The following is a 72,089-nucleotide window of genomic DNA, read 5'->3' as shown; positions in this document are numbered from 1 at the left end:
AGGAGAACAACAGCAAAACAGTAAGTGGAGTGTGTTGCATTATGGATAACACTGTCTTAGTAATAAAGGAATTGTTGGGATGCAGGAATGTTATTTGTGCCCTGCATACACGCACAGATTCTGTAGTACATACCCTTGCGGCATGTTGTGTGTGTGTGTGTATATATGTATATATACTTTATATATATATATTGGAAACAGGCAGTACCACTGGTGGTCACAATTAGGGTCAATGGATGGACTATAAATACACATGGGAAAACTGTAACCCAAAGCAACCAATGAGATGTTTGTTTTCACTATTCAAACAGTAACTGTTGTTGGGATATTTGGGGAAAGCACTCTTTCACAAAAGTAAATTGGACTCCTAAAATAATACAATAAGAAGAAGTCCTAAGTATTTACCAAGGAGTAATTCATTATGGAGTTGCCATGTGATAATTTTCAGTTCATTCCACCCCATGACACCATAGGTGAAATCGGTCTCAGCCATTGGTTTGGTTCTGTGCTCTTTGATTTGTGGGTATTCTAAGATCCCTAGCCAATTAGTCAGGATTCGCATGGAAAATCTCCTCTTGATCTGACTGTGTGTTCTGACCATGTGTTCATGGGTACCAACATCCATTTAGTAGTAATTAAAAGGAAAAAGAGATTGCTCATTCTTTCAGCAACCTGGGCAGTCAAAGCCATTATGAAATATGATTTAGGTGGAGTTGTGCAGAAATGCGCACAGTCCCCCTCATGCAGGGAACACTTTAATAGTGAAGACACACTGAGCTACTTAGTAGCAGCTAATTGTCACAGCTACTAAATGCCAAAAATACCCTGCCATAGACAATACTTAGAATTGCCTCTGCTAAAACATAAGTAGAGACAGGTATCAGTAAATGATCAGCATTGACTATTTCTATAGAAGGACAAGTAGCTGCTTCTAGTAGTTCTTTGTGTCTTCACCCTAAATTCTGTCAATCTGCAGCCCACTACCTACTCTCCCCGCCCACCTTCTGTATTCTCTAGGTCAATTCTCTTCTTTGTTCTCGTATAGAAATGGGGAATGGCCATGGTATAGGAAAACAAGGCAGATGTTTGAAGGGGCCACTGAAACCTGGGCCCAGGGCCAGAACTAGGGGTAGGCAGGAGATGCACCTGCCTAGGGCACAACAGAGAGAGGGGGCGCTAGACAGGTACCCCTTTTGCCAACCCCTAGTTTGGCGTGTCCCCCAACCTCCATGACATCCCTGCACGTGTGTTTTTGTACACCCGCGGTGGGGGCGAGGTAGCCCACCTCTACCTGGGCCCCCCCAAGAGATTCCCTGCTTCCCTAGTGGGTCCATTCAACACGCAATTGTCAATATGAAACATGAGTCAGTGATTTAGGGGAAAATTACCTAATGTGCGAGTGTTGGGTGCTTGTGGAGTTATTGGGCGTAGGCTTAGGAGTAGGCTAAGGGTGCTCAATCATTGTCACCTCTTCTAACCTATACAGCTTCCCACCAGGAGTGACATACCGTGCATTATTAGTCTGCGAATGGGATCTTTGCCCTGGGGCCTGCCACTGCATTAAAGTGGCACTGATAGTATATACAGTATATATATATGAAATAACCAATCCAAAACACAAAGAGAGTGAGCGAGCACCCCCGTGTGGGCATACAAGAACAAAGTTACCTGATATTGTAATCCCTTTACAAAACTCCCATAGAAAATTAGGAGCCAGTTAAGAGAACAGTATACACCCTTTTCAGCATGACCTTAGTGAATAGGGTTTGTGCTGAACATACTTTTTGTCTGTTGTAATTAAGAAATATCTATGGTTTCTGTTATTTCTGGCACTAAACAAGAATATAAATTTTTTTGTACTTTAGTACTTCCTGTCACTTCCTGATACTGGAGAACTTTACAGGAGTTAATAAAACAAACTACCAGTCCACTGACAAGCCCCTGATAATGAGCTGCTCAAATGCTGCTGCTTAGAGAAGGAAGGGGTTTGTTTGTTTAAAGGTAGGGAGGGAGCGCTGAACAATTTGACCTGTTTATAAAGGAAGGGAGGGTGATTTCAGTGAAAATATCCCAAGTTTCAAATTAATTCTGTATAATGGCATAACATAGGAAAATCTGGATTTTTTAAATGAAAACAATAGGCAGGGTGTAATTTCAATACAAGTCCTATTAAATGTGCTTGTTTTCAGGGTGTATTTAGGTGTATACTGTCCCTTTAAATAGGGAACAGGCAAATGATCCTGTTTGCCCATCTAGCTGCGCAATGCTGTAACAAATGTAAAGCTACTCTTGCACGCCCAGGATTGGCCTGGTGTTTTGGCTGATTCTGACAATCTGAGCATAAATATCAGCTTGGCCGCCTTCCCTTAGCAACTCTGTGAAGAACTACATCTGTGTTTTCTAACTCGGTTTCAGTTAGAAATATCTGTATATAAACGCAGCACATACCTACCTGTGTGGGAACTGGGGGTGCAACAGGTTCAGGCACTTGCTCAGACTGGCTCTCAGTTTAGTTAAGTGGCCAAACATTTTTCTTCTCTTCTGAAGCTTCATTCTTCATCCCTGGCCCCCTGGCCATGCGAGCAGATGCCTCAGATCCTTTCCCTGGCAGGGGCCAGACAAGCACTCAGCTTTGCTTCCTGAACTCATTCACCTCCACTGGGGCCCTATTTTACTGCTCTTTTTTCCTACAGCAAATTCTTTCAGTCCTTCCTCAGAACTGATCTATATGTCACTTATGTCAACTATCTCCATTAGTAGGGACGGACCCACCGAGACTGCTACCCCAGGGGCCCAAGCACCCCCTCTGGGGCCCCCACTGGTTGCCCCTTCCCCCCCACAAAGCACCCTATACACCAGTCCCTGCCCCAGCAGAGCTTGCAGTCCCAATTACATTCAGTCCCAATCACATTAACACTCACTATGGTCAGTTTATTAATCTTATAGAGTGTGGCTAACTTTACTAAGATGAAGGCCCCCAGATATTGTTAAACTACAGCTCACAGAACCCCGACTGCTGAAGCCTGTGCACAGCCGTAACTGAACGGAGCTGATGCCAAGCTCACCTTGTACTCAGCCGGCTAACAGGAATCTGCAGGGCCCCTGGGATGATGGGGTAACTTATACAAATCCTGCAGGGGTCAGTGTGCAGCCCTATGGAGCAAACAAAGCCTATGGCTTTATCCACCTGTGCCACAGGGCTACTGTGTAGGAATGCAGGCATGTCCTGTCTGTGTGACACCTATGTTGATGTCTGCGCAGGTAATGCACAAAGGGAAGCACATTTTTCCTCTGTTAGTAAATCATATGGACAGGGTCTGCAGGACACTTCTAAGAATGTTTGTCTTTTTAAAACGAACATAACTCATTACAGTTGGTGCGTCTAAGCCGAGGCCCTCCAGCTGTTGTTGAACCAGATAACCCAGCATTCATCAGTGGCACCTTTTTCCCTGTTAAAATAAAGGGACAATATAACCCCTTTTTAAAACATGAGTTCAATGCATAGGGTTTGTGTTGAAGACACAGGGTCTAACTGGGTTGTGCAAGGCCAACCGGGGCTGCTACCCCAGGGGCGCCCACACCCCTTCCAGAGCCCCCAACAACCGCCTGCCCACCCAATGCCAACCCCTTCCTCCCTCCTGCGCATCTTATATTTACTTTCACTGCAATCGGAGGAGGGAGGGCAGGCGGGGATCAGTTGCGGGTCGGTGGGACCCACTAGGGAAGGGGCTCACTGGGTGTCCCGCTGGCCCAGTCCGACCCTGTGAACACATTTATCTATACAATATCATCTCAATTTTACATACCCAGAAACTACTGTCTCCCGTAAATAACATTGTCTGACACAGGTTCTTTCCTTCCCAGATTTTACATTTTCCTGGTATTTTCACTGATCTTTTTGCAGTCCCATGGCAGATGTAAAATAAGGGTTCTTTTGTAGATTTATCTAGGAGCCTGTTCTGGTTCCTACTAAAACAAATGACAATTCCACTGGAAAAATCCCTCTGTGTAAACTAACCCATCCCTTCCCCCAGACTAGTGAAAATAGTGATTTTTTTTTTTGTGCTTATACAGATAAGAATATTTATCCTAATAAGAGCAAGAAACAATAAAAATTGTAGATATTTTGTGATAATAATTCTACTAATAGTGTTGGTAGATCCTGTTTAATCATTAATTCTGGGTCATACTTTCCTTGCACAGTGCAGAACGTGTCATATAATACTTTCTGTAGGGCTCCATATATGTGTGCCAGGTAACCCACTGAGAAGCAGCCAGACCCCATTTCATTTGATGATTTTGCTTTATATTTTGAAGGTTCTGAAAACCAGAAATACTCAAGATGCAGAGAACAACAATCTTTCCTATCAGTAAGTACTGAGGGTGTGTAAAGCTGGCCACACAAGGGATAAAATGTGCCTCCCCAGACTGAGTTGGTAGTGTCTTAGTAATCCATTGGACAGCTCCGTTATATATGGCTATAAATCTGGTAGATATTTATCAAGCAAGTTTGAAAATCCTCATTGGCCATTTCCTGATGGGTTTTCATTGGCCCAGCATGGGGAAATGTGCAGAGTATAGGCAGTTCTGTTCTTAAAAGGGGTAATCTGTCAGCGGAGAAGGTCAGGGAAGGGAGCAATTTGTAGGGTATTACAATATTACCAGGAATTACATTGCTGGTAAATCTGTAAGTCCGGCCCTAGGCCATGATACCAGATCACCTTCTATGGCGCCCAATCAAAATCTTTTAACCTGCCCAATCAGCGGGCGTCTCGCCGACTTGCCGTACACGCACTGAATATCATACGAAACGAGGTGTCGTACAATATTATCGGTGCGTGTATGGCCAGCTTAACTCGCGCAAAGAAACTCCCAGTGAGAGACAAACCTGAAAATAGACTTGTGAGTGGCCATCTTATATCTGTCTATGGTTCTAATACACTAGAGTATGTAAAATAAACTCAGATGAAATCTGCCCTATAAAATGAATTTGAGGAATGTAGCAAAACGGACAAAATGTGCTTTTGGTCCAGTAGCAACAGCAACCAACCAGATGTCTGCTTTCATTGTTCTTACAGAAGTTGATCAGTGAATGCTAATTGGTTAATTGGTTTCTGTGGGTTTCTGGATTTAAAGCTTTTGAAAATGTTGCAGATGTGACTTATACCCTAAAGATAAAGCTGGAACTGACTTACTCTTCATCTACCATGCATGCAGTGCTTTACAGTTTGAAAGCACAACCCCCCTCCCCGTATTTTTATATTCAAATTACTCTTTAAATTAATTGTGATCCATTCATTGTGTATTTCTTCAGACTCCAAGGTGCGCAGGAGGCTAGAGAGGAAAAGCCAGCTCTAAAGTACAATAAATCTGAAGAAGCGCTTATGGATATTATTGCGCGGCAGTATTACCCATGAGGATTTCTGTCTGAGCAAAAAGGGCAACCAAAGCAACGGAAAAACCAAGAGGGAAATGCACTTTATCCAACACAACAACAGCAGCCTGTTTTCCATTCCTACCAGGGAAACACTTGTCTTCAAAGAGAATGCCAAAGGTTCTGATCGGTTTCTTTGCAGACGCAATAAGTTTTAATATGCAGTAAGCTTTACATATATATACAGTGCCCACTGAACCAATGGCACAGAGGTGGGCCAGGCAATGTTTGATTGACAGCTCGGATTTTTAAATACATTTAAAAAAAGGGATGGATGTTTTGATTAAAAAAAAGAATTTGGTTTTCATGGTTAATTTGCAAAAGACTTTTGTTATACAGCTTTTTGTGTGTAGGTGACAGGTCCCATTTAAAATGGACTCTATGGGGAAAAGGCCTTCCCGTAACTCGGAGATTTCTGGATAACAGGTTCTGGATAACAGGTTCCCATACTTGTATTTAGATCTAGGCTGATTTGTTCAACTACAACTCCCATCATTCCCTGGCAGCCAAATGAGTGATTCAGACAATATGTTGATCATATGCTGTTTCTCTATGCAAAGTCAGCCATGTTTGAAATTCAGTCCTTCAGCTATTGCTGGTTTACAATTTCTGTAACCACTGTTTTACTAGGGTTGATGGAAAGGTTGGTCAGTCAATGTCAGAGGATCTCTCTCTATGGCAAGGGGTATAAACCAAATCAATTTATGCCAGTTGGAATATAGCTCCAACCAGGCATTGGAAATTACCATGTAAGAGATTACAGATGGAGCTCAGGACATTGCAAACAAACATGGGAACTTCTTTTGTGTTATGGATATCATTATTCACAAGCATCTTTCACTCAATAAACGAAATATTCTTGCAGTACCTAGCTTTGCCACTTGGTGTCTCTGTCAGTATTCTGATCTGCTTGCCCACAGATTTACTATTCATGCAATTTTAGGTCATGCCATGGCTGTGATGGTAGTTTGCCACTAGAAATAGATCTATAACTGGCGTTAAACTAAATGTTTAAGCATTTGTTATTTCCTTGTGGTACAGTCATTCAGCAGCCCCTCTAGCTATATAAATATATATGGGAACTACTGACTTCTGCTTCCTGCAGGGGATGAACATTACACAGACTAAAGCAATGAACATTTGAAGCCACACACCACTTTGTAAATGATAATAATGATCCAGGTATAGGATCTGTTGTCTAGAATGCTTGGGGACCTTGGGATTTCCAGATAAGGGATCTCTCCATAATTTGGATCATGATACTTTAAAGGAGAACTAAACCCTAAAAAGTGTCTGTGGCAGAACGAAAGTGTCTGAAATCTCAGACTCAGCTTACCAAGATGGCTGCCTACGCACCAATATTACAACCACTTTGCATTTTTTGAACATTGAACTTCATTTTCCATTTTTCTGCCCAGTTTTCCAATGTAATCAAATCGCACAAGGCAGCATCCTGCATGGAACTTATAGTCTTGCACAATTTGGTATCATCTGCAAAAATAGAAACATTACTCTCTATGCCCTCCTCCAGGTCATTAATAAACAAGTTAAAAAGCAAAGGCCCAAGGACTGACCCCTGCGGTACTCCACTAACCACACTGGTCCAATTAGAAAATGTTCCATTTACCACCACTCTTTGTACTCTATCCTTCAGCCAGTTCTGTGTCATAGCAAATATTTTGGTCCAGGCCAATATTCCTCAATTTTATCATTAGGTTTTTGTGAGGTGCTGTATCAAATGCTTAAGCAAAGTCCAAGTAGATGGCATAAACTGCCATTCCAGCATTGAGGTTCCTGCTCACCTCCTCATAAAAGGCAACTAAATGAGTCTGTTAGATAAACAGATGAAGGTGGTGAGCATCCAGCCTGAAAGTCAACAGTAGCGTAGGCAAGACTGAAACCACAGATGAAGTTAATAACATCAACCTAGGAGGAAGGGGGAGTAAAGCAAGAAGGAAAACACCCAAGTCTGCTCATGACTCCTCCAGTTACATGGGAGTAGGAGAAACAATAGGTTAGCTGAAAGCAGTTCTAATGTGTAGCGCTGGCTGAAAGCTCAGACTCAGGCGCAATGCACTGAGATGGCACCTACACTCCTATATTACAGCTTAAAAAAAACCAACATATTTCTCTAACCAGGAGTAGCAGGGCAAACGGTGCCAAGGCAGCTGCACACTGGCACAGGGAGAAACTGGACCCCGAGTCAGGAAATATTTTATTGCTTCGTGCAAAAACATATAATGATTTTAATTGCATTTGTTGGCACTTACTGCCTCTGCGGCCATGGTGACTAAGCTCCATCTCTGCCTGGGTTCATTTTAATGATGAAAGCTTACATAAATGGGCACCGCCTAATATTTATCTCTGCTGCAGTCAGGAAACATGGAAAGTAAAGTCTATCCTGTTTATATGTAAGCTGTATCCATAACCATACAGTCTCCATGCAAGAAAGCTAGACTTTAAGCATCTGTGCAAGCTGGGTGCCCATAACCGTGCACTTTAACTTGAAACAAAAAACTTTTTTGTTACATAACTAAATTTAAAGGTGACATATAAGCTATGTCAAAGCCCCCTAATCTTCTTGAAGCTCCCCATAGATCTGCTTTAGTCTCCATCCTGTTTTAAATGAGGGAGTGGGCATGTACCAAGAGCACACAGTAGGAGGGGGGGGGTAGCCAAACAGCCCAGCCAGGGCCGGATTTAAAGTTCCCAGTTGCATAAACATACTTTTTCTTTAATTGTAAAAAAATTGTTTGTTTGCTGGCACTAAACAAGAATATGAAGCCAGTTTCACTTGTTCACTGTACTTTCTGTCACATGCCACAGAACTTCAGAGGAGCTAATAAAACTAATTACCAGTCCACAGAAAAGCCCCATGATAATGAGCTGCATAAACATAGCAGCTTGGAGAAGTGAGGGGTTTGTTTGACCCTGTTGGGAGGGCAAGTTCAGTGAAAATATCCCAAGTTTCAAATTAGTGCTTTATTATGATCATTATCTTTAACAACAGACCCTTTCTTGAAGCTCCCTATAGATCTGCTTCAGTCCCAGAAATTAGTGGCAAAAAACAGGAAAATGTGTTTGTTTGTTTTTTAATTAAAAAAATAGGCAGAATGTAATTTCAATACAAATCCTATTTAATGTGCTGTTTTTTAGGATTATATTGTACCTTTACTGACCATCACATTGTAAGAGATAGTAAGCCTTTTGCATGAAATGTATGTTCTGGGATGGAGCAGGCAGGCACAGTAGGAACCAAGGCAGCACAAAGCAGAGTGCAGAGAGACAGACACAAGAGGAGACAGACAAAGGCTGAGTCAGACAGTCATACAGACATGCAGGCAGGAATAGACACACGAATGTAGAACCAATGACGCAGACAGAAATAAAGTAAATAACAGGCTGAAGATCAGGACTTCCCATATAGGCCAAATTCAAGCCTGGTTGGTTCTCTGTGGTATGTAATATAATGTTAATCTAATGACATCATGTAACTGACAAAACAAGCAACAAAAACAGAAAAGAGCACATGATAAATCAGGAGCCATTACATGTAAGGGCAAGTTTCCCTTCCAGTCGTGCTGGAATAAGCTAAAGGGGGCTCTAACCCAATGAAAGGGGGCCACCAAAACCTACTGCAGTTAGGGGTATGGTCTAGTAACTAATGGGGTGCTGCGGTCACTGCAAATATCCAGGCATGGAATCATACAGACAAAGGTACAGCTGTCAGTCAGTCCAGCAAATTGTCTCTCCCATTGACAAATTCTATCCTTCTCCTATAAAGTAAAACTATACCCCCAGAATTAATACTTAACCAACAGAGGGTTTATATTTTGTTAAATAACCTATTATAGAATCTTGCCAAACTGAAATATATATATATCAGTTGTTATTGCCCTTTTACATCCTTTCCCTTGGGCCGCCATTTAGTGATGGGCTGTGTGCTCCCGCAGAGATCAGCTGACAGGAAATAATGCAGCTCTAACTGTAACAGGAAGTAGTGTGGGAGCAAAAGGCAGAACTCTGCCCATTCATTGGCTGATGGGGCCTAGCATGTATGTGTGCCTTGGCTTGTTTGTGTGCACTGTGAGTCCTATGACCCCAGGGGGCGGCCCTTTGTACTTAAAATGGCAGTTTTCTATTTAGGATTACCCAGTGGCACATACTACTAAATAAATATATTTTTATGAAAATGGTTTATTTAGATGAAGCAGGGTTTTACATATGAGCTGTTTATGCAATATACAGTATTTTTTATAGGGACTGACATTGTTTGGGGGTATAGTTTCCCTTTATAGTGCGTCCCCAATCTGCACGACAAATGAATGGGCAGGAAGCCGGCAGCAGGGCTTTACAAGGTGATGCACGCAGAGTGAGTCATGTGGTTGCCCTGGCAAGATCTCAGCATGAATCATTTGATCGCGCCATTGAAAATGCGTATGTTTGCTGGAGCTCTATAGGGAAACAATGGATTCCATGCCTCAGCCACGGCTATTAGTGCAAGTGTTTAAAAAAAGCGAAAAGGAAAGTTGAACATTAAAAAGAAACAGGCAACTTCCCAAAGTGCTTTTGTCATAGGGGACACAAAACTGACCCCCTAGTGCCGTACAGTAATCTTACCTGCCCCATAGCTCAGCCATCAGCCAGCCAGTAAGTACAGCTTGTCTCCCCCTGAACGTGGGGTGCCCATGTCCCACAGACGCTTTGAGTTAACTTTTAGTGTGATGTACAGAGTGATATTCAGAGTCTTCATTTTGTATTTGTGTTTTATTTTGAACTATTTCACTTTTTTTCAGACAACTTTCCAGTTTAGAATTTCAGCAGTTATCTGGTAGCTAGGGTTCAAATTACCTTAGCAACCAGAGAGACTAGTATATTAATTGAAGAGGAACTGAATATAAAATGAGGAGAACAATAAAATTGTAAGCCTTGCAGTGAACCCCATTTGGAAGCTAGAAAGAGTCAAAAGAAGGCGGCAAATAATTAAAATAAAAATAGTAATTCTATAAGTTACTAAAAGTTAACTTTTTAGTGAACAACCCCTTTAAGTAGCACCTGTCAGCATTGCATGTATGGTCAAGAACAAGAGCTGTGCCTAATAGCACCATTTGCTCTGAATATATATGTGTATGCATGTGTGGGTCAGTGTGGGGAGCAAGTGTGGCACCAGTTTATTGGCACTCTGCAGCTGCCCAAACTTAATAAATGAGCCCTTTAATGAGCACTTTGACAACACAGTTGGTGGGGTGATAGCATTAGGTTAGTCATAGGCTGGCATTAAATACCAGGGCCCTGTGGGGGTGCGAAGGAAGAGGATATTCTTGCCTTTTACAGTGCCCCTGTTAACACTGAGTAAAGCTAAGTATATACTTACATTCCCCATTACAATAGCTCCCATCCCCACCACTAGAACAAGCCATTGGTGCCACTCTGCACTGAATTCATACCCAATGCCAGTGATGCCAACCCTTTCATTCACAGCCACACAACACACAAGGTCCGTGTTAAAAAAGAAAACCAATTTAATACATACAGGACAATAACGTACATTGGAACATTACATATAAAGAATAGTGCAATATACTTAAACAAGCTGTATCAAATTCCCTTTGATAGACATACAAAGTGACCATAACGTCTGTCTGGAGTTAAAAATAAAGTTAACTATCTGGCCGGTTTTTATGTAATATAATAAACTGTACTGTACAGTGCGAATATGGAAAAAAAAAACACAGGCAAAGCAGCAGTCATGGATTGTCCCAAATACTAAAGGGGAAACATACCCTGTAGAAGCATTTATTTTCCCAAATGGACACGGCAAGGTATTAAGGAAAGGCTTACCAACTACACAGTTTTAATTTATTATATATTAATTGGTTTAGGGACTTACTACACTAATTGCTTATGGCAATTCCATCCCGTGGTGCAGTTCCAAATCATGCCCCCAAGTCAAGGGACGTGCCAGCATGACACATGGTACTGTATTGCTGAATGCAAGGTGAGACCACCCTGTGCTCGCAGTAAGCGAAACGTTTATACTTGCGTCTACATTTTAGGGAAAAAAATGAAAGGTATATTCTTTAAAATATAGTATATTTTCCCTCTCTAATGTTTTCAGTTCCCCATGGCAGCACTGTATGATGTTAATTCACCCTATTGCTCTAAGGCAGTGGTCCCCAGGCTGTGGGGGGAAGACTAAATAGCAGTTAGATTAGGAGATGGCTCAATAATAAACACTGGGCAAATTTGCACCTAGGCAGTAACCTACAGCAACCAGTCAGTGCTTTGCCTTTTTCAGCCAGCTGACAGTTCAACACTGAACACTGATGGGTTACTGCCCAGGTACAAATTTGCCTATTGTTTATAAAGGACCCCTATTCCACCTTAGATGCTCCAAAAAGCTGAGCTTGCAAGTGAAATTTGGGGTGAGCACATTTTCTGTCCCAAATATTATGATGTTTACAACCTTATTATAAGCTAAAAGGGGCCCCAGCCAAATGTGTGGTCTCAAAAGAGGTGCTTAGCCCGAAAAAGTCCAGAAATCACTGCTCTATTTTAATAAACAATCTCCTAAATTTGGCCAGATGCTAAGGCAGGGGTTTCCATATACAGCATTGCTGCCTACGTGCCTTAGGGCTATAGCACATGTAGCCATTTTGAGGCCAGAATTGATAGTTCTGGTGTTTCCACACATCTCTATTGCCAGCAACTGGGGTAAAAGTAAATTTAGGCATGGGAAAGGACTGCCAAAACACCTGAAAGAGCTTGTGCCATGGGCCTTAGTTTACACTTTATCTAATGAAATCCTATGGTCCAAGCCAACCATTCCCTCCTTGAAGCTTGCCTGACACATCCTTAAATCCTGTGCACAGATTTTGCCACAAAGAATCTTGGCCAAGATCTCTCTTTTGCTTCCCTTATAAGCAAGCCCTGAAGTTGGACCTGCCAGGAAGCCTGAAATGCACATATACTTATTTTTTATTTCTGCTCAAAACAAGGTATAAAGTCAAGGAAGCAGATAAAAGTGTCCGCACTGGATGGAGCAGGCTCGCTCCAAGGAAAGTCTTTGCTTATTGCCAGAACAAGATATGGTGTCAGTCAGTGAGGTTAGCAAAACAGAATAAACTTGCATTGTTTAGAAGTTGTGTCACACAGAGTTACACTGGATGGGCCCCAGGGCATCACTGGCGAATGCGGTGGGCACAGTTGAAGTCTTTGGAGTTTCCGAGAGTCCAATATTACATTTGGCACAAAGTTTTAGATCGGTGCGGGCATAGACACCACCATGCCAAGTGATGGGCCGGAACTTTGTACTTTGTCTGTCCCAGAGATTCTGTTCAGTTTCCCAACTTCCGCTTGCCAAGCGGGCACTTTTTTTGTGGTCATGTGTCGCCGGGCGTGCTTCGTAAGGTGATCACTGCGCATGAATCTGCGGTCACACACGGGGCAGGCAAATTTCTTTTCCCCTGTGTGAGTTCTTCGGTGCCTGGAAAGTTCATCAGAGCGAGCAAATTTCTTATCGCATCCTTCCCAGTTACAGCTGAATGGCTTTTCCCCTGCAAAATACAATTTGGTAAATTACAAAAATCACACAGGCGTTTAAATATAGCAATAACCTAGAACTTGCTACACTTTCCCTCGGATTTTGTATAAATGAACCTTAGACAAGACTGCCTTGATTTAATGGTTAAGTAGTACCACCCAGGTCCAGTAACCTTTAGAAACTGACAAAGGTTTCCTTTATTATTCTAACTGCCATAGACCTGTAAATACTTCTGGTTGGTTGCTGTGGCTTGTTGCTCGGTAAGTGCAAACTTTGCCCTTGTAACAAACTTTACCCACTGAAAGATTTCCTTCGATACATATCATGCCGTGCCAATTCTGCTGTCAGTGAAGGCCTGGTGGTCCTGGGACAAGACATGACTACCTCCTGGAAAAGGCTCAGCTCCATAACAACAAACCATATCAGGACTTCAAACTCTGTGGCTGTTGTGCTCCATAATTAAAGCGCCGACCAGTAAATGTCTCCTGTTGAATCCTATTATTACATTACCTTATTACAATCTACTGAGATGCTACTGGGATGTTTTTCTGAGAATTTAAACCCCTATGTGGTTGCTTAGACTATGGTTGCTTGCCAGGGTTGATTTGCATCAATGCAGTAGCCTGTAGGAACCAGTGAGCAATTAACTTTGCTATGGGTTAATGTATTGGAGTTACTTTGTTTGGTGATCATAAATAAGCCCAAGTGACTGTAAAAAGCATGGATCAATTTAAATGTCAGTTTGGAGTATGACTACCCCATTTACTCCATTATGGAGGCAACAGACTCACCTGTATGTGTACGAAGGTGCGCCTTTAGGTGGGAACTTTTAAAGTAGGTCTTCCTGCACCCAGAGAAGTTGCAGACGTAGTTGCGCCTTCTAGAGAAGTCCATTTGTGGGGGGCTGCTCTGTCCGGAAGCAATAAAAACAGGGGCTGGAGCGAGAGGGAGGAGCTTAGTGTTACCTACAGCCACGAGAGTCTGAGGACACTGTTGGGGGGACTGGGGGATGGGAGCCTGAGGAAGCACAAGCATTAAAGCACCCTGAGACACTGGAGCTCCCATGAGCACTGGCTGGGAGACGGGGGAAGACTGGGGGAGAATAGGCTTTACTGTATTAGAAATCGGCTGGGAAGGAGGCTTAATAAAAGCAGAAATAACGCCTGCCTGCCCAGTAACTGGAATCATCTGACAGAGCAGCGGCGAGCTGGACACAGGAACAGAAATGGGAAGCAACTGGTTGGCCTCCTTAGGCTGATCATTTTCAAATGCCACTGGCTGCTGGTTGCCTGCTTCTGTATTGCCCGTACAGGGGTGTTTGGGCTGAGGCCGATGCAGTGTGTGGGAAGGGTTCTGTGGGGCTGGTGCTTCTTCAGGGGGTTTGGAATGATCAGGTTTGTGTTTCTTTTCGGCAGTGCATTTAGGTGCTGGTGCTTTTGCTTGTGCTGGTGGCTCGGGTATGCGACGGAAAGGAGAGCTGTCGGCTGTGTGGCGTATCACGCTGGTGGCCATTGCCCTGCATGGCTTACATACTTCCACTGCCGGAGAAGGTGCCCTGGGGATGCTTGAAACCAGTGGCTTGTACACAACTGAAGAACTAACTGAACAGGCAGAACTGCTTGACATAACTGTTACTGGCTTAGAATATGTCACTTGGGAGGCAGCTGGGAGCGTAGTGCAGGGTTCTGCAAACTCAGGGCTGCGGGGTGGAGTCATACACTGCAAAAAGAGAAAAAACATGATAAATATATTTCATTACACTGGCATATACATGTATGATTGTATGCAGAATTTCTAATACATATAACTGTACTAGACATATTTGTATCCCATGTAAATGCAAAGAAGCATATGTACATGTACATTTGTTCTAGTACAGCACCACCCACACAATAAGAGGGAGGTGGGTTACCCAGCAGAGTACAAGAGCTAGCGAGCTTCACTGGAGGCAGACCACAATCTGTAATGCTGGCAACAGCCAAGTGACAGAATTTAGGTGGTAAGGGAAGGGGGGGGGGGGGTCGGATCAAGGCAGCTTTACAGAGCTGCTAGACTGGGTAGAAAATATAACGGCTTTGTGTGTGCATACAATGGGGTGAAAGACTAAATATCATACATTTTAATCATCAGATAAAAGCTTTTTAGCTTGGTTCTAATATGGATATCACACAGGGAATATTGAGGGTCCTTTACAAAGTGCAAAAAACAGACACATTCTCCTAAATAATACAAAAGGACCTGCGCATCATGTATGTTACTGAATGGCCTATTAGCAACTTTTTAATTGGTCTTCATTTTTTATAGTTTCTCATTTATTTGCCTTTTCCTTCTGCCTGTTTCGAGGTCTCAAATGGGGGACACTGACCCAGTAGCCAAAATAGTATTGCTCTGCAAGGCTACAATAATATTATATTTGCTACAGTTAGTTACTTATCTTTCTGTTTAGGCCCCCTACTATTCATAATCTAGTCTCTTACTCAAGCCACTTCCTGGTTGCTAAGGTAAATTGAATCCTAGCAAGCAGGTAGCTGCTGAAATTCCAAACTGGAGAGCTGATGAAAAAAAAAAAAAGCTAAATGATTTAGAAACCACAAAAAAAAATAAAAAATGAAGACCCATTGAACCCTGTGATTATTAAATGGTAAGGTAATGTATTTATCCATTTAAGCAGAGTCTGCAATAAGTTTGGGCAGAAAGAGTGTTTGACTTGGGCACTTAGCATTATAGGGGCCCGTTGGAGTGAAGCATGGTTAGTGAGGTTAGAAAAAATAAAGACAGGGGCCTATCAAGGCTACTAAATAAACTTGTTTATCACTGAATCTACCTCTGTTGCTAAACTACAGCTCCCAGAGCCACAGGGGAGACATCCCTGGAATAGCCTGCCAGGGGCTCAGTAACAGGTAAGACGCCTGTGGGGTTGGTGAGCCCTGATATAATGGCACTATAATGCCAGGCTCTGGGGAGGCTCTACCTGGAACGAAAGGAATTATTACAGCACAGAGAGGAAGTAAACAGCCCAGTTACAAAAACAAGATAATGCTGCCAGCCCAGCGTGCATAATGCTTCCTACACACCCACATGAAATACTATAGCTTTATAGCCTTGGATGTCTGGCTGTATGAAAATAGCTCATTAAAAGGCAAGTTCACTCAAAGATTAACTTTCCAGTAGCAATCACTGTAACCCTATTTGCTCTTTGCTTCATGGTTTCCTATTCCTTCTACTCTGACTCTTTAAACTAACATTACCATGCTCTCCTGTTGCTAAGGTCCCTGACCCCAGCAATCAGTAAGTAGTTTGAAAAAGAGAAAAAGGTAAGCATTGGTGGCTTGCAGTGCTGAAGCCTTAGGACTGATTCTGCCCAAGGCACTATTGGTGTGGCGTTTTGTTCTCCCCATGTCTGTGTGGGTTCTCTCTGGGTGATGGGCATATATGGCCACTTACCAGCATAGAGATGGAATGATAATCCTTGGGCAGCTGCTGTGCGGAGTCGCAATGCATGATGAAGTCGGACGAGTCGGAGGCAGGAGTTAAAGGTCTCATCTTGAGCACTTCTCCTTTATGTGACCGCTGCCCCCAAGAACTCATGCACACCAGCGCTTCCACGGCTTCAAAATCATTCTGCTCTAAAGTGCTGCACGTGGACCTCTCGCTGTCGTGTCTCTTCCTTTCAAGGATGGACTCGCAAATATCCATGAAGTCCACCTGTGGAGAAGGAGAGGGTGTTAGGCCTTCAACATAAAAGCTAAATATCAGTTATTATATATACACATACACTGGCTGACAATTTCATTCAGTATTTTCCCAGGCTATAACCCCCACCACCTACAGGGGGCAGTCACACCATTTGGGGACCTCTGATCCTAGAATCCCTTTCCCTTATGACAACTGTAAGGAGTTAGGGCTTAGTCTATTGCACAGGTTATTTTGTTACAGCCAACTGATACTAGTACTACTAATGACCAACTGCAAGTACTATTAGTAGGGAGTTCCCACTTGACATAGCTATTTAGCTTAGATGAATAAGAGAATTGCCATTAGTTTGACTTGCATTAATATGGAATCTTTTAGGTCTACATGGGAAACCCAAAGCAACATGGCAGCTCCCACTTAATTAAAATAATGTAAATAGGCAAAGATGGGCATAGGGCTGCTCCTCCCCCTTCCTCTGCAGCACTACACCATGATACCAATAAATCAACCCTTCATTTAGCTGTGACCATAGCAACCAAACAGTTAGCTTAGATCACTTCTAGAAGCAGTGATTGGTTAGTGCGCTACAATATATGTAGAGTTAGTGAACAAGCCCTCCTGTCTCTAAGCACAACATTTGTGCAAATGACACTACCAAGTCCTTTATAATGATTCTATTTTGATTACAGAGCAGAAAGTAGACAAATGGTGCTGTTTATGTGGGTGGAAGTGCGTTTTATGACAGGTGGGAGGGGGGGGAGGTGACTCCAGCGCTGAAGACAAACATCTCGTTATTCCTTAATTTCACATAAAAGGCATTCTGGGACTGCAGGCAAGGTGCCAGGTTAGGAATAAACAGACGTGACCTGAGCGGTATCAGGAGGGATTTCCAACCCGTAATGTCTGGGGCTCCGGCAGCAGGTCGCTCTGTCCTCAAATGACCTGTGTCAGTATTAGTGCCGTCTGAGCCTCCTGTGCACCCCAGGCCCGTGCCCCTCTCACTGGCACTATATTATGGAAAAGGAATCCCCCCCCCAATAAACTAATCATATGTATAACCTGCACAAAGCCAGGTGCCTTTAGATCCCTGCCCCATAATAAATGCTGCAGTGTCTCATACACTGTACTAATGTATCCTGCTGCCACCCAGCAGCCTGCGCCCCTACATGCTCTGCCACCCAGCAGCCTGCGCCCCTACATGCCCTGCCACCCAGCAGCCTGCGCCCCTACATGCCCTGCCACCCAGCAGCCTGCGCCCCTACATGCCCTGCCACCCAGCAGCCTGCGCCCCTACATGCCCTGCCACCCAGCAGCCTGCGCCCCTACATGCCCTGCCACCCAGCAGCCTGCGCCCCTACATGCCCTGCCACCCAGCAGCCTGCGCCCCTACATGCCCTGCCACCCAGCAGCCTGCGCCCCTACATGCCCTGCCACCCAGCAGCCTGCGCCCCTACATGCCCTGCCACCCAGCAGCCTGCGCCCCTACATGCCCTGCCACCCAGCAGCCTGCGCCCCTACATGCCCTGCCACCCAGCAGCCTGCGCCCCTACATGCCCTGCCACCCAGCAGCCTGCGCCCCTACATGCCCTGCCACCCAGCAGCCTGCGCCCCTACATGCTCTGCCACCCAGCAGCCTGCGCCCCTACATGCCCTGCCACCCAGCAGCCTGCGCCCCTACATGCCCTGCCACCCAGCAGCCTGCGCCCCTACATGCCCTGCCACCCAGCAGCCTGCGCCCCTAAATGTGCTGCCGGCAGCCTGGATTAGTGCAGGAGGCAAAATTTCTACCTAAAAAAACACTGCTCATTACTGAGGGAGCAAAGTCATGTGACCCGTCCCCCCCCTTTCCCTTCTCCTTCATAATGGCACGTAGTCTATGGCAGCAGAGAAGGGGCCAACCCCTGACCTTTGATACCTGTCCAGATGCGGGGGATCGCTTCTAACAGGAACATCTACACTCCAGCTAATGCTGAACTACAACTCCCAGAATCCCTTAACAGCCTTATCATTAAAAAAAAAACTGTCTAAATTGAAGCAAAATGTCAGACACCAGCTGTGACTATCTGCTCCTGCTATTGCCAGGCTGATTGTGCAGCTGAAGCGCTGGGGATACACAGGAATTAATATGAATATAGAACTTTCCCAGCCCTATATTTCTGCATGTCTCCCGAGTGTAGAGGACAGGCCACCTTTCCCCCCTCTGTATATACAGCATGTTGGGAGTTGTTACATGATAAAAGCCAAATAGAACCATCACACAATGAGTTACTTGGGAAGCCATTCATGTTCCACCCCATACTAACAGCACTATATACATAGGCTAACATGGGCTTCTGGGAGTTATAGTTCTTGCACAGCCACATATTCCTCATCCCAGATCTGGGTTTTACCATATAAAATGTGATTATTACTCTAATTCATTGTAACCCAACTACAAGGAAAACGGGATATTTCTTTTAACCCAACGCCCCCTACAGGAGACTGAGCCCACTCACAGGCACCCCGGCACCACTCTGTAACTGGTATCTCCCCACAGTCACAAGACCATTGTAACAAACAAGTGAGGAGATGCTGTTTGGCGAGGCCACACCCCGTTCAGTTTCGGTGCAGGTCAGCTGACTGGCGCCCCTCTCCTCACAGGATGTTTGTCACTTTCTGTACGTGCGGGGCTCAGGCTGAGCAGTGAGTGGGAGTTCTGCGCTGTAATGTTCCCACAGAATGTACCCATGCCTGCTCTCTCAGAGCCCTATAGCACATATACACACACTTATTCCCTTTGTCACTTTCAGCAATCCGCAAAAACAATAAAACGCAACAAGCTTTAGTCTTCCCGCCCACCCTCTAGCCCTGCCTCCAAGGGGGCGGTGCTTCGGGGGCCAAATATAGCACCGAAAGACGTCATGCATTAAAATAGCCATGTGAAGAGGGCGGGCACATGCGAATAGGGGAGGAGCCGGAAGTGGAGGGGGCGTGCCTAAGCGGCACAGGGGCTGGCTCTCAAGTCAAAATTCGCCTGGAAGCCGCTTGAGGGGATAACGCTGAAGCAGGGCGATTTCCCGTACCCGCTAGCAGGTATTTTGACATCCGGTGTAGGAAATAGCCCGTATTCTCATCACTGGGCAGAAGCCACTAACAGTTCCATTGTATGAAACATCCGAACGTACTGAAGCGATTTCTGCCCCCAGTCAGATTATATCATATTAGGAGCACCACGCAGCAATTGCCTGATTGCATCCCTCTCAGCTGCCTCATAGCATAACAGGCTGTACAGAGCCAGCACCAACAGCCACTGTAACCATTAGCTCCTCCAATGCACGTCTGCATGCAGCCATTACAGCAAGAACAGCACTGCCAGGGCAGTGGGACACACACATAGGGACCCATACACCCAGGGGTGCCCACCCTGTGGCCCCTTCCTCTGCTCAACTACGTACAGCTCTCTGAGGGGTCTGGGATTTGTAGTTGAACAACTGTTGCTGGGTGACTTATCCTGATAATATACTTAGGAACCATACACTGATTACTATATATACCCACAGCAGAATGAACCTCACACAGATAGTACTTGGATAGCCCTCTATGCCCATGTACATATACCCCTAACAATAAGCAGGGTACCCATATACACATATATAGGGTGACAATAAGCAGGGTACCCATATATAGGTAACTATAAGCAAAGTGCCTATATATAGGGTAACTACAATCAGGGTTCCCATATCCACATATTTAGGGTAACACTAAGCAGGGTGCCTATATACGCATCAATACGGTAACACTAAGACGTTTTCCATATACATATATATGGCAGCAATAAGCAGGGTGCCTATATACACACATCAATAGAGTAACACTAAGAGGGTGCCCATATACATAGGGTAACACTAAGCAGGGTGCCTATATACACATCAATAGGGTAACACTAAGAGGGTGCCCATATACATAGGGTAACACTAAGCAGGGTGCCTATATACACATCAATAGGGTAACACTAAGGGGATACAGGGGTAACAATAAGCAGGGTGCCTATATACACACCAATAGGGTAACACTAAGAGGGTGCCCATATACATAGGGTAACAATAAGCAGGGTGCCTATATACACATCAATAGGGTAACACTAAGGGGATACAGGGGTAACAATAAGCAGGGTGCCTATATACACACCAATAGGGTAACACTAAGAGGGTGCCCATATACATAGGGTAACAATAAGCAGGGTGCCTATATACACATCAATAGGGTAACACTAAGAGGGTGCCCATATACAAATATATAGGGTATCATTAGAAATACATAGGAAGCCCTCCAATGTACCTACTCACACAGAGCCTAAAAACCCACAAAGGGAATAGGATAAATGCCTTACCGAGTCCTGCATGTCGGCACTGGATACAGTCAGCATTGTGGGCTCTGATAGACCGTAAGTAATGGATTAGAGGCTCCTACTCTATAACAAAGGATGGAGATGGAGCAGCAGGTCCCGGTGCCGCCCGCCAGAGCCAGGCTGCTCATGAGCAATAACAAGCTGCTTCTTTGCATTGGGGATGTACCTCGTCATGTTGCATGGGAGGGCCGGCTCCAACACTCACACACACAGCCGCACCGGGGGAGGAGGGAGGCGGAGGAAGCTAGGTGAGGACAGAAAGCTGCTCCAGGAGGAAAGGGAGACAACAGCCAATGAGAGCGCAGCCGGCCTCCACCCCAGCCAATGAGAGCGCAGCCGGCCTCCACGCCAGCCAATGGGAGCAGGCTTTAGTGCGTGATCAGCTCGTGCAGGAGACATGCACCCAGGGCGGGACGTGTCTGACAGAGCCGGGCCCTACTGTGGGCTCCACTGTGGGACATGGAAAGTAGGGGAAAGGTCGTGCCGCTGGGAAGGGGAGGAGCGTCTGGGGGAGAGTCCGGGGCAGGGGCGTGGCTGTCACTCAGGGACCGCCCACATTCCTCAAAATAATCCTACAAACACACTGCTGGTTAGCGGGGCAGGCGTTGTGTTTATGGTGTGTGTAGGGCTGCGCTGCTATATATGGGAGGCAGCATGGCAGCTGGGAAGGGGCGAACTCACTGACCCAGAGCAAAGGTCTCAGGTTTATTAGGACTTTAAACTAAGCGTGTTTAGCGAGGCAAATGGAACGCAGGCATTGAACCCACTGACCCACAGGCACCGTGCTGCTCTCTATACATAGTGCTGCTATCTGTATAGCCTCCCTGCTAGCTCTACCCGCCTATACATAGTGCTGCTATCTGTATAGCCTCCCTGCTAGCTCTACCCGCCTATACATAGTGCTGCTATCTGTATAGCCTCCCTGCTAGCTCTACCCGCCTATACATAGTGCTGCTATCTGTACAGCCTGGCTCTTTATATACCATGCTTATAGCTCTACCCGCCTATACATAGTGCTGCTATATACCATGCTTATAGCCTAACCGCCTATACATAGTGCTGCTATATACCATGCTTATAGCCTAACCGCCTATACATAGTGCTGCTATATACCATGCTTATAGCCTAACCGCCTATACATAGTGCTGCAATCCGTACAGCCTGGCTCTCTAAATACCATGCTTATAGCCTAACCGCCTATACATAGTGCTGCTATCTGTACAGCCTGGCTCTCTATATACCATGCTTATAGCCTAACCGCCTATACATAGTGCTGCAATCCGTACAGCCTGGCTCTCTATATACCATGCTTATAGCCTAACCGCCTATACATAGTGCTGCTATCCAAATAGCCTCCTGCCTTGCTCTCTATATATCATGCTTTCAGCCTAATTGCCTCTACATAGTGTTAGTTGCTCTCTATATATCATGCCTGCTTGGCTCTCTATACACCATGAGAACAAAGGTCACTACATTTTGTGATGTGTGCTTTTATGTTTCATCCTTGTTCATGGCATCCTAGGAAGTGGCCTTCAGTTCACTGACTCTCTTACTCACATACCCAAAGAGATGCTATTGTTGGCTACCCATAGAGGTGACACAATAAGCTGCCTGTGATCTATTCACAAGCAGCCAATCACTATAAGCCTTTCAGGAATATCAGCTAAAAAATCTGTTGGGGCTTGTCTTGTATGTCTTCTCCAGTTACTGGTCCAACTAAGCGATATAGGGAGGTTGTGCTGTAATATGCCTTGATGCAACAAAATGTGTGCCATGTGGCATTACCCTCAATATGCATTTTCAGCCTTCTTTCTAGACCAAGGCTGTTATCTGGTTGCCATCAGCTTTGCCACTCAGTCCCCTGCTCGTTACAGTAAGTGACTGGCTTGGAAGCTGCTAGGCTATAGAACATATCAGTCGCACAAGAGAACAGAGGTTACATTTTGTGACGTGTGCTTTTATGTTTCATCCTTGAACAGTCAGTTCATGGCATCCTAGGAAGTGCCATGCTCTCTGCTCTGTGTATATGGCAGGCAGTAATCTCGTTAGGGTGGGGGTAAATAACAGGAAATGACTGCACACCAGGCAGAATTTGTAACTGTGAGCAGCCAAGCAGTGCTGTGATATAGAAAGCTACATATCATTATGTAACATTGCATTAAAGGAACAGTTCAGTGTAAAAATTAAACTGGGTAAAATTGATAGACTGTGCAAAATAAAATATATTTCTAATATACTGTAGTTAAGAAAAAATGTAATGCATAAAGGCTAAGTGGAACAGATGTCTAACATAATAGCCAGAACTCTACTTCCTGCTTTCAGCTCTCTAACCTCTTAGTTAGTCAGTGACTTTAGGTGGGGGGGCACATGGGACATAACTGTTCAGTTAATTTGTGAGCACGTGGGTCAGATTCAAATGCAAACTAACTGAACAGTTATGTCCCATATGGCCCCCCCTCAAGTCACTGATTTGTTACTGACTGCTAACAGCTTAGAGAGCTGTAAAGGAGGGAGTAGAGTTCTGGCTATTATGTTAGACATCTGCTCACTCCAGCCTTTATACGTTACATTTTTGCCTAACTAACTATATTGAAAACATTTTTTATTTTGCGCAGTCTATTTTATCCAGTTTTATTTTTACACTGAACTGCTTCTTTAACAGCTTTGCACAAGCCTGACTTTCCCTGCAAATCTGCCATTGCCTGAATTCATCTCAAACACCCTAAGATTCTTATGGATTCTTCCCATTGTCACTCAGAATCCCATCCAATAACAAGCATATACTGGGCGAGTTTCACTGAAGGCTGAGGTATTTTGTGTTCATTTGGCCCCAGTCTGAATGCTCCAGTGTTTCCCAAACAGTGGGCTGGGGCCTTGTGGGAGTCATAATGACTGACTACCAAACTTATTAATTTAAATATGCATTGCACTAGTGACATACTTGCAGTACTCTCTTCATTTTCCTTCAGCATTCTTCTAAAAGTAGCAGAAAAACAAGTCATGACAAAATGGCTAAAAATCCGAATCCATCAATTCACAAGCTAAACTTGCTGAGATCATGTAGTGAGTGTGAGTCAATGGCAGATGTCCCATCCCTTCCCAGGAGGATCCTTCTTTGCTTCAAAACTTTCGAGGTTTTTGGATTTTTGATGCTATATTTTTTTGCGACAATTCAAAGAAGTAGAGGTTTCGGTGGGACAAGTCGAAAAATTTGCGACTTTTCCGTGACTTTTCCGCACTGACTTTTTCAGTTCAGTTTAGGTAAATGTCAGAAATCTGTGGGAATGGGGTTATTCAAATTTTCAAAAAGAAAAAAATGAGAAATGTTGCAGTTTTAGTAAATCTGCTCCTAGGCGTACTCTCATCCATTGCACCAGTGAGTGGTTTAAAGGAGACATATAGGATTAACCAAAATACATTCTATCATCAATCATCTTGCAGGTGATTATGAATAATATATCAAAAAATGGCCCCTTTATTGGAACTCCCTATAGCCCCTCTCAGGCCCCTGTCATGTTTCAAATGAGGGGTGTCCTAATAGTCCCTGCCAGAAGCACAGTAGGAGAGGGTTAGCCAATCACAGCCCTGCAGTCACACAAGCAAAGACAGGCTTCAGTTCCCTATCAGGTCGACCTAGCTGCTGATTGGTTCCTATCCTACAGTGCAGTGTGCTCATCATACCGGTGCCAGGCTTGTAGTACTCTTTTCGTCGTACAGGTGACAGGCTTGTAGTACTCTTTTCATTGTACCGGTGACAGGCTTGTAGTACTCTTTTCATTGTACCGGTGACAGGCTTGTAGTACTCTTTTTGTCGTACCGGTGCCAGGCTTGTAGTACTCTTTTCGTCGTACCGGTGACAGGCTTGTAGTACTCTTTTCATTGTACCGGTGACAGGCTTGTAGTACTCTTTTCATTGTACCGGTGACAGGCTTGTAGTACTCTCTTCATTGTACCGGTGACAGGCTTGTAGTACTCTTTTCATCGTACCGGTGAAAGGCTTGTAGTACTCTTTTCATCGTACCGGTGACAGGCTTGTAGTACTCTTTTCATTGTACCGGTGACAGGCTTGTAGTACTCTTTTCATTGTACCGGTGACAGGCTTGTAGTACTCTTTTCATTGTACCGGTGACAGGCTTGTAGTACACTTTTCATTGTACCGGTGACAGGCTTGTAGTACTCTTTCACTGTACCGGTGGCAGGCTTGTAGTACTCTTTCATTGTACCGGTGACAGGCTTGTAGTACTCTTTCATTGTACCGGTGACAGGCTTGTAGTACTCTTTCATTGTACCGGTGACAGGCTTGTAGTACTCTTTTCATTGTACCGGTGACAGGCTTGTAGTACTCTTTTCATTGTACCGGTGACAGGCTTGTAGTACTCTTTCATTGTACCGGTGACAGGCTTGTAGTACTCTTTTCATTGTACCGGTGACAGGCTTGTAGTACTCTTTTCATTGTACCGGTGACAGGCTTGTAGTACTCTTTTCATTGTACCGGTGACAGGCTTGTAGTACACTTTTCATTGTACCGGTGACAGGCTTGTAGTACTCTTTCACTGTACCGGTGGCAGGCTTGTAGTACTCTTTCATTGTACCGGTGACAGGCTTGTAGTACTCTTTCATTGTACCGGTGACAGGCTTGTAGTACTCTTTCATTGTACCGGTGACAGGCTTGTAGTACTCTTTTCATCGTACCGGTGACAGGCTTGTAGTACTCTTTTAGTCGTACCGGTGACAGGCTTGTAGTACTCTTTTCATCATACCGGTGACAGGCTTGTAGTACTCTTTCATTGTACCGGTTTAAAGTCCTGAATCATTTCTTTAGGTGGTGCAGTAAGCTCAGTGTATCTCTACCCACATTTGTTAGGGTATACAAACCTTTAAAGGGCAGTTCCTAGCCTACACAATCATCTCTGTAATGGAGATCCTATAGAGTAGTTTAAGAAGTGGGTTCACTTGCTCGGCATGCAGCCATATACAGTGAGCCCGCACACCTCTCCTGTCAGTTACTGTTCCAGTAAAGTCATATGATTGAATAAGTGCCTGCTGTCATACCATATAAATGTTAGTATTGAGGTGATAATGCAGCCATGGAAAAAGGCTACGTGATTAAGCTGGTTAATATTAATCCAGTTTCTAGTAATGCCAGGGCGTGTTGTTTTGTTTTAGACACTAGAACATTAGCACAAATACAACACTACCATGACTGTGTAAATAACTGGTACCACAGCAGATTCTACATATTTTAGTTGCACATTATTATAATTTGTCACTGCTTAATAGCTTGCACGTGCCAGTGTAGGGCCACTAAACTACAACACAATGTGGCAAGTCCTTTAGTGGACTGAAGCCCTGACTGTCAATCTGTGGATTCAGGCAAATGCCAGAGGGGCTGCTGTAAGATGCTACAGACAGTCACTATTTATTGGGCTGGTGGGGGGCTGTTTGTATTGGAAATGCCAGGGCCCATTTTGAATTCCAGTCCAGACCTGACTGGACAGGATGACGAGGTAAACAGAGGTGTATCTTTGTGCCAATGCCATTTTCTTAAGATTTTGCAATTACCTTTTCCCTACTAACATTATAATCTCTTCCTATTTATCTCTCGGGTTAAGAACTAAAACCCTTGTATCCTAAAGAGTCAATTTAAATATTCTTTTGGTAGATATCATGCCGGGCATCTTGGGAAGCAACAGTGACAGTTCAGAGTGGGCTTAGTTACGTAATCTTTCAACACGGGTGAGGGAGGATTTCATGAGACAGAAACACTGTGAAAAAGGATGTTGATCTTGTGCAATGGATGGAGTAGTTGATGTTTGTGGGATAAGTAAACAACTCCAAGTATAGAATGGGTAATACAGACTGAGGGTGGGAGAATTTTTTTATATGAGGTCTGGCAATGGTTAGTTCAATAAAACTTGCACCAAATCTAAAGCAGTTGTCTTTGGCCTTTTGGTTCTATCGCTTTGGTGAGCACCCCCTTAGCTCCTAACAGGGTTAACAGGATATAAAAACACTGCTTTTATGGTATTAGCCATTCAGTAATACTTCCAGAAATACAGGACAGGACAGCAAATACAGGTTGAACCCATATATCCCCCCTATTTAAATCCAAAATCTTAACCATCTTTCACGATTGGACGATTTAGGTAGAATACAAATATCGGTAAACAGGTAATCACTTCACAACTCCCCTTTACAGATTTTTAAAGTGGTTGCACATCTTCAAATTAACTATAGCATGACATAGAAATTGATATTCTGAGACTATTTGCAGTTGGTTTTCATTTTTTATTCTTTGGAGTTTTTCAGTTATTTAGCTTTATGTTCTGCAGCTCTCTAGTTTGGGACTTCAGCAGCTATGTGGTTGCTAGGGCCTTGTTTATGTTAGCAAGCAGACAGTGGTTTGAATGAAAGACTTGAATGTGAATAGGAGAGGGGCTGAACTGAAAGGAAAGGAATAAAAAAAAATAATAATGTAAATGGTAACCTCACACAGCAATAGTTATTGGGCTACTGGGGTCAGTGACCCCATTTGAAAGATGAAGAAGGAAAAAAGAAAATCATTTAAAAAAACTAGCAAAATAAATAATGAAGACCAGTTGTAAAGTTGCTAGGAATAGAACATTTTACAACATACTAAAAAATAACCTTAATGGTGGACCACCCTTTAAAGCTATGTTCCTAGACATATTTAGAAGATCAAACGGATATTTTTCCTTGAGGAGGGCACTCCCTCATCTTCAGAGTCTCTAGTGTAAAGGGCAGGGATCCCCAACCTTTCTTACTCGTGAGCCACAGTCAAATGTAAAAGACTTGGAGAGCAACACAAGCACCATAAAAGTTCATGGAGGTGCCAATAAGGGCTAAGATTGGCTATTAGGCAGCCTCTATGCACCCTATCAGCTTACAGGGGGCTTTATTTGGTAGGAAATCTTATGTTTATTCAACCAAACTTCCCGCCAAGTCAGGAATTTAAAAATAACTCCCTGGTTTGGGGGCACTGAGAGCAACATCCAAGGGGTTGGGGAGCAACATGTTGCCCCCGAGCCACTGGTTGGGGATCACTGGTAAAGGGTTTACAGCTGGTTTTAGCTCGTTACAGTGCTGCAACGTACCAAGATAAAAGTACCAATAACATGAGAAGAATCAGAACAAGGTATTTGATGAAACTGCCTTCGGAAACACTGCCTCTTCTGTCTGTGGTCGGCAGAATTCAGTAGGGCAAGGAGACATTCTGCAACTTCCACCATCCATATTGCTGCCTTCAGGATGTATTAGTGTAAATTACTGTATTAAACCATTAAAACATCTATTCCTTCATTAATCTTCCAGAATGAAGAAGACCTGTTGGTGTCAGTGATGCCTTGAAGATGGCCTCATTGTTGCCTCAAAAATGCCATATTTTATGTATTGAACTTACTGCACCGGCCTAAAGTTTTAGCATCTGAATAGCAGTAATGGTCCAGGACTTCAAACTAGTCACAACAGTGTCTGTGACACTGCACATGCTCAGCTCTGGGCAGCTCTTGAGAAGCTGAGCTAAGGGGTTGTAGCAAATTATCAAGACAAAAATGAAGTTGGCCTGTGATATAAGCCGATGCTACAGGGCTGATTATTAAATTCTGATGATAATTGGACTGGTTCCTGAGCTGCCATGTAGTAAATATCTGTATTAATTACTAATCAGCCTTATATTGTGACACTTATATTCTATATACACAATGTATTATGACATTTATATTCTATATATACAGTATATTGTGAGTGGGCCCCTAAGCTCAGGTGCTGTTAATCAGCAGAAAAAGAAGATGGGGGGCTACTGGGGCATCTTTGGGGGCACAGATCTTCCCTGCTAAAGGGCTGGGGTTGCCTTGGGCTGGTACAGAAGCACAAAACATAATGTACAACATTATGTCCTACTTATGTGTTAAGCTTTAGTTAATTGATTATCAGGTGACCCTGAGGAGGTCTCTGGATGCTGTTTCCTGTGGGTGGAAAGAGAAATGCGACCCCTGTGATCTCACGCTCTGTTTCCTGCTCTCTCCTCCCTGCTCACTAGTTTCTCCTTTTACCCAAACAAAACTTTTTATGCCACAGCCGACTGCTATGTTTATTTCACGCCTTGAAGATTAATGTGGCAGAATTGGGTTAGAAGTTTCTGCCCTGAATGAGCACCTTAATAAAACATGTCGCTACTCTGTATGCACACAGATAACCCAAGCTCCTCATTGCTTATTGAAGCAGAGAATTGCATGCTTTCAAAAATGCTCAGGAGTCTTGACATCTCCACTGCAGCCATGCCATTTTCATGCAAACCCACAGTGAAGGGGAAAAAAAATATCAGTGGTATTTACATGACCAGGGGATATTCATTGAACTAATGGACACTGTAGCCACAACTAGAAGGTCATATAATGCTGATATACAGTAAATAATAGTAGTTTTAGGCTACTGGTCATATCACTACTTCAAAGTGGTGACCCGTGTAGTGATAGGTTGGCCACTAAACCCATAATGAACCAGTAGGGGTCTCCAATCATCTTGTTTTTCTTATTTTTCTCAGTGAACTATGGTGCAAACGCAAATACTGGTTTGGGATGATCATATATGTTGGATATGCATGCGTTATGGTGGCCATACATGATTTTTGGGCAGGCCTGCACTGGGGATTAAAATAGGCCCTGGTCGTCCAAATATATGGAGGCCCAAACTACCCCCACCAGCCCAATAAATAGTGACTGCATATGGCATTTTACAGCAGCCCCTCTGGCATTTGCCAGCATCCACAGGTTTCCAGTCCAGGCCTGCTTTTGGGCCATCCTAACAATCAGACTATGGCCCCAACTGATGGATATTGACTAATGTGGCCTTACAGCTATGGCCAACCTCCACTGTTCCATTTGTTAGGGCAGATGGTCCATATCAGTGCTGTCCAACTTCTACGGTGCCGAGGGCCGGAATTTCTCTAGCATACATGGTGGAGGGCCGCTAATGGAAGCCAGTTTTGACAACTCCCCTTTTTGAAACCACACCCACTTCAAACTACACCTATTTTATCACAATGGTGGTAGCACAGCAAAATCCCAAATGCTTGGTCCTTACTGTGGGGATATCAACCATCATTCATATGTGAAAGAATTATGTCATATTAAGATATACCCTTAAATTCCATATGCCTCTTTCTCCCCTGTGGATGGCACAGCAACCCCCAGTACATAATTACACACCTTAGGGACAATTTAAACCCCTGCCAGGTTCACCTCCCACAAGCAGGATAGGGCAAGCAGAGTATGGCACACACAGGCAGCACTCTGCCTGTCCTATGCTGCCTGTGTGCCATACTCTGCCTGCCCTACCCTTCCTGTGTGTGCCATACCCTCCCTGACCTATGCTGCCTGTGTGTGCCATACTCTACCTGCCCTATGCTGGCTGTATGTGCCATACTCTGCCTACAGTACCTATGTCTGAGGTGTGAAGAAGTGAACAATGGGGATGATTACAGTCTGAGCCTGAGGTGTGAACACTGCAGGGGGTGAACAATGCAGAGATTAAAAGGTGTGAACAACACAGGGGATTACATTTTTAAACAATACAGAGGGATTACAGCCTGAATCTGAGGCGAGAACCATGCAGGGGGGGCAGTTAATCTCAGTACTGATACCATTTAATGCTTACTCAAAGGTAAGCCATCAAAGCAGCCAGACAGGTGGGGGGCCACACAGAGGGGGGCCCGCGGGCCGCCAGTTGGACAGCACTGGTCCATATGATTGGATTTGAGAGCAAGTGTGAGTTTTATCAGTAGATGAAGAGCCTTTTGTCTGGAAAGACGGGAGTACAGGATAGCATAGGGAAATTGCTCAGCCAGTGTGGTTGATATTGGCCAAACTGCCCTACCGAGTGAGCCAGCTTTAATTTGGAAAAAAAAACTTCTAAAACAAAGGAACCTGATTTCAACCATAAGTTAAAGGAACAATTTAGTGTAAAAATGAAACTAGGTAAATAGGCAAACTGTGCAAAATAAAAAATGTTTTTAATATAGTCAGTTAGCCCCTCCCCCTCAAGTCACTGATTGGCTACTGACTGCTAACAGCTTAGAGAGTTGTAAAGGAGGAAATAGAGTTCTGGCTATTATGTTAGACATCTGCGCTCTCCAGCCTTTATAGATTACATTTTTGGCTAACTAACTTATTAGAAACATTTTTGATTTTGCACAGCCTATCTATTTACCCAGTTTCGTTTTTACACCAAACTGTCCCTTTAAGATAGGAAGCAGAAGCTATTGTCTAGGGTGCAACCATTTTAAGAAATGGGAGGGGCACAATTCCAGAAATATCTTTATTGTGGTTTATTGTTTATTTTTAAAAAATGCTTCTATTTGTAGAATCCAGTGTAGGGACCAATAGCATTTACAGCCCCTATGGCTTTAATGCCTACACTTCCTAGTTCTTACTGTTACCAGGCACACATATATGTTGCTATCCATTGCATAATATACATAATTATTGGCCCATAGGCTTGATGACCACTTCCTGCACACTGTAATATAGTGTTCAGCAGGGGGGCAGGTTCTTTCTCTTTGGCCTTTCTCACTTGATCAAGGTGGATGTGTTCCAGGGAGCCTGGGATCAACAAGGTGATCTTGCCCAAGAGCAGGGGTCCCAAACTTTTTTTACCCATGAGCCACATTCAAATGTAAAAAGAGTTGGGAAGCAACACAAACATGAAAAATGTTCATGAGTTGCCAAATAAGGGCTAAGATTGGCAATTTAGTAGCCCCTATGTGTACTGGCAGCCTTTGGGAGCAGCACTGAGCCATGCTTGACAGGCACCCTAGGCAACCTGGCCAGCCAACCCGCCTACTGTTCCCCCCCATGTGGGCTTGAGTGCACTGAAGACAGGGGAGGGATGTAATGCAGATGGTAAGTTGGACATTGGGGCAGTGGAGGGATAAGGATCTGGACTGGGGGTAGTCGAAAGAGGTATGTGCCTGGCACCCCCTGACTATTGTGCCCTAGGCACGTGCCCCTTCTGCCTACCCCTAGTTCTGCCCTGTTTGGGAGTATACCTGTTTCTATGGAGCCAAAATTGCCTCTGGGAGCAACATCTAAGGGGTTGGGGTGTAACGTGTTGCTTGAGAGCCACTGGTGGGAATCACTGCCCTAGAAGAAATAATAACCTCTAGTAAAGTTGGGGATTAGGGATCCCATGAACAAAGGTTAGTTAATGTACAGGACAGATCTTGTAAGAGCACATTCTAGGAACATGAGTTAGTTCAACATTATCTATTAAGAGCAGCTCTTGTGCTCCAGCCAGGGAAGATAGTGGGATGTAGTTCTCCTAAAGGCTCTGTGGATCCCGGATCCCTGTGGATTTGTCTGGGAGAAACAAATCGGTATGCAGCTGTACTACACCACCTTAATATAGAGTCCAAATGTAACCCATGTTCTGTCTCACTAATGTCCTAAGAGCTCCCATGCAGATCCACAATGTCTGCCCTGCTTCTTGTGTGTTTGTATGGGGCTCTCTGCTTCGTCTTATCTTATGCAGCCCCATCAGCTACTGATGGACATATTACTACCCAAACTGTGGGTAAACATGTCTTCACGCACATGCTGTAGGACTGATTAGTAATCATTTCAGATGCTTGCTGCAGACAACACTGCCTTCTAAGCTGCTGTGCAACACGTGCATTGATAAGAACTATAAATATGGCACGCAATCTTTTTTTTTTTTTCTCTTATGCTCTAGCATATTGACCTTAAAAACATTAAAATAAGGATCTTTCAAAATATATTGTTTAGTCTTTTTAGCATTTTTTTTAAAAAATAGCAGGGCAAGTCAGGGCTGGTAATGGTCTGCAGGAAAGGGGCTGTCTCCGGCAGCACAGACGCTCGGCATATGTATTCTCTACATTTAGTCCCAGCGAGGCAAATCCGTCTTGTTGACATGTAGAATGTAGGCAAAAGGTCAGTGCAATGTTGAGTAATGCTCCCAATTATAAAATTATAAACCAGATCAGTAAACACGGGCTCCTATGATTATATATTATTCTTGAAGCAGCAAGTTGGTTTTGGCAGTCACGTAAACACCAGTATTTTTCCAAACATGTACAAACCTTCCTGCATGCCTCCCTGTTAAGTGCCGCTGATACATAGCTTAGTAGTTCTTTGGCCGGCCAATCAGAATGCAGGATTATGTATGAAAGCGTTTATGTGGTGTATGTGGCCCCGGGCATTGTCAGCTGCTTCTAGGAACCCAAACATAAATAGGTTTTGCATACAGTGCAACCCACAGCACTCCCGTGACAGCCATTCCTAGGGGGACGTAAACATTTCTTTATCTGTTATAGCATGCTTCTGAAAATGCTGCAATTCTCAGGAAATCTTCAACTACGCAATCCTTTAAGATAACATACATGGGCCCCACTTGCTTATTGGTATGGGAATGTTGTATTCCTGAAGGCCTGTCCAAGCCAATTGTAACCCCTATTTCGCTGTGAAAACAGGCAATACCAGCTAGATAGGCTTTAGAGCATGGGGTACATAGGATTCTAACATTCAAGATGGGCTCTCGCTATGTGGAAATATCCTTGGGGCGTAGTGCAACTACAACTCTTTAGGCTGTATGCAAAGTAATTGAAAGAATGGACCCCAGGAGGTTCTTTGCGGTAAAACAGAACTTAACTTGTTTATTGTTCAAGACAAATAATCCACAGGGTTATGCAATACTCACTCAGTGGAGTTAGCTGATAAAGGCACAGAGGATAGAAAGAGATGGTGTCCACCGGTTTATCTCACCTCTACATAGTGTGGGCAGGGTAAAGACAGCCAAACAGCACAACACCACTATGGAGAGTAGTCTGGACAAGTATCTCAGGTCCTTAGGATGTATACCTTAGTGGTCAAGGATCACAAGCAGCCGACTATGAATCAGGGATAGGAACTAACCTGATACCTGCGTCTTAACCGTGGTCCTACTCTAAGGTAACAGTGCCTGTAGGGAAGAATACTTCCAGCTACTTCTCCTGGTTGGAGCCAGAAACTGCTCTTTCTAACTAGACTAACTAAACTATCTCACTTTCCTAGAAAGTGCTCTTAAAGATGTTTGCTGTTCTTGCTAATCCTTATTCACCGGGTCCCTGTTACCTGACTTCACTAGTTAGTTGGTACTCTAGGGTAAATGGCTTTACTGGGGCCCTGTTGATCCCAGGCCCAGTGGAACTTCCATCAGAGTCAGCAGATGCAGCCAAAGAGGAAGACCCGCCTCTTTGCTAAGCACTATATTAGAGTGCAAAGGGAGTGGTCTACCTTTAAACCAATAAGGCACAAAATGCTAATATCAAACTATATACATGGGTATTTGCCCAGTTACAAGAAGATATAGGAAATGGGAGGGTTTAAAGCCATAGGGGCATGTTAACCCATCACAGATATCTATTGAGCGGGTTAGAAAAAATCCAATTGGGCAGACCTGCATCTGCCAGTGGCGTAACTAGATGTTACTGGGCTCCAAAACATTGGTAGGTTGACCTTTATAAAAATTACTTAATAATTAGAGCTTTACTAGGCCCCCTACACTCCTGCCCCCCCCCCTCCTGTTATTTCCTGGCCCCTGTTCCTCTAGTTATGCCCCTGGTATGATCTGATCGCAGTCCCAGGGGTATTTTCTAATAGGATTTTACAGTTTTATTGCCTTTTTTTGTCTTTACTTCACTTGTCTGATGTCATTTGTTTCCTTAAGTAGAATGAGATCACTCTCTGCATTTATGTCAAAAAGATGATCTCCTAGGAGCACTGAATGTACAGCCGATGTATAAGAGCTATTGCCCCCCCCCCCCCTCCAGCTGATATGTGTGTCAGACTCGCAGACAGAACAAGATGCATCTATAACATAAGCAATGGGTCTTGCACTTCTAGGGAAACTACACAACATGAGGCTCATACAATAGCATTTAGAAAGATAGTACCAGCCATAGCAACCAATTGAATTTTTATATTCAAACAGGTGACAGGTGCCAGTTGGTTGCTATGGGTTGCTAGGCCTGGTACAAACTTTTATATCAGCATCCCCAAAAAAATCTAATTGTACGTGTCATTAAGGATTCACAAATTCACTATAATTGGGACTGATGTGGGGACTATGGAAAAACCTGCTGAGGAGATCATCCCTTCGGCTCTATATTCTAACTATAAAAGCTCTTCTCAATCAGGGAGGAGCTACAAATGTAACTAAAATGGTGTTAAAAAAACTAAAATGTATTAGTTTCACTAATTCACTCCATCCCACCCCTTTTGCCCAGTTTCAAACACTAATTGCCAAAAAACGGGCAGCTAAAAAAGTCCAATTAGGCAAAAACTAACAGACTCATTAAGGCACTGATATAAAGTATTCACCTGGGTGGAGGTCGCCAAATGAGAGGATCTTTACATGATTTGTCTGCCCACATTGTGGGCCAACATGGGCTGATCTGGTTGTTTGGTCCTGGGCCAAGGAGCAGATCCTAATAGAGATCTATGTAGATCCATTGGGAGAGGACCAAAAAGGTATGTTGATCTTCCTCTAATGAGATTTTATATCTGCCCATTAGATATCAGGCCAGATATCAGCTGGGCACAGGCCTGACTGGCAATCTGTGGATTCTGGCAATGCCAGAGGGGCTGCTGTAAGATGCCATAGACAGTCACTATTTATTGGGCTGGTGGGGGGCTTTCTGGGTCTCTGTGTACTTGAAATGCCAGGGTCTATTCTAAATTCCAATCCGGGCCTGGGTGGGCATGTCATCAGCAGCCCCCACATACCCCAATAAGCTGCCAAAGCGGTTTGTCCAGAAGCCCGTTTATGGCTACCTTTAGAAACTGGTACACTGAATGAATGGATAGAATAAAACTTTTTCTTTCAATTTAATTTTCATATTAAGAATATGTTCTCCTCTCCCCTCCAAACCCATGCAAGCATTTTGATTGGCAGCCTCGGAACATCTGTCAGGAAAAACCACAGATAATGAAACCAAAGAAATAAAAATAGTACTGGTTCTGTAAGAAACCCTGGCAGTTCTTATTTCAGGCAGTTTGTACTCTTCACACTTGCATCTGCCTAATATATACACAACATGGGAAGGAGACTGGGTTCCATTCTCTCTGCAGGAGAGCTTGGCTCTCGCTATAATGGTTGTGACTGGTGACCAAATACACCGCACACATCGCCAGGCTTCAGAGTACTTTTTTAGCGATTGCATACCTCTGTATAAAAAAGGTTTTTTTGCTGCTTGAATTTTTCTCATTTACTTTAATGGATTATACAAGATCTATAGTGGTGTAAAATAATGGTGTTACATCCGGCAGTTGGGCAGCCAAAACTCGCTTTGATAAATTTTCCATTTATTTAACAATGCTTTTGCATCGTTTTTTTTGGCCTTAATGATTTTACACAGTATGATAATTAGACCCCTTATTTTGAACTTACCAGTATCTAATGAGAACAGCTAGGAAAATGAATCTGGGCTACAGGGAGATACCATAGACAGTCACTATTTATTGGGCTGGTGGGGGGCTGTTCGGGCCTTTGTGTATTTGAAATGCCAGGGGGGCTACAGGGAGATGTCATAGACAGTCACTATTTATTGGGTCTGTGGGGGGGCTGTTTGGGCCTCTGTGTATTTGAAATGCCAGGGGGGCTACAGGGAGATGTCATAGACAGTCACTATTTATTGGGCTGTTGGGGGGCTGTTTGGGCCTTTGTGTACTTGAAATGCCAGGGAGGCTACTGGGAGATGCCATAGACAGTCACTATTTATTGGGCTGTTGGGGGCTGTTTGGGCCTCTCTGTACTTGAAATGCCAGGGCCTTTTTTGACTTCCAGTCCAGACTTGGGTAATGGGCATGGCATGCATGAACATAATCTACAGATGGGTATGGTAAGCGGTTATAAAGCACTGCCAAAACTGACTCAGTGCCAGTCCATAACATAAAGAGACCACGTGTTTCTCATAATCCACTTTCTGTTTAACCTCTTGGTATAAACCCATGGAGGTCACTGCTGGACCCTGATATAATTGGCCCTAGTTTGTGCTTTGTGAATGTGATAGGGACCTTATATTGTAACTAGTTGCCACTAAATAACTAAAGGATACTAATAAAGTATATTATGTAACACATGCAACATTAGCTTTTACTCATTTTAACTGAACCAACTCCAAAAAAAGCACTTTAATTTCCCGTAAATATCTCTCTGGCTGTTATTGGTCAGTGTCTCCTATCATTCGGCGTTAGATGTACTAGGTTGCTCTGCTGGAACATCCTGTCCAACCTAAACATCCTGTCCATGCGGGACACATAGTGGGGCAGGAAACAGCACGGAGACAATCCATCAGGGAGAGGTCACTTCCCTAAGCCCACAGCCCAGAATACTTGGGTGCCTCATTGCTCAACTGAATTGTTATGTTCCGGTTCCTCACTGCTTAATTATGTGCAAATTTATAACTTCTCATGTTTTACTAATGTGTAAATTACATAACTGAATTTGCATTTTAGAACTAAAAGAACAAATGGTATTTGGCTACAAAGGTTCTCCAAATTGTGAAAAAATTAAATATAATATAAGTAGATTAATATCAGCAAAACCAGTGTGCCTAATTGCACTATGACTCCTTAATATCATGGTTCCTAAATTCAATTAAGGCTCTTTAATCTTTATATTTTCTTTTAATCTTTATTTATGTGCTAGAATATGTCAGCTATTGTCAGTGCCAGGCCACATTACAAGGGTGCCCCCCCTTGCTTGCCCCCCTTCCTCTCCACTCTTCATCATCAAGGGCATCAACCCTCCCCCTTGCATGCTCAATTGGCTGCCTCAGCTGGAGGTACAGAAGGGCCCAACTGTGGGTAGGTGGGCAGAGGAGGTATGTACCTAGTGCACCCCTCACTTAAGCTCCCTAGGCCAATATCTCTTTTGTTTACCCCTAGTTCGGACATTTTAAGGAGAATAAGAGCCTGATTGAACCCTAGACCTCCCTCCAGAACTGCATCACTGGGGACCCCCAAAGACTGCCCCTTTATTGTAAAAGGCAGACTATCACAAATGGTGGCAGGCACCACCTTGCACTGTTTGTTCTTGGTTATATAGAGATAGGCCTGGCGTCATGCCCCGGGTTGTACAGTGCGGAGAAGAGGACCTGAAGCCGAAGAACATGGCACCCCTAACCCTGAAGCACTTCTCTGCTTTTTAATAACAAGGTACAGCAAACAGGGCGGTTTGGGAGGTGGAAAGGAGGGCTCTATTGGTGGCCCAGATATTAACCAGGCTTTCATTCTCCTTTCAAGGATCTTTTTTTTTTTTTGCTTTCATTTTATTTGTCCAATATAAATTCTTCACATTATACTAAAACTTAACAGATAAGTGGAGGTTATTGTAAAACTGCAAACTAATGAACTGCAGAGACATGGCTGCTGGGTCAGTGTGCCATTTTGGCCATGTCCTACATGGACAGAGTTCATAAGGCACAGCAGCCACTGCCTAATTGGTATGTTTATTACAAATAAGAGCAATAAATTGCCTTCTGGTTGTGATTAAATATATAAAACATGGATTATTTCCAGGTACAATAATGATCGGCAGTCGGGAGTGAGATAGGCTCAAAGCAAAAGGTGGACCATGGAGCCGTAAGCAGAAGAACTGGCCTTTGATGGTGATAAGAACCCTCACTCTAGTAGCGTGGGTAAAGGCAGACATGCAGAGATAGCTAGGTTGGCAGGTCTAGATACTGGCATGGAGTCAAGGTTGAACAGATCTTAGGAATCAAGGACACAATGAGGCTGCTTAGGCCAAAGAACAAGCATGAAAAGTGCAAGAAGAAAGTTCTGTCAGACTGAACCTGCAGCAAAGGTGCAGCAGTTCTGATCAGTCCTGGACTGAGATTCATAATAGGCCCTGGCAATTCAAGTACATAGAGGCCCAAACAGCCCCCACCAGCCCAATTAATAGAAACCATTGCCAGAATCCACAGATTGCCAGTTCTGATCTAGTTCTCATGTCAGCTAAAAAGAAACGCATTGCAAGTCAGTGAATATAACATTGAGACACCCAAGGGTGTCTAAACTATAATAAATGCTGATACAAACATATAGCCATAAGTAGTCTTGTGTAGGTGCCCCCTTGGCATGTTAAAAACCAAAACACGGAGAGCCATTACATTATACCCTTAGCTCTTTCACTGTCAAATTCTGGATAAGAGGAATGGGCATTTCAGGCAGAGACCTCAAATATAGTAACTCATTTAAAAGTCCCACCCCCTTATGCCATCTGCCCCACCCCCTTTGTTTGGGTTTAGCCACCAGCAAAGGAGGCAGCCTTAATCATTAGCCATGGGATAACATTAACATTAGTAGTGTCTGCAGCCTTCTGTGACTCCCTTGGGTGCTCCCACCAGCACTCCCTGCTAATGTCCCTCCCCCAATCGCGTTAAAGAAACGTATAGTGTATGTGCACCTTGGTGGGGGGGTTGGGCTAGTGGCAGGGGCCCCCTGGGGGGGGGGTGTGGGGGCCTTGGTGGGGCCCCAGTCTGATCCTGATCCTACTGCAAATCTTCCCCTTCTTTGTATGCAAAACAGCAAGAATTCTGGGAAAGAAGACACTTTTCTCATACTATCCTGTAAGCAGATGCTCACCCAATGGGCTGTTAGAGTGGGTGCCAGCTCGGGGCATCAGTGCCACGCAGGGCTTGGTTAATAGCGAATAGTAAAACAGCCCCACGCACTCCCAACAGCAAAAGCAATAAATATATATGGCTACATAGAGCATATATACATAGAAGGGGTCGGCACCCTCAGACATGAGATGCAAAGAATTTTGCCGAGCACAGCAGGTACAATGCAAGTGGGGCTTAACCCCTGCGTGTTTATTCCAAGTGAAACTATAACTTTCCCACCCATATATATTTATATTACAGCACACTAAGTTTGTGCGTGTCGAAACTAAACACATCGAATTCCCTGAAAAATCAGTGTTTGTTTTCGTTTGGCATTTGTTTAATTTCCTAGATTACAGGTTTACTAGTTATCAGTGAAGGTTATTGCTAACAGATGACAGTTTGCCCATAGTGCATAGTCCTTACTTCTCTGCTCCCACGTGAAGAGAACACAGAAAGCCTGGGATCCTATGTTCTGCTGCCACTTTCCCCACGATTCATGTATATAAAAACACAAATTTCACTGATTATTAAGGAGTAGTGTCCCCCTGTTTTTAGCATTAGTTCAATGAAGCGGGCTTACACTGAACATACTTTTGGCCTATTTTTTAAATAATGAGGTTTTGCTATTTTTTTCACTAAACAGTTTACAACAGGGGTCTCAAACTCGCGGCCCGCGGGCCATTTGCGGCCCTCGGTACAATATTTTGTGGCCCGCACCAACGCCTTCTCAAAAGCAATGAATGGATCGCGATTTTTATTGCGATTCAAGGGATAATGCAAGGCACAGCGGGCGGGAGCTGCTGATTGCGGAAATGACGTTATGCCATCATAACAGTTATTATAGGAAGACGTTCTGTGTGCCCAATTAGCTCCTTAGCAGCTAATTGTGCACACAGAATGTCTTCCTATAATAACTGTTATGATGGCATAACGTCATTTCCGCAATCAGCAGCTCCCGCCCGCCGTGCCTTGCATTATCCCTTGAAAGCCAATTTTTTGTGAAATCCCTTATGCGGCCCAGCCTCATCCTGACTTTGCCTCCTGCGGCCCCCAGGTAAATTGAGTTTGAGCCCCCTGGTTTACAATTTGACAATGAAAGTCATATTTGACTTACTGTTTCGTACAAGCACAGCCATATCAGTGCCCACTGAGAAACCTCTGGCTTCTGTATATTGGGCTGCTCAATGACAGGCTGCAGCTGCCAGATGGAAGGGGGGTTGTTTATACAGAGGGCTTTTCAGTGCCTGCTGGTTTGTTTTGAATGTGCTTATATAAAGAAGTAAAATATGACTTTCATTTTCAGACTTTTCCCTGTCTAGTGTAAGAAAAAAACAAAACAATAGATATTTCTTAATGAAATCAGTCAATAAAATGTATGTTCATTGCAAGCCCTATTCATTGCACTAATGTTAAAAAAGGGGTGCGCCCTGCCCCATGATTGCTGGGCCCCTTTACCAACTGGGTCTCCAGGGTGGGTGTTTCAACAAAATTCATTATATTAACAGTATTTATTTTCCTAAATATCTTGGAATATAAAGGAAGAAATACATGTAAATTGTTAAACTTCTTAGAACAGCACCCTGATCAATTTTGCATGAACCTATTTCAAAAGTTTACTTATCCTTTATCCTTTCTAAATCTTTGAAAGTTTTCTGGCAGGGCCTGTGCCTAGGGCGGCTGCTTTAGGTAAATTAAAAATTTTCCTTAAAAAAAAAAAAAAACTCCCCTTCCCCCCACCAGATATTTCCTGACTAAATCTAGTGCTGGATGGGGAGGTGAGGGGGTAGCTGGCTGGTACGGACGGAAGTGATGTAATATGTACACACAGTAAGTCACTTCATTTTGTACTTTTTGTATCTGACAATTGCAAGGTGTCTCCAAATATTAATGTTTACATCATTCTAAAAGTAAATTTAAAGATGAACTTCCCCTTCAAAGCTCATTGCTTGCTAACATTGCAATTCACCATATATTTTGTTTATTAGTTTTGTTTATATTTTATTTTATGTCAAAGGTTTACACTAAAGTTTCTGTTAGATTTTTTTTTTTTTTAATCTAAAACTTGCAGAGTCGTGGAATGATCAGGGTGCATTTCAGTACATGTACTGCACTACTACTTGTATAGCTGTGATAGAAATAAAATGTTAGCAACAGTGGCACCTAGTGGTTAGGAGAGACAACACATTTACACTTTACGCTATATTGAAGTACATGGTTATGCTTTGGTCTGGTGAGTTAGAGCTGAAAGTTGGGTGACCATTATTATGGATTAGGGTTGGGTGCAGGTTAAGGTTTTGTGGGTTAGGGTTGGGTGCAGGTTAAGTTTTTCCAGACCAGTGGACGCAGGGTCGGACTGGGGGAGGCCAGTGTCAGACTGGGGGAGGCACAGGGTCGGAATGGGGGAGGCACAGGGTCGGACTGGGGGAGGCGCAGGGTCGGACTGGGGGAGGCCAGTGTCAGACTGGGGGAGGCGCAGGGTCGGACTGGGGGAGGCGCAGGGTCGGACTGGGGGAGGCCAGTGTCGGACTGGGGGAGGCCAGTGTCAGACTGGTGGAGGCGCAGGGTCGGACTGGGGGAGGCCAGTGTCAGACTGGGGGAGGCGCAGGGTCGGACTGGGGGAGGCGCAGGGTCGGACTGGGGTGTAGCAGCTTAGGAAAGTGTAAAGTTCAGCCCTAGGGGTTTCAAGGGGTGATTCACCATGAGGTTAACTTTTACTATGTTATAGAATGGTCTATTCTTAGCAATTTATTAATAAAAAATAAACTGTTACTGACTATTCTCATTCACAGGGTTCCTGCTCCCCGACTTCACTATAGGTGGGGCCCCTTTAGGGCAACACAGCTTTATTGGGGGCCTGTAGATCCCAGGCTCAGTTGCAGATGCAGCCGAAGAGGAAGGACCGCCCCTAACCAAACACTATATTTAAGTGAGCAGGAAGTGACTATAAGCCTAAGGGCCAGTTATAGAAATTAGATAACTAGATACACGGGCATCTACCCAGCAATAAGAAAGTGAAGGGATTTAAAGCTGTAGGGGCTGTTAACCCTAATGGTCCCTTCATATAGTTTCCTCCCACGGGGGTTATATTTAATGGGCTGTAGCTGTTCTATCCTAGGGCAGATGCAGGTCAAGACTGAAATTAAAAATAGCTCTTCTGGCAGGCAGGTTAATTGGCTTCTGATAAAACTGATCCTGATGTCTGTGACCTTATATTGTAAGCTCCACTGGGGCAGGGACTGATAGGAAAGATTATAATCCTGCTGTAGGTAATGAATAACAATGTCTTTCAGGGCCCTGGGCCCCCCTGCAAAAAATGTTTTAGGTCCAACCAACCCCAGTGCACTTGTGGGTGACCAGTGAAGCCCTCACTTACAGGTAGGAATGTCCCTTTTATTTAGCCAGTTAGTAGGGAAAGGGGTTGGGGTGCTGATGTAAGGGGCGCAGCTTTCACTCTGTGTTTTTCCCTTTACATCTCCAATATAATTTTTACATTGAGCAATGGAAGGAAACTGTAAGTGCCGCTCATATCTGCCCTGGGATTCAAAATAGGCCCTGGCATTACAAGTACACAGAGACCCAAACAGCCCACCTGCCCAATAAATAGTGACTGTCTATGGCATCTTACAGCAGCCCCTCTGGCATTTGCCAGAACCCACAGATTGCCAGTCCGGGCCTGTTGCCACTTAGCTGTTTTATGCTTAAAATGGAAAACCTGTTCATGAGGGCTTATGTAAATAATATGGAGGATGAGGTTAAAGAGGTTGGAACATACACTTTCTACTGTGAATTATAACATGGTGGTCAGGACTGTATTAGCAGCCGGCACTGCCCTCGGCACTAGCCCCCTTACTCCCTAGCCGGTGCATCCATAGTCTTTGCCCATTCACCAATCAGCTTCACCACTGCATTAGAGGCATTGGCTTAATAGTAAGTTGGGGGCTGGGGGAGATGTTCTTTTTTATGAATGATTTGTTTTTCTTAAGCTGCCACCCTAGGCACGGGCCCCTGGGTGCTTATACGGTAAATATACCCACCTGTGAGCTTGACATGACGATGCTCTACACCTCCACCTCTCATGATAGGTATCGGGCTGTCAGCATCCAACTGGCTAGAAAATTCCCTGTCATGCAAAGCTTTGAAACAGTACATTATAATCATTATTTTCAATCTAGAGTTACATTTTTCTTACAGGGGAGAAGCAAGGCAATGGGGTCCTGGCCCCTTTCTAAACAAATATTTCTATGATCTCCTTTGAAGAAATGTGTGTTTAAACCAAATTTTCTCCAAAAGTACCCTAAGTACTCACATTGGTTTATCAATGATTTATTAGAGATGCGGACGTGGTCCCATTGGATTCTACAACAATTTGTCCAACAGATTAACTCTACTGATATGTATCCTTAACAATTACAGCCAATGGACAGAAGCTTCATTTTCTTGGCACACAGATTTATAAAGTTACCATGGTATCTGTCAATTTATACTGAATAACTGAAAACAAAATATAAAAAATAAAGACTAATTGCAAATTGTTTAAGTGTAAACTACAAACTACAACTTTGCTACTTATACATGTTGTATCTGTAATTCTTGTTCCAATTGTATTAAAGGTGAATTGGTATATTACCTGAGGAGAGGAACCCCTATATTATTCCGGAGACACTAGAAATGTCTGTGAACATTTATATCATCCAGTACCAGTTGGACAGACATCAGAGAGAACCTGGGATTATGGAACACAAATCAGCTATTAAGACAAAGAAAGGTGATCAATGATATTCTGAGACAATTTGCAATTGGTTTTCATTTTTTATTATTTATGGTTTTTCAGTCATTTAGCTTTTTGTTCTGCAGTTCTTCAGGTTGGAATTTCACCAGCTATCTAGTTGCCAGGGTCTTGGTTACCTTAGCAACCAGCCAGTGGTTTGAGTCTGAGACAGGAATATGAATCGAAGGGGGCCTGAATAAAGAGACAAGAAATAAAAAGTAACAATAATAAAATTGTAAGCTTGCAGAGCAATAGTTTTTTAGCTGTCCCCCATTAGACAGCTGCAAATATGTAGAAGAAGAAGAAAAATAGCTCAAAAACTATAGAAAATAAATAAACCAATTGCAAAATTGCTAGGAATAGGACATTCTATAACTCATTAAATCACCCCTTTAACCAAATAAAGATCCAGTTTTTGATGGAGTTGAACATTGAGGTTCTATGACAGGAAGAAAGTTGTATGTCAAGAAGTGGGTCAAATGCCTGGATATTTGGAACACCATGATTTTTAGATATGTTTTGGGTAAATGCTTGTGTTTTAATATTTAGGGGGCTATGTAATAAAATGCGCCAACTTTCTCAAGGAGGAGTAACCTCTAGCAACCAATAAGATTTTTGCTTTTAAACAGCTAACTAGGAAATGCTACCTGCTGACTGGATGATATGGGTTCTGCTCCTTTTGTATACAACCCCCTTTGTATAGTTTTTATCTTATTTATTACAGATGGATTTAGGGATTACAATTATCTGGTGACTGAGTGGACTTCTCATGTTTAAATACATATGTTACAAGTTGGGATACAATTGTAATAACTGTATAAATATGAGACTGGAGAGGATATATCTGTATCATTGTAATATTTATGTGATATTTGGTACTTGCCGTTTTCAATGTGGCCACATGGTGGCAGTGTTTGTTAAGCTTAAGGTGAATAGTGAGCGCTTGGTTGTTTAGCTTGATAGAGGGCTGCTATAGGCCTGAAACATCTCTTTTATGGTCTGAGCCAGTACTGCGTGAAATGGGTTTTTTTCATTCTTTTTATTTCAGGCGCAGTGAGGAACACAACTGAGTCCATGTGACAAGGGCATACAGACACCAAACAGTATAAACCTGACACATCATGTTTAGGAGTCATGGGAAGCTATGTAAGTTCACATACAATGTACCATTATAATATATATATTTGATCAGATAAAGGGCTAAAAGATCAGTGCAAGGTTAATAAGGAATTAGAAAAAAAAGAAGAAAACAGAAACACAATGCAAAGAGGAAAAATGAACAGGAGCTGGCTCTGGGTCCCTTGGCACCCACACCTTCTAATCCATAGACAGGGGGATCTGGCAGCACACTTTCATTCCATGAACTGATTCCAAAGCAATTGTGGATTCAGGTTTTAAGATTAATATAGCTAATCAGCTAATCGGCCCGTGTATGGGCAGAACAGAGCTGCCTGGCCGACCGATATCTGGCCTGAAATTGGCCAGATCTCGATTGGCCAGGTTAGAAAATCCGGTCGGATCGGGGACCGCATTGGCTCGTTGATGCGGTCCCCGAACCGACTGCCCCATAAGCTCAAATGTAATTATTTTTTTTTTAAAGCAGCTTGCTACCCAATATCGCCCACCCGTAGGTGGGGATATCGGGTGAAGATCCGCTCACTTGGCGACATTGCCAAGCAAGAGGATCTTGTAGTGTATGGGCACCTTTAGCCATGTAGTTTTAAGGTGGGAGCTTTCCGTGCAACAAAATTTAATCCATCTTGTAAAACTACTGCCAGAGAACTGGAATAAAGCTATTAATTATTTGCCTAATTTTGTAAAACTGATTACTAAAGGGAGTCAAAAAAGTCGGTAAACGATTGCCACTCTTAATCCTGGTTGCACAAGAACCCTTATTGTTAGCAAGCAAACTTGACACACTCTGTTCGTAGAGCCTTAACAAAAGCTGCAGATAATGACTTCCTATTGTACCCCCGGCTCAAAAATCTGTCACGCAAAGTGTGGGCTGTGCATCCTGCTACTCCTACCTTGTGCCTCAGAATGACATGCAAGGAAAGGCCAGTAGGGGGCGGTGTGCCTACACCTACCCGGTGTGCCTTCAGCTATCTGCACAATGCCCCAATTTGCAGACAAATGGGCAGTTGCAGGCTTTTCTTAGTATTGCGTGTGTCTTTGTGAATGAGCCCTTAAGACTTTTTAAGTAGAGTTTTCATGAGTGCTGTTCATTTTATATAGTCAGGATTTCTGATACCATAATCTTGCTTGTTGGTTCTGACTTTGAAGAGAGTAGGTTTGCTGCCAGTTCCAAGACCCAGCTGGACACACACTTGTATGAATACAGACGCAATAATAGGTGCCTATGATTATATTCACACGAAACGCATCAGGATTTATGAATAAAGCTGTTTGAACCTTCACCGCTGTTCTGGTGCCTGATAAGTGCGTGTCCAGCTGGGTCTTGGATTGGTTATTTTCCCCTCAAGCTGGGGGGTCTGGGACGCTGCACCCAGATCACCAAAAGGGAGCGGTGAGTGACCTGTATATTTTCTAATCACAGAAAGGAATCTAAGTTGGTTGGCCGATTACGGAGAGAAAGGTCTAAGTAAAACGTTGGGGCATGGGCATCTGGACCTCTTTGTGAATTTGGTGAACTTGATATTTTGCTTTAAACCTTTTTAGTGACCAACCTCCAACAAAGGACTGAATTGTGTGAACAGCCAGTGTTTTATTCAGGGTAGATTTTCAATTGAGTTAGGCTAGGAGCCTCCAAATGCATCAATTTAGTGGGTTGCTGCCAGTTCCACCACAGTTCTGGGGGCCTAAAAGATTGTCGATAAAGTCTAAGGAAGAGCTCGACCGCACCAGCTAGCCACTAAGGCCTCCTGGTTACAGAGCATTATACAAAAATGCCCAGGACAGCTCCCATTGCCTGACAGCTCCCATTGGCTTCTACATGACCTGGCAAGCTTTTACATGGATTATTTTACACTAGCATTTTTGTGGTTTTGATGCATAAGAAATTGTGAAAAAATGAATGTTTTTTTTTTTAAGAACAACAAGAAAACCAATTGCAGAAAAAAAATATGGCCATTAATAGATCTGGAAAAGTGTTTTCATTTCTCATCACTTGCTGCTTCCTACTTATTACTAAGTAATTACTAATATTTCAAAAGAGATTATAAAAAAAAAAGGCATCTCTCTCAGAAATGTTCTGGAAACCATTCCTATGTGCAATTCCCTGAAGTATTTCTTAGACAATTGGTTGGCAATTATTTGTTAAATATGCCCTAATGGGAGAGAGATGCTTCCTAAACATCAGGGGTCATTTGCTGATCCCCGGGGGGGAAAGTGAACTATAAGCACAGGTGGAAAGCTGCCCTCTGCTCATCGCGCCAGATTGAAAATCTGAATAACGTGCCAACTTAAGGCCTAGGTAGGAGGGTGTTACGCCTCTATGTCCCCCACCCACCCCTCTTGAATAGAGCTCTTCCCAATGCAGACGGGACTTCAAATAAACAGCTTTATATGATGCCAGTTTTACACACACAGGGGCTGATTTACTAATCCACGAATCCGAAAAAAAATCAGATTGGAAACTAACATTTTGCTACTTTTTCGCATTTTTTTGCGATTTTTTTCGTCGCCGTCGCAACTTTTTTGTAGCCGTTACGACTTGCGCGAATCGTCGCGACTTTTTTGTAGCCGTTACGACTTGCGCGAATTGTCGCGACTTTTCCATATTGAGCGCTAGTAAACGGCAGGCAAACCTTTCCGATTTTTTCGCGACGGCTACGAAAAAGTAGCGACAATTCACACAAATCGTAACAGCTACGAAAAAGTCGCGACAATTTACGAAAAAAATGCATTCGGACGCTTTCGATCCGTTCGTGGATTAGTAAATCGGCCCCACAGTGTTATATAACTTATAATGAGTGGATATGTGCCACTCGCCCATTTAGGATTTAGAGCTTTGGCCGATCCTTGGCTGTTTTGCCCAAGAGCTTACCATCTGTGTTTTCTTCTTGTTTCTTGTTTGTAAAATAAAACCAGGGGTACCTGCCCCCCTGGGACATATTTCCCAGTTTCTATATTATGAAAGGAAAACTATACCCCAAACAATGTAGGTCTCTATAAAAATATATTGCATAAACAGCTCATATGTAAAGCCCTGCTTCATCTAAAAAAAACATTTTCATAAAAATATACTTTTTTTTTTTTTTTAAGTAGTATGTGCTATTGGGTAATACAAAATTGCTATTTTAAAAATTAAAGGGCCACCCCCTGGGATCATTGGATTTACAGTGCACACAAACAAGCCAAGGCACACATACATGCTAGGCCCTATCAGCCAATGAATGGGCAGAGTTCTGCCTTTTACTCCCACACTACTTCCTGTTACAGTTAGAGCTGCATTATTTCCTGTCAGCTGATCTCTGAGGGAGCACACAGCCCATCACTAAATGGCGGCTCAAGGGAAAGGATGTAAAAGGGCAATATTTACGGATATAAATCCTCGTGTTTGGCAAGATTCTTCAATAGGCTTAATATAATATAAACTAATACAATATAAATAACTATATAATATAAACAGTATTCATTCTGGGAGTATAGTTTTTCTTTAAAACAATGCATAGTTTAGAGGTATTTTATTGCTTTAAAAGTGGTCTGTAAGCAAATGGTGTGGCTACATGGGATGTCTATGTAGAAGGCTCTCAAGTCACGGAACATGCTGTATTTACTTGGGCCAATCAGCATTTATATTCAGCGTGTAGAATTAATATTCACTAAGTGGCCAAGTCTCGCCTAAATGCTAATAAATTTCGGAACCTCTATACGTTCTGCTAATATACTGTAGGATTAAAACAGACAGAAACTAAACTGAACTAAATGACCAATAAAGTGCAGAAAGACGAGCAAAATAAAACTCAGACGTCCGGGAAACAGGAATATAAAAATGTATTTTTGCCAGTTAAAATTTATACAGAACCAATAAAAATAGAACATGAAACACCTTCCTATATACATGTATTTGCTAAGACTACAGAGCCCCAGATACCCCAAGCTCATGAGTTTACCCAAAAAAACACCCAGAAGCCCCGCCAACTGCTCAGATATCCGTGTATCAATGCTGGTCATAAAACCAGAAAAATGATCAGTTTTCTTGTTCTTATTCCCAGTCTTCAAGTATCAGATGCAAAGACATGCCATTAATAATAAAAAGCAACATGACCAGTTACCATATTGCCATGCATTTGCTTCCCTTGGGTTTATACATGCCCACAAAAAAATCTGCACTGCAAATCAACACTGGGCAAATTTTTTTTGCATTTTTCTATCTGCAGCTGGCTAAAAAAAAAAAAAGCCAAAATCTGATTGGTTGCAATGGGTAAATTAGCCCAGTGTTGATAAGCCCCATTTAGGCCACTGAAAGTAACTGTTACTGTTACTAATTGCTATTGGAACCCTCCTGCCCTACCAGTAGTACCTACATAGCTCACCAGCCATTCCTGACTTCCGTACTAAGTTAATGCAGCTTGGAAAAATGTAAAAGAAAACTTTTTGGGGTTTTTTCATTTTTTTTAGAACATTTTTAAGTTCTATCCCTGAAGTTCAAGAAAGTTACAAAAAAAACCATACAATGTCGTAAACGTAATATATAAAATATATTCATATACAATTACAAAACATTTTGCATTAAAAATAAGTGAATATATTACATTGGCTTTGCACCTGGAACTCAAAAGTGCAATATTCCCAGTTTTTAAATGTACCATTTTATACATATCCTGTAAAGGTTCTCTTTGCAAACAAGTCAGTCTTGTCATCTAATATACAGTTCCCCCTGTGTGAGAGGGTTTTATGGAAAGCTTTAATGTGTTTGATGAGCCAAAAAGGGTTTAGTTATGGTGTTTTGGTAACATAAATCAATTTTCCGGTATAAGCATCACCGCGCTGATCCACCGGTGGGTTTATCCACGACAGGCTCACAGCTGACAAGACCTGGGGGGCGAAATGGGTGGCAAAACATATGTCCTACCTGGGAACACTGCTTTTGATTGGCCAATACCATACTTAGCAAATAATGATCACTGCAAAATACTCTCATATAAAAGAGCAACTTGTAGCAAGGATCTCTTATACCTGTAAAACCCGCAAGATATGGCTTCTGTGACAGCAGGAAATAGAAATATAGGTACTTCATAAACACAAGAATTCCCCCAAGCCACCTGTTCCGACAGTGATACTTTCAGAGTCCAGCTTGGCAGCCTATACATTCTTCTATATGGCCTAATCGGAAGCACAAGAGGTTGCTGGTGTCATTCAGGTGAAGCCAAATCTAAACATTAGGTTTATGGGCTGGTGTTGTCCATGATTATTATAGCAGAAATCTATTTCACAGAGTGCATAAAATTCCATTTACAGTGATCTTTGCCACCCCTTTTTTGCCTTTACTCTATAAAAGGAGGAAAGATAAAAAGCCCCTTCCCACCACCCCCAAAATAATTTAATAAGACGAATGCCATACATAGTGGACATCACTAGATACAGTTTAAAATTAATTCAAGGGAAAAGATACAAGGAAGACCCTGCCAAAGCTTTAGAGTTCCGATGGCCGAGGTTCCCAGTGGATGGTTAAGAGGAGATTCTATGAGCCTCAGCACAGTAGGGCTGCCTAAACCACTGGCACATACACCAGCTCAAGGGAAGAGACTGACCAGGCAGATTCCATCCCCCCAATGAAAAAATATGAATTTCCCAGAAGGCATTCTTTTTGGTAACCTTATTAAAGAGCTTGACTATCTATGCCCTATATACATATCCCAAAACTTCTATATATTATTTATGAAGAATATGAAAATATATTTACACATTTACAAATACAAAAAAAATGTATTGCACTTTCTATTTACAATGCAGCTTCATGGCCACCAGGTTGCACAACAAAACCCACATTTTTTGTTCTTCACATATAAGGCAGTTGTCAATTAAATAGATAAAAGGATCAGCCTTGGCTCCCCTGGCACTGCAAGATGTTGCAGAGTAAGGGCCGAGTGTGCCCCATTCTGCCATGCACAGGTGGCATTTAATAGATTAAGAGAAGGATAGATTGAACTGCAAGCTTGACTTGGCTTGGTTTCTCTACAGAGACACAATCTAATGCATATTAGAAGTTCATATTTGTAGTATGTCATTAATTGCTGCTCCAAAGAAATGCAACTTCCTGGTTGGGTCAATACCCAATAGCTGATAAGGTCTCTTGTCAACCAGCTCATCCTATTCGCATTCCTGCCAGAGTTACCTGCAACCCGTTTGAGCAAAACTCCCACTCACTCAATATTCTCAGTCTGATTGTGATTGGTCACTTGTGGGTAAGCTGTTCTGACATTGACAGGACTTGGTTTCTCCCAGCATGCAAGGTCCATGAAGCAGTCGGAGGCTGTGGTCAATGGTTCAGCTTATATAACCAAGCCTGACTTTTCCCCCAAAGCAAGTCACTTATTGGTTTAAGTGTAGGTCTGTAGGGACCTCCAGTGAACTCTTAAATCTCAGTAAGTGTCAGTTTGTAGGAGCCGCCTGACTCTTCAATCTGTAGTTGGAATGTGTCTTCATTGGAGTAGTGCTTAATTATATTGTCATCCATGTTGACCAGGATTCTAGAAGAAGAAGATACTATTAGACCTGAATCTTCATTTACGGGACCCCACCAGCTCCGCAGGGAATTAACGTTTATCATGACTTGGTTACATCCACCCACTGGGGCCCTGCGTCTGGGTGAGTGAGTTTAACCCCTTCCTGCATTTTAGTATAAGGCATGCAAGCTTTTTCCAATCACCTGACCCTACAGCAATCCCATCTATATTTCATACATACAGAGAATTTAATAAATATAAATTAAGTCAATATCTAGAGGCAAAATATACTCATTTTAAGACACACACTGAGCAACAGGCATTATGGGACACTTACCCCTTTTTACATTTTTTAAAAATCTTTCCAATTTTTTCAATGGGGACTTCATATTTGTCAGAGACCTAAAATACAAAAACAAAACCTGAATGAAATTTCCGGTATGTCCTATCCAGTGTGCACAGAGCGGTGTGTTATAGAACAACCCCCATTTGAAGACTTGAGTCAGAAAGGCAGCAAATACAAAAACTATTTAAAAAAAAAAAAATTTAAATCATCTGAAATGTTGCTTATAATTGCCCATTGCACAACATACTAAAAGATAACAAAAAGGTGAACCACCTGCATCTATATCTATATATATCTATATATATTATATATATATATATATATATATATATATATATATATTTTTTTTTTTTATGGGGCAAGTCCTGAATATGTATCATCTAAAGATTCATTAAAAATACAATTGATGGGGTGGGGCTTTGTTTAGTCAAAACCGCAGTTGCCAGTAGAAACCAAATTGCAGTTACTTTTGGACAGTCAGCTACAAAATGGAAATAAAAGCAGTGAAGTAAAAGTGTTAGTAAGAGGAGCGTGCCATCATTATAAGCATAGGGCAATACTTACAGCCTCCATTAACCCTTTCAGTGTTGGTGTCTTGAGCATTAGAGCATCAAAAACTTCCTCTGTCTCCCTCCTGACATACAGCAAAACTGAAAGGAATAAATTCTAATCAATCTCCATCATAAAACATACACAGCAATTTCTTCTTACCATATAAAGCTAATTTTGTGATTTACTCTGCATTTTTCTTACACTTAATTGCAACCCATATCTCTTAAAGGGCCAGTATACTTTATTCGCCCTATGGTTTTGCCTAATGGAAATATTAAAAGACTGCCTGGGTTCTCTTAGCCTGTAGAACTATCATAAAATTGATTCTAACATAGGTATTTCCCTGTACAAAGGACAGTTCTACTGCACAAGTGCTATACATGGTATAGTGGCCCTTTAATAGTACCTAAAGTGGCAATTTCCTTTCAACAAATACAGCTCTGGACCAGAGGTTTTACAGTAGAATGGGGAGCAATAATAGTCACAACGATAGTGTGAAAGATCCTAAATTCCAAGCTGCAATTAAACAACAAAAATGTGGCCACCATTGTAGCAAGGCACATTAACTAGTCTAACGGCTTTATAACCTGTTCTAAAACCTAGAGAGAGAGGGAGACCCAAAAGCCTTATATGATGTTCCACCATACGGCACCCAGCAAGCAATGACTTCTATACTATAACCAAGCTGCAGCCCATTACTGTGTCCCAGTGCCTATATCAGTAGTAGAAGTAGCACGTTTTTGCAGGCATAATAAAGCGCAAGACAAAATTACCTCTTTTTGGTTCATCCACCCGGGGCAGCTTAGCAGGGGGTGCAGTGAAATCCTCTTCGGGGGAGAAGGGCACTCTCTTCATTCCGGGGCTGCTGAGAGAATAAAACACATAAATTGCAACAAGAGAAATAAAACTTGTACAATAAATGGCAGAACCTACTTTATCTGTTCTATAATTATACAAATGGTGATCAGTTTTGATTACAGATTTGGCCAAGGTCAGTATTAAGGGCTACCGTTTATGGTTTTCTTATTTATAGCATAAAGTCCACATATTTTCTGTATTATTAGCATAGACTTAATCCTTCAAACCGGCCATATCTGCCCTGCAGCCTCCAGCTGTACTAAATACCAACTTCCCAGCATCTGCAGCCTGGAGCTCAACCCCAGTTGGGGGCTGCAGGTTTAATATCCCTACTCTAAGCTTCAATGGCAAACTGTAAATAATATACAGCAGTTATTACACAAACATAGGCCGGGGCTGTTCCAAACTAACCCTCCTAGAGGACACAGCTAGCTCACATCTGCAGGGCTATCTGACGGACATCACTCTATGAACCAGGGAGCATGAAGCCTATTTTAGAGTTAGCGGTCTGGAAAGTAAAGGGTTAATTACCTCAATTCTCCTTCCATGTCCTCAGGTGCTATGGGAAGAACCTTGAGAAAGAAGAATAGGACCATTATTTTTGGTACATTTTAACAAACAATTGGGGTCATGTACTATATAAAAGGTGGCCATAGACACAGGAAAAGACGGTGCTTGTATGGTGGGAGATGAGCCGACCAATATCGGTAAAAGCCCTGGGTATCGGTCGCCTATTTGATCAGGCCCAAACATCATAACTTTAATGCTGAATCGTCAGATAGGGGTCAAGAATACCTTGCCGACGATTCAGCCGTTAACATTAGTAGAGTAGACGAACGATCTTTCTTCTGACCAGGGGTCGCGGGAAATATCGTAATTGTAGCATGTATGGCCACCTTTAGGTGCTCCAGGTCTGGTAACCCATAAGATGTTTGCTTTAAAACAGACCAGAAAATGCTGCTGGCTGATTGGATGCTATAGGTTACTAGGACAGATCACTTGTTGATTTGGTGTGTAGTGCAAACGCATGGGACTAAAGGAATTCAGACTTACATGTGTCGTGCGTTGGAGGTTGGCAAAATGCACATCTGGGATAAACAGGACTGGCTGAGTGTCCAGATCCATCATAGGCTTAAACACAGTGATATCTGTCCTCTTGTGAGATGGAGGAAGCCCAACCTTAACATCCTGGACTATAGGAGGAGAGAAAGGACTCCTGTTAATAAAACTAGCAGTCACATGTTCTTTATAATCCCTAGACAACAAGCCAATGCCAATGACTCCAAAACAGACTAACGTTCATGTGTTAAAGTATGAAACCAATCATTAAACAATGCAGTCTTAGTTATAGCAATTTTTGCCCATTTATTTTCCTTTAAATAATGCAAACATTCCATGGCTGCTCATATTGCATTTATATATGGGTCCAACTGCAAACTAGGGGTGCTATGCGTATCCCCATAAGACTTGTGTATAACTAAAGCTGTACATTCCGAGTAAACTAATTTAAAGGGGAAATAAACCACTCAGGAACAGTATTAGCATTATTAGAGTATTAGCAGCCCAGGCATCAGCACCCCTGCTATAAGGGAATCCCTCTCCCACCCATGCTATAAAGCAGCTCACAGTCCCCTGTAAGTGAAATGATTTCCAAGGCTCGAATCATTTTTACTTACAAGTATTGATTTGGGAGCTGGGCTCAGAACACTTGCCTTTTCGCTTGCTCTGTTTGCGTTCCTCGTCTCTTATTTTACGTTCTGCCCCCTGCAACACGGAGAGATAAAAGTGAGGGCTAAAATCACACAGATAAGAGCTTAAAAAAAAAACCCTGGCTGCTCATTATATTACCACCCCCTCATTATATTACCACCCCCTCATTATATTACCACCCCCATAGTCAATATTATTGAGATACGAGTCTGTGTTTGGATGGCACCATGGGAACCTGGTTCCTCCATTACAACAGTAGCCCAAACTGCACAGTTTGTGCCAGACCTCGCTTTTTCCACTATTTCAATGGGCTGTAAGTTAGAGGGTGGCACCCTGGCACCTTCCAGAGCCACAGAATGCCCATGCCTGCTGAACATCTTGGCATGAATTTGTTAAATATTTAACAAAAAAAATTTGAACGTTTTAGTGAATGTGCCGTGAACTTTTAGGATGCTGGAAAAAGCAAATATGGCACTTCACAGCATCTTCTTACTAATAATAACTATAGCGGCACTGAACTAAAGCCTAAACAGACTCTCCGGTTGGCAGATACAGGAGCAATGTGGTGGTGCGCCCACCACGGACCCAGCAGGAGCCTCACCTTGTCACAGAATACTTTAATCTGGCAGTAGGCTCTGTGCACAGGCTTGTTACTCCTGTTGTTATAGCTGTACGTGTCAATCTGGAGGTTCAGCGGCAGCCCTTTCACTCCTTTCTGGGAGGAGAAGTCTGTACTCAGGCAATTCACAGATATAAACACCTGGAAATAAAATAAATATAGATAAATAAATTGGGTAACTACAGTCAAGAAATAAACATGTCTGGTATACATTGTTCCAGTTAAAAAGGCAAATATATTGGATATGGTTTAGGCTATAATGAGCATGGTTTAAAACAGCAAAAAAAAAAAAAAAAATAACCTATCATTGTATAAAAACACTCTCCCACTTCCTGGGTGCAGTGGATCAAGCAGCCTTATTCTCATGGGGGCGCTGTCTCCCTGTGGAACTGTCACAGATGTGGCACCTTCACAAAACACTATCAGCTCAGGAAGGTTCAGCCTGTGACATCAAAGCACGACTGACTAAGGGCTCTATATGCTGTAGTCCTTCATTACAAATAATCCATCACAGAGAGGGAAACATAGCATTGGTATGGATTTCTTTAATGCCTGACTAACGAAAAATGACTCCATTGTGTAAAAAGTACTCAGCACCTAAATAATACATTTATTATACACCTTTATAACTCAGCAGGATATTACTCAGTCTACACTGAACAGAGTTAATTGTATTTTAGGGACACTTATGTTTTAGAACAGCTAAATAAAATGTCAGGAGATGCTGGGATTTACTGTCCAACAAACTGGTTGGAAACTCTATTGTAACCAACAGCAAGAACATTTATAAAGTGCCAATATATACCACAGAGCTGTACAACAGAAGGGCCTTCATAAAATATTAGAATTGATTGGATCAGACACTAAAAATGGCCGCTTGCATGACTTATGAAAGCAAAATGGTGGGCAGTGTTCCTGGGGCCAGTGAATGGAAAGAAGAGAAGGAGACACAGGCCTCTGTGTGTAAGCATGGATGTATCAGCACCTAATCACGGCCCTCACTGGCACAAATTACCATATAATTGGCTTGGTGCTACATCTATGAACATCAAGGCCTGTATTTAAGAGAAATACCGCAGGAGTGACCCACCCAGATGAGAGTATTAGGCGTCGCCTGCTTTTGTGGTATTAACGAGTCAGGTATTCAGCTCACACTGACAAACACATATGGGAGAGGCAGCATTTGTGTGACTACACGGGGGCGAGACAACAAAGGCTCTGGCAGGAGGATATAGGCTAGGGAGGAAGTTTTTGGAGATATCAGTCTCTAAGGAAAATTTTTGAAAGACAAACTGAGCAGCAATAAAGAAATGCAATACCTTAATATTAATATATGTGTCATATTCAGACTGGGATAAGGAAGCTTAGCAAATCAGGGGAAACAAATTAAAAGCACAACACTACATTACAAGCAACATCTGGAAGATCATGATGAATGGGGGATATTTAGAGGGCCACAACCTTTATTAGGGCAATAAGCGGGGTGACTGATTTGCTTCAACACTCTCCAAGTAACTCATACAAAAGGTATATACCAGGTAGACTCCTATTTGTCTCTTTCTACGTCGGTGTCCCAGGCTCAGTGTTTAGCAGAAATAATGTTTAGTTTCAGTTCGGGACGAAAGAATGAGGAGGAACCGGGTTATTTTGTTTTGCTTTGTTTTTGCTTTTGTTGGACAGGACAGAAAGAATCTGGTGGAACCAGATGAAGATGCTTTAACAGATTGCTCCTTAGGGTTGGGCCTACTTCAGGCCAATGGCTTCGTACCTGTAAATGTCACTCTTAAAATGACTTCACTAACCAGTTTTACCGCTTCTTGGAAACAATTCAGAGTTTAGACATATCTCCAAATCTCTCATCATTCTTACTAATATGTACAGCATGCTTCAACTGTGGCAGCCATATTGCCAGAAAGATACAAAGTTCTTTTGGGAGCAACCTGAATCTGTCAGGGGCCCTACTGAGGGGGCCACATTCTGGACTGAGGATGCTTATGGTATTTCTGGTGGTACAACTACTGCATGTGGCACTACAGCTCCATTAACCACCAACAGACTAAGTGACCCTGTGTGTAAACTACATATGGCTCGGCGCTGGTGCACTCTAGTTCATATGCCAGGTCTATGCAGTGCAAACAGAGCTCCTCTGAGCCTTGAACGTCCAGCTTCCCACACATACATGTAGGTTAATTCTCTTTCACATACAGGAAGTGCTATCAGGAGCAGTATGGGAGTTGCAATTTCATAGCGCCATGTTGCACCCAGAATATTGTCAACAGTTTTGGGCTGGACAGGTGGAGAAGAACACTGGTGTAAAGGGTTCTATTCCTCAAAAAAAATTAACAAAAAAAACGTTTACAGTCAAGGAAGGTAGAAGGCACCTCTTTGGTGGCTGCTCTTAGTAACCTGTGACACACTGAAAATATACAGCACTGCTGTCCCCTGAGGCAGGGAAGGGTCGGGTTATTTGCTTTGCTTAATCCTGCAAGTGTAATGCGTTTTGGCATAATTCCACACTGGAGGTAGAGTTCTGCTTAACCCCTCCATAGAATCCTGTAGCATGTGATTATGGCCTTAGTGCGAGTTGGTATTCTCTACCGCTCACGACACAGGGCCTGGATACTCCCCATTAATTGCACTTTCAAGGTAGCACGACCTTAGGATGAAGGATTACAGGCTTAAGTAGCAACATGGGGGGAATTAGTCTTGGTGCACTAACCGTGTGGTTTAATGGTGTTCTAGAGCAGAAGCAAACCCTACTGGGATCCCAACCACCAGCAAACAAAATACTTGCCAATTGTACAAATGACATTTGTAACGTGTCAAATAAGACAATTTGTTTAAAATATATTTGTTAATAATGTTTCATCACTCCTGCCAAGCATGTCAATAGCTATGCAGCCGCTAGGGTCACTGACCCTGAAAATACAAGCAGGGATTTGGATCAAATATGCCTAATGCCTTAGTGCTTACTTCATTGTGACAGAGGCTCACGGCTCTATTGTGTAGGGCTATTTGTGACGACTTAATACAGGGTCCATGCCAAACCTGTGTGATGTCTATATTAATGAAGAATTACAAAGGAATGTAAGTGCTGGGTCTGTATTCCATCTAGCGGCAGATCTGAATTGTCCAGATTCGTCCTTGGCCTAAAATGTGAATTTCTCCTTTAAAAAAGTGCAGGTGTCCTGCCAGGATTTGATTTCTAACGCACTTATCTGCCTTTTATTCTTTCCATAGAATAAAATAGTGGGAACTGAAGCTGAACAATCTTTGTCTGTTTGCTTATGAATTCTCCCAGACATTCAGCTTGTGGCTTTTCCTTACAGACTCGATGCAGAGCTGTCAACATTGGCTGCCGCCACCAATTGTAAGCTTTATGCCACCATTCATGGGCAACTCCTTTTCTTTTGGGCTCCGGACTTGGTGTGTGTTCTACCTGATCCATTGTCAGCAAACATTCCCACCAGGGCTACCCAGAGCAGCTTAATTCATGAAGAGTGAGAGGCATATTGTAGCCCCTGTGTACATAACCGGCTTAGAATAATATATACCTCAAACAAACCATCTCCATGAGAAAGAAAAACAAACAAGGAGAAGGAAATATTCCAAAAGGACTGCTCTCTGCTGGGAAAACTTTCCATTCTGCACTATTAGGCAAAGGTGTTTTAGGTAAATGCCTTGTTATGGGACTCTTATGGCGACAAGGGGTCTCTTTATTACAGCAAAAGCCCACACATTGTTATTTAATAGCCAAACCAACAAAGTAATGTGATATACCTAACCCCCCCCCCCACACTCCATTGACTGCAAACCTTCTCCAAGGCAAGAGGTGGTAATTAACCCTCTCATGAACATTCATTTATCAATCCTGCTGAGCTCCTTTGTCAAAAACAGAGGTATAATAAAGGAAAACTAGCTTTCAATAACTTAGTTGACTTGCCCAGTCACATGACCCCTTTAAAACAAGACACACATTAAATCCACATCCTGCATGGCTAATTAGCAACCAATTTGGATGCAAGCTGTATGGCTCAGCAGAAACCAATGCAGTCGACACCACACAACTGAATGAAACCATGCATGATGTAGATTCAACCTCAGTCTAGTTTCAAAGGAGGTACATTGGAAAACCTTAACTAGGGGTTTCTGGCTTCTGCCTTTAAGACAAGAAAACAGAAGGAATGCTGGGAAGATAACCAAGTTTTGCTCCTGAAATTTCCAGCTTTAGTCTAAAAAGGTATTTCATTAAAACTTCATGAGCGACACCGTTTCCTTCCCTGTCCCTTTACTTATGTACACAGGATAAATGCCCTGATGTCTAAATTATTAACATAATATTAGAAATAATAATAATAATAATAATAATAATAATAATATTTACCAGTTTTTTTCCAGGGCAGCAAGATGCCACTTTACGCAACTAAATAGTTAATAAGCACATTGTTTGTAATTAGTCTGAAGCTGGGTTCTGATTATAGATTCATAGAGGGAAAACACAGGAGATAATTACAGCGTAGGCCGATAATAAATGCAACACGCCCAAATCTTCATTTCACAAGTCACAAAAGTACAAATAAAGGGAGGCGGGATGCATACCTTTCCTTCATCGTTCAGGTCCCAGGTAAAAGAAATGGCGTTGTACGCAATCTCCTCAATGTTACTGATGGTGTTAAAGCTCTCTTTGTAGTCGGCTGAAAAACAAGAAAAAAGGGTTAAGATGGAAGGACACCAAATGGCCTTGCACATGCTATAATACAACTCCCAGCACCCTCGACAGCTCAAACAGGAGGGCTGAATGTGGTTATCTATGTTTGCGGTTATCGCTGGCTAATTCTGATCATGGCACCATATTAGATATATATGTTCTGCCCATGTCTGTGTGGGTTTCCTCCAGCTACAATTTTCCTCCCACACTCCAAAAACCTACAAGCAGGTTCATTTGATCCTGATAGATCTGCCCCTAGTGTGTGCAAGATTGTAAGCTTCACTGGGGCAGGGACTGAATGATAAACAATTTCTGTACAAATAAAAGGAGATCACATCTAGCTGGAATGAGGTAATACTTCCTCCACTTCTGCAATTTCCTTATTCAATATAATTAGAGTTATTGGAACGTCCTAGAAAATGCATTTGGTCTGATTTCAAAGAATGGTTAAAAAAAAAAAAAAAAAAAAGTGTTAAAGCAAGATCTATAGGGGATAGTTTACCTATGTCGATGCATCGCTGCTTTGCTGTGTGCTGCCGTGAATGCCAGTACTTCCAATGGCGGAGCTGGTCCTCTCTGCTTTTGTCATCAGCAAACACAACCATAATCACACTCTGAAAGGGGAGTACAGAAATGATAAGGATACACAGCACACATGTACACAATTCATTCCTTTTCTCTGCATTTACAGCTAAAAACACAAGCTGCTGTATTGGCCACCTTGCCCATGATTTCTAGACCCCCAAAAGGTTTTGAGGTGTAGCTGTGTGGTCTAAAGTGTCTCAATTTGTAAGTAATGATATTGCATATGCCATATACTTATGACTATATACACACACGTGAAAATATGCACAGTAACTTATACCCTTTCTTACTGTCCCTAGCATGAAAATAAAAAGCAGACGAGACAAAATGATCACTTACCCGGACTTTACTGATTGGATGGTGTATTCCTTTGTTGCCGCCAATCTCCTTTAGGGTTATAGGGTAAAACTGGCCTTTGTTCAGATACGTCATAGTGCTGTCCCCAGGTTTAGGCCTAAGGGATTTTGATGCCTCAAGGGTATATTCAAAATTATTCCTGGATTAGAAAATAAAAGCATTATTTTAACCATCAGTGGCAACTGTATCTGCTCATCTACAACATGCAATGCCTGGATCCAAAAAGCAATTGTGGGGATGAACATTGCTATAAAGGGTTTTTCCTTTTTCTAGATTCTAAAGATCTATGGGTCTCTTTATTTTCTCTTAAGCAAAGATCTAACTTAATATACACTCAGGAGAACTTAATTTTAGATCCTCAGTGAGCTTTACAAGAGTGCAGCCCACCCTCTGATGTAAATTTAAAGCTCCCATAAGCCTCTGCTTTTGGCATTCAGGCAGGGACCAATCAGTGGGTATACAATAAAAGCGAAAGCAAAATACTGAATACAATAATTACAGAAACACACGTGAAAGAGGGTTTAAACATTACCCAGCAACAGAATCGAAAACATAGTCTTCAGAATTCATGCTGCCCATTCGTAGGCTCAGGTCAGGTGGAAAGAAAACCTGAAAGAAGAAAAAGAAAAAACTCTTATAAACTCTGTGTGAACAAAAGATAAATGTAAAGCAAATAGAGCAGAGATTAGGCATTACCGTGTTTGCTTTGGCGCTAAAAACAGCAGAGACGAAGTTCCCTGCTTTGTGCTGCCACCGGGATTTGGCACGTGAAACAAAGGCACCTCTCTATCCACAATGGGCTTCCTAACTGCCTATACACCCACTTTTATTCCAGTGTACCCCTCATATTATTATTATTACAGTGGGGTAACAAAAAGCTACAGGAAAATAATTAGGGCCCCCTTTTGACAATAAGATACTAAAACTGCTTGTCAGCCAGCAGCCCACTGGCCCCCCTAGCAATACTGGGGTCCTCTATATTTATGCCCCTGTATATATATCCCTCTATATACACAGCCTGAATATAAAAAACGCTATATTTTATTGTACATCACCCACCAAACATCGCAGTGGGAATATATATCAGATCATTTCCCTGCCTCATTAAACCAAATCATAAATGCCCTTCTTATTATCATGCAAAGTGAAAAACACTTGCACAAAGGAATTTTAAACTTCATCACTGCAAAAGACGTAGTTAAAACATAACCTAATAATTATTAAAGGCTCAAGAAAGAACACACAACAGAGGTTTCGATTTTGGCGGAGGATTATGGGAGCAATATGTTGCATTATATGTAGTGTTATGGTTTCTTGCTATAAATGGCCAAGTGGAATTTTTTGCCCGGTTTGCAGTGAAAAGGAAAATAAAGAAGATAAATATAAGTCAGCAAATAGAATAATGATCCTATTCATGAAGTAATTCTATGGGCAGATACACAGCGCTTCTGGTTGAAACACTCGGGATTAAATCTGTGTGCACTGAACCTCTAGCTTTTATGGCTGGTTGGACCATTAACTACTCGTTTCTGATAAGGGGTTCCTAACTAGAGATTTTATTGTGGATCTCAAGTTTTAAAGACAAAACTACAGAAACATTTGTATGTTTATATTTAGTTGGGAGACCTGGCTTGGACTGTACAAATACAGAAACCCCAAATCACTAGCCAATCAGATGCTTGCTTTTATTTATTTATTTTTTAACTGCACTAGACAAGTAAATCTTGAATGCTGATTGTTCACTTTAGGTTTAGGCTATAGAGCCGGCCAATGCTACTTTATAACCCATCAATGGGAAGTGAAAAGGTTTTCTAGACACATATGATGCTTTAAACAATGTGTTAACTCTTAGGAAGTGCCTTCCACATCCATGGAACAGGCATGTACAGATTCAGATGCTCAAGGTACAGAGCAGATCTGGCTTTACATTGCACAAGCCTTGATTAAGGGTTAAACAAGCCATCATATGATAAAGATCTACTACCTCTGGAACATCTTCCTTGTATGTCTCAGAGAATGTGGAGTCTGGGGTGCGCCTCTGGGAGTTAGGTGGCTGGCTGTTAGATGTGAAGTGGTCAGAAGGGACAGTTCGATCAAAGGTGACAATCCTTTCCGTAGGTTCCGTGTGGAACACACTCTGAAGGCCCACAGAGAAGCAATGGCTCTGGGATTCAGTTTTGATGGGATGAGCCGGTAGTGACGTAATAGAGACTGCGGCTGTAGTGTCTGGCGTGGTCAGGTGACCTCTTTTATCCACCTGGTTGGCCAGGGGTACCACAATGTTAAAGGGCACTGTTTTCAGTACCTGCACTCTGTTCTCTGAAAGCAGGGCTTGTTCATTGATCTGAGGCAAACCATTCCTTTAAAACAAGAATATATGATGAGCATATTACAAAAGACAATGGCGCTTTGAGATAATAGTTTGTCAGAGATAGTTGTGAATGTCAGAGAGATGGGACAAACCTTTTGTTGTGCTCCTGATCCGCATGATCATGCTCCTGTTTTGCTGCCGACGGCCTCCTTTCCCTGGGAACCTATCAGATTCAACATTATTTAATGAATCCAAAGCGAACAGCACCAACAAAACAAAAATCCCACTTTAAGTGCTAATTAGTCCAACACTGGGTTTCAAAATAGGCCCTAGCATTTCAATTCACAGAGGCCAAACAGTCCCCCAGCAGCCCAATAAATAGTGACCGTCTATAGCGTCTTAGACTAGGCCCAAACTGGCAATCTGTGGCAAATGCCAGCCAATCTATAAGCACATTACAAATAACTGCAAGAACCCCACTTCTGATTAGTGCTGGACAACATATACATACAAAATTGGATTTCTAAACCATGGCTGGACAACTATGGCTTGGCAATAACAGGAAACCCATATAGAAAGTTATTACCTTGTAATAATCATATAAAAGGCCTAAGGCGGCTGCACTGTCTTCATCTCCATTTATGCTCATCATCGCTTTGGTGGCCGCCGTGAGGGGGTTTTCAAGAAAGGACTTCCAGGCTTCATCCTCACTGGTGTAGGATCTCCTCTGCTGGTACAGCCCATCGTTCTGAAGCACCAACACCGGCCGTTTGCTATAATAAGAGGGAAGAAAGGATTAAACTCTAAAAAGAACTGGCTGACCACAGTCTGTAGTATATACCTTATTTATTACAGTTGAGGTTTCCATTAGTAATTAACTTGCTATAGGACAATTATCAATCCTAATAGGATAGCAGGGTTATCTCTCAAAATGCCCCCAACTTGCTATACATGCCCAGATGGTTAGGCAATATGGTTGAAAATCAGCCACACTCTCTGGTCAAATCTGGGGATGTGGTTTGCCAGAGTAATACAGAAATGGTCCAGAAAATTCTATGAAACTATTTACTGAATAACTAAGTAAAATCCAAGACTACAAAAAGTAGGAATCACATTCATAGGAAAACCAGCCAGAAGACACCTTTAAGCAAGATAGACAAGACAAATCAAATACTGCAGTATTCACTGCCAACAGTGCCCATGACAAATAATTATCTACACAGTACAAAACCAATAAAGTACTGTACTTAACTGTCACTGTATTATACCAAGCAAGTCATGTTTACTAGTCACTGTTTTATATCTACAGACTGAAGCAGTGGTATGTACCTGTTACATGGGACTGTGGCTGTGGGATAGCAGGTATAGTAGGAAGAGATGGTGCCTATAGTAACAGTGGGGGGATAATAGCCTCTGGGAAGGGACTGTGGCTGTGGGATAGCAGGTATAGTAGGGAGAGATGGTGCCTATAGTAGCAGTGGGGGGATAATAGCCTCTGGGAAGGGACTGGGGCTGTGGGATAGCAGGTATAGTAGGGAGAGATGGTGCCTATAGTAGCAGTGGGGGGGATAATAGCCTCTGGGAAGGGACTGTGGCTGTGGGATAGCAGGTATAGTAGGGAGAGATGGTGCCTATAGTAGCAGTGGGGGGATAATAGCCTCTGGGAAGGGACTGGGGCTGTGGGATAGCAGGTATAGTAGGGAGAGATGGTGCCTATAGTAGCAGTGGGGGGATAATAGCCTCTGGGAAGGGACTGTGGTTGTGGGATAGCAGGTATAGTAGGGAGAGATGGTGCCAATTGTAGCAGTGGGGGGATAATAGCCTCTGGGAAGGGACTGGGGCTGTGGGATAGCAGGTAAAGTAGGGAGAGATGGTGCCTATAGTAGCAGTGGGGGGATAATAGCCTCTGGGAAGGGACTGGGGCTGTGGGATAGCAGGTAAAGTAGGGAGAGATGGTGCCTATAGTAGCAGTGGGGGATAATAGTCTCTGGGAAGGGACTGGGGCTGTGGGATAGCAGGTATAGTAGGGAGAGATGGTGCCTATAGTAGCAGTGGGATAATAGCCTCTGGGAAGGGACTGGGGCTGTGGGATAGCAGGTATAGTAGGGAGAGATGGTGCCTATAGTAGCAGTGGGGGGATAATAGCCTCTGGGAAGGGACTGGGGCTGTGGGATAGCAGGTATAGTAGGGAGAGATGGTGCCTATAGTAGCAGTGGGGGGATAATAGCCTCTGGGAAGGGACTGGGGCTGTGGGATAGCAGGTATAGTAGGGAGAGATGGTGCCTATAGTAACAGTGGGGGGATAATAGCCTCTGGGAAGGGACTGGGGCTGTGGGATAGCAGGTATAGTAGGGAGGGATGGTGCCTATAGTAGCAGTGGTTGGACATTCCTGCCAGTAACTACACAACTGAATATTTACGCTAAATTTCAAATGACACCAAACAGAACACACACAAAATATTATTGCTCCCCTTACACACACACATCTCTGTACAACTATTTCCCTGCTGCAGTAGCTCACCAGTTATGTCATCTTAGGAAAATTTACACATCAAATACACAGCGCCCTGCCGAACAATAAAAGTCAGGGAGCTGAAAGATGCCATTCTGAGATAAATTAAATGAAATATAAAATCTACTTTGAAATTCAGCAAACTTAAAAGCACTTGCATGGCAATAAATGATGTATGAGTCTGTACAGAATCGTATTGGGATCCATGTGTAATAAGGCATTAGAGCCAAAGGCTGGGGGGAGAATTCTGGAAATTTATTTTTAAATACTTCTGGATTGCCCACATATTTTTTATACAAAAGGACCATAAGAACACCCCTTAAAGAAGAAGATGACTTTCCTGCCCCTACTGCACAGCAGTTAATTCCAGGATCACTATGAATTATCCTGTTATTGAATTTTCCACAGCAAAACATTACACCAAGAAAGCCCTGGGTTGTTTTGCAGAATTAACAGAAGGCTCAAGGTTCCCATCCTATTGCCTGGATCTCTTTCTCTCTTGTGTAAATCACACAATTCTCACCTTTTATTTTTACATCAATAGCCCTTGGATTAGGTTGCCGCTGCTGCATTCAGCCAGTAAGAATGCTCTGTATATCGGCTGGGGGGTGCAGCAGGGACTGCAGAGCTTTTAGAGAAAAGCAGCAGCTTTTACCCACCACAGCCATGATCATAGAATTGTAATTAAGTGTAATTCTAAGCAACTTTCTCAATACACATTCATTTTTCAGTGGTTCCAAGTGTTTTTTGTCAATGTAATGAAATTGCAACTAATGGGGGGGTATTTGTTATTTTTACAATGTTCGTTCTTTTCCAGGTCTGCGATTATGCTAGCTACATCATTTCAGGACTCAGCAGTGAGTATATAAAAAGACAATAGCACTTACATTTAATATTAAATGTATAATGGAAAGTGGGTTAGAATTGCATTTTTTTTTTTAATAAAGCAAAATAAAGTTTTTGGGTGTTCTTTAATATTTGTTACACTGTTCTTCAAGTGACTCTAAACCATTTGATTGTAAATCCCTGTGACCCTTGGTAACCTTAACAAAACAACCTATGCCAATGTATTTACTGAGCATTTATGATGTACAGGTCGGAACCTGCTATCAGGAAACCCATTAGGCAGAAAGCTCCTAATAGCAGGAAAGCAATCTCCCATAAAATCCATTTTAAACACATAATACAGATTTTTAAAAATGATTTCCTTTTTCTCTGTAATAATAAAACAGTACCTTGTGCTTGATAAAAACTAAGATATAATTAATCCTTACTGGAGGCAAATCAGTCCTAATTGGGTTTTAAGTTTAAATTATCTTTAAAAGGATACACATAAAAAAAATCTAATCTTGTAGGCAATTATAAATAATATACGGTGCTGGTTCACTATGCTCCAAAAATTAATACTAGCTGTAAAAATGGCCCCTTTATTGAAGCTCCCTATAGATCCTCTCTGGTCCCTGTTATGTGGGCATGTCCTAATGGTCCCTGCCAGAAGCACGGTATAAGGGGGATAGCCAGGGTCGGACTGGGGGGGGGGTGCAGGACCCACCAGGGCTGCCACCGCAGGCCCCCCCCCCCCCCCCCCCCCCCAAGGGACCACCGCTGTGGTCCCCACACCTCCCATCTTGTTTTTCACACAATATGTCCCCTTTAAGTAGACTTAAGGTATGGAGATCCAAATTACCAATAGACCCTTTATCCAGAAAACACCAGGTCAGAAGCATTTTGGATAACAGGTCCCATACCTATATGCCTTATGTAAAAAATGTTAATATATATGATTCACTAATATGAATAACTCTGGGCAGAGACAGACTGACAGAGCTCCCGTTCTGCTCTACTTCTAGGCTTTCCCAAGTGCAGGTACAGGTAGAAAAACAGGTGTTTGTGGCAGTCCCTCCCCATTGCAACATTCAGTTGAAATTCATAAATGCCTGGAAGGGAATCTGCTGTCTTGTAAGGCGTGCTCAGAGCCAGCGTGATCTCTCAGACAGAGGAGCACAGTCTCAGGTTTGGCAGAAACTATTTCCCACACAAAACTTTAGGGAGGGTTCCGATTTTTTTTTCTTGCCATTTATTTAACATTGACTGTTGACTAAAGTGATATTTTATTGCCTATCTTAATTATAGAGTACAGTGCTAGGCTGATGGACTCCAACGTTCCTTCAAGCCTAATAAATGTGAGCTAATAGTTCAACAGCAAGACAGACAGTCTATCAGAACTTTATGAAGCTCTTATCAACAGGAACCACAATATTAATGAGATACAGTATTATATAAGGAACAACACATCCAAAGAAATATAGAAGAACAATGCTGCTTTTATACAAGGCAGGAAACTCCCAGTTAATATAGGGTGCAATATGAGTTTCACAAGTGACATCATAGATTTTAACTGATGACATCACTATGTACTGATGTCACTGATGTATATAGAAATATAAGCAGACAATGGAATACATGGCAGATACTGGGTATCAACAGGAATGGTAGCTTTATCCAACAGGCATAGCGACATATGTGCAAACTGTTGCCAAATAATATGTACGCCTGTGTTTTAAAGTGGGGAAATAAAAACAAAGCAGAAAAAAAAAAAATCATATTTACACATTTTCATTTTACCGTTTGCCTTGGGGCATTCGGAGATTATTAGAAAGGAACGAAAGCACCAGCAACACAAAGTGGGATTATTACACTACGGCAGATCCTAAAAACTGGACTTGTATTAATCGGGCAGGTCTTCCTGAGCGGATACTGAGGGTCTGGAACCGACTAATGATACGGGTGGGATTTAATGATGCCCTATTAATTACAGCTAATCCACACTTCTCCCTTTAGGCTCACAGCAGGGAAAGAAACACAGCCCCATCCCATGACATTCTCATGCACACGGCAGCAGTCAATCACTTGGCCGGACAGGGAATTTACTGAAAAGACGACCCTGCCCTTTCGTGTTTGTGTCAGTTTCTAAGGATTTAAAGAGACTAGGAGCTGATGGCAGACACTAATTGTTCTGAGCCTATTCTGATGGCCAACGCCTTGCAGGTGTCTAGTTTCACCCACATTCACTCTATTCGCCATTTTCTCAGCTGGGACAGAACTTTAGCAGGGACCCTGACATCAGATCCATCTCCTTACTGTATGTCTGTGTTACCTTGTGTTACTCTCTAGTGCACAACACACTGACACAACTTGGGCACATGTTAAAACAATACAAACTTTACAACAACTGCTGTGTACCTGCGTATATATTTATGGTATCATACAGCAAATAAACTATACGAGAGAACAAGCATAAACACAAGTTTCCAGTATAAATGACAAAGCTACAGGGAGAGATACAGAGCATTAAGGGAAAGTCTGCCCCCGGCTAGAAGGTACCTGCCAGGTGAGCTGACACACAGCAGGGTCTAGTAAGGAAAGGCAGAGGCATCACTATTCAGCCAATAGGTAGCAGTACAAAAGACATTTTAGGATTTGGCTGTGCACAATGATAAGGACACATCCGTATTCACAATAATTAACTAGCATTATAGGCTTTAGCAGGCAGCATACATGCATGTCAGTAAGAGGGATACTAGAGTTGGTTTAACCCTGTCACCACTATCAAAGTACCCCTAGAGTAGTCTGAGCCCTGGCATGCAATGGTTAATTTATACACAAAGTACAGATTTAACTCTAACTTGCCCTTGGAATCTGGGATGCTGAGTGAGTGTAACAGGTGCACCCAGGCACCTGTTCTTGGGCTCAGCGCTGTACCTACCTCTCCTGGGAAGGAGCTGCCATATCACACAGACAATGCCAATAAAGACAGCTATTCCATGGGCAATTATTCCAAATAACAGGGCCACAGTTAAGATGAGATGAGGCCCCTGTTAGGAGGGGTGGGATAAAGAAAGCAGCAGCAGCCCCTGCAGTTGTTGCACTACAATGAAAGGCTATGGGTCTGGATATATGAATATACTGATAAATAGGGCAATTGTTCCACTAGGGGTTCGGGGTTAATGCCCTCTCTGCCCAATAAGTCAATAGAAGGTGTAGAGAGCAGCACCTGCAGTAATGGAGAGGGGCCCCCCAGCCGCAGGAGTACCCAGGAGCCCACACACCGGTTGCACCGGACTGGCTCACTTACTTGTCGTAGTCTTGTGTCATGGTGTTCTGGCTGCACAGGTCGGTGGAACTGGACTTTCTAGTTGGGACAGTCAATCCGATCTGCCCGCCCGTGTGTCAGGGGAGCCTGAGCGCACAAACCCGTTTAGTTGGCTTTTCTGGCTTTTTGAGCTTGGCTCTGATTGAGAAGGAGGTTTAGGAGCTAGGAGATGCCTGATTGGCTACAGCTGTTGGGAGGGGCGGGGACACGGTGAGAGCAGGTGATTGGTGAAGGCTTTACTTTCTGCCAAACCTGAGACTGCGCTGCTCTGTGTGAGGGATTCCGCTGGCTCCGTACGCGCCTTACAAGACAGCAGATTCCCTTCCAGGCATTTATGAATTTTAACTGAATGTTGCAATGGGGAGGGACTGCCACAAACACCTGTTTTCCTACCTGTACCTGCACTTTGGGAAAGCCACAGCGTAAAGCAGAACGGGAGCTCTGTCAGTCTCTACCCAGAGTGCAAAGCGGCAGCGTTACTCGAATTGGGGAATCTTTATATTAATGTATTTTACATTTGGCCTACGTCATAAAATGGCTTTCCATGAGTTTTCCCTTGCTCTAATGCTCACTAATTGTATGGGCATAGAACTTCAAATGCATTAGAGTCACTTGGAGAATGTTGTAATGGAAGGCATATTAAAGGGGTTATTTCCCTTTGTGTAACTTATAATAACTCAATAGTATGATGTACAGAGTAATATTCTAATTATCTAATACAATTTGCAATCAGTCTTCATTTTTTTATTATTCTCAGTTTTTTAATTATTTAATTTTTTTTCGACAGCTCTCAAGTTTGAAGTTTCAGCAGCTATCTGGTTGCTAGGGTCCAAATTACCATAGCAACCAGGGAGTGGTTTAAATGAGAGGCTGGGATATGAATAGGAGGGAAAAAAAAGTTATAAAAAAATAACAGTAAAATTGTAGCCTCACAGAGCAATAGTGTTTTTGGGCTTCTGGGGTCAGTGACCCCTATCTGAAAGCTGGAAAGAGTTAAAAGAAGGCAAATAGTTCAAAAACTATAAAAATAAATAATGAAGACCAGTTGAAAAGTAGCTAAGAATTGGCCATTCTAAGTTAACATTTAGTATGTTATAGAATGGCCAGATCTAAGCAACTTTTCAACTGGTCTTCATTATTTATTTTTATAGTTTTTGAACTATTTGCCTTCTTCTTCTAACTCTTTCCCGCTTTCAAATGGGGGGTCACTGACCCCAGTAAGTATACAATTTTATT

The 72,089-nt window shown here is 42.8% G+C and overlaps 3 protein-coding genes across 12 annotated transcripts in view; 1 reads left to right on the top strand and 2 right to left on the bottom strand.

The window, feature by feature from the left end:
- The window catches only part of MGC147302 (uncharacterized protein), a 6,951-nt gene extending 650 nt beyond the window's left edge, over positions 1-6,301 (top strand). Inside the window, 3 exon segments of the mRNA NM_001078942.1 lie at positions 1-20; positions 4,318-4,370; positions 5,315-6,301. The exon segment at positions 1-20 is cut by the window's left edge and continues 650 nt beyond it. Coding sequence (NP_001072410.1) covers positions 1-20; positions 4,318-4,370; positions 5,315-5,417 — 176 coding nt within the window. The 3' untranslated portion in view covers positions 5,418-6,301.
- Positions 6,302-10,932: 4,631 nt separating this feature from the next.
- On the bottom strand, positions 10,933-21,455 carry klf11 (Kruppel-like factor 11). Of its 3 annotated transcripts, none has more exons than XM_012963098.3 (4): positions 21,224-21,455; positions 16,422-16,682; positions 13,769-14,696; positions 10,933-12,990 (listed from the first exon to the last, which is right to left on the bottom strand). In XM_012963098.3, exons 1-4 carry the CDS (start codon positions 21,236-21,238, stop codon positions 12,692-12,694), a joined length of 1,503 nt encoding a protein of 500 aa, XP_012818552.1. In that variant the 5' UTR covers positions 21,239-21,455; the 3' UTR covers positions 10,933-12,691.
- Positions 21,456-49,448: 27,993 nt separating this feature from the next.
- grhl1 (grainyhead like transcription factor 1) lies at positions 49,449-71,004 on the bottom strand. 8 transcript variants are annotated; one of them, XM_002938889.5, is made up of 16 exons: positions 70,836-71,004; positions 64,774-64,960; positions 64,340-64,410; positions 63,861-64,236; positions 62,409-62,485; positions 61,859-62,015; positions 61,437-61,548; positions 60,826-60,920; positions 56,209-56,367; positions 55,574-55,661; positions 54,951-55,090; positions 54,429-54,469; positions 53,813-53,901; positions 53,052-53,137; positions 52,479-52,543; positions 49,449-52,165 (listed from the first exon to the last, which is right to left on the bottom strand). In XM_002938889.5, exons 1-16 carry the CDS (start codon positions 70,853-70,855, stop codon positions 52,051-52,053), a joined length of 1,878 nt encoding a protein of 625 aa, XP_002938935.1. In that variant the 5' UTR covers positions 70,856-71,004; the 3' UTR covers positions 49,449-52,050. The 8 variants fall into 8 exon arrangements, with proteins under 8 accessions (XP_002938935.1, XP_002938936.1, XP_004914531.1 ...); XM_002938890.5 differs by having other exon boundaries at positions 55,610-55,661; positions 70,836-71,003; XM_004914474.4 differs by lacking the exon at positions 70,836-71,004 and adding an exon at positions 70,467-70,696.
- Between the last annotated feature and the right edge of the window lie 1,085 nt (positions 71,005-72,089).

The sequence above is a fragment of the Xenopus tropicalis genome, chromosome 5 (assembly GCF_000004195.4).
Source record: "Xenopus tropicalis strain Nigerian chromosome 5, UCB_Xtro_10.0, whole genome shotgun sequence".
Classification (NCBI taxonomy): Eukaryota; Metazoa; Chordata; class Amphibia; order Anura; family Pipidae; genus Xenopus; species Xenopus tropicalis.
The sequence above is the reverse complement of the archived record's forward strand: the minus strand, read 5'-3'. Positions and strand labels throughout refer to the sequence as shown.

What these genes read in the sequence shown, in the direction of transcription:
- klf11 (XM_012963098.3), bottom strand. An exon ending in ATCATTCCATCTCTATGCTG is followed by an intron (nt 14,697 to 16,421) that starts GTAAGTGGCCAT and finishes CTCTTTTTGCAG; the next exon opens with TGTATGACTCCACCCCGCAG. An exon ending in GCACCTTCGTACACATACAG is followed by an intron (nt 12,991 to 13,768) that starts GTGAGTCTGTTG and finishes TGTATTTTGCAG; the next exon opens with GGGAAAAGCCATTCAGCTGT.
- grhl1 (XM_004914472.4), bottom strand. Translation starts at nt 70,489, where the DNA reads ATGGCAGCTCCTTCCCAGGAGAG. An exon ending in ATCCAATCAGTAAAGTCCGG is followed by an intron (nt 61,549 to 61,858) that starts GTAAGTGATCAT and finishes CTCCCCTTTCAG; the next exon opens with AGTGTGATTATGGTTGTGTT. An exon ending in TGAAAGGGTTAATGGAGGCT is followed by an intron (nt 52,544 to 53,051) that starts GTAAGTATTGCC and finishes TTTGTATTTTAG; the next exon opens with GTCTCTGACAAATATGAAGT.